At 37.2% G+C, this 72,089-nt stretch overlaps 1 protein-coding gene across 1 annotated transcript; it reads left to right on the forward strand.

The window, feature by feature from the left end:
• The first annotated feature begins 8,042 nt into the window (after nucleotides 1-8,042).
• On the forward strand, nucleotides 8,043-58,535 carry SAMSN1 (SAM domain, SH3 domain and nuclear localization signals 1). The gene is made up of 8 exons (XM_080813149.1): nucleotides 8,043-8,180; nucleotides 29,353-29,424; nucleotides 33,313-33,462; nucleotides 37,887-38,016; nucleotides 40,773-40,924; nucleotides 43,999-44,205; nucleotides 46,117-46,267; nucleotides 57,640-58,535. Exons 1-8 carry the CDS (start codon nucleotides 8,124-8,126, stop codon nucleotides 57,840-57,842), a joined length of 1,122 nt encoding a protein of 373 aa, XP_080669275.1. The 5' UTR covers nucleotides 8,043-8,123; the 3' UTR covers nucleotides 57,843-58,535.
• The last annotated feature ends 13,554 nt before the right edge of the window (nucleotides 58,536-72,089 follow it).

Genomic DNA, 72,089 nt, shown 5'->3' on the forward strand with positions numbered 1-72,089 from the left:
TTACATGTAATTCTTTTGGGAATGGTTCTTTTCACTTAATATTATATTTTTAAGATTATCCATATCATTGAATGACAGTTGACATCATTAATTTTTACTGCTTTGTCAAAAAATAAAAAGAACAGAATGTTATGAAAAGAGAACGATCAGAACATTTACAATATAAAATATTATAGTTAAAAATCTTTATTACATCATTAGTAGAAAAAGTAATGGAATTTCCTAGAATGTTAAAAAAAAAGGAACAAAAAAGAAAAAAAATGGAGAACAGAGAAGTATAAAAGAATGATAGTATCAATCCAGGATGTCTAAAACTGGATTAACTATAGATTTCCACAAAGAGAGAACAGAGAAAAAGAGGTGAAGAATTTATTAATAAAACACAGACCAGAAAGTTGTGTGTTTCCATTTTGAAAGGGCCACTGAATGAACATTAGGAAATGTAAAAATAACCCCTATCAAGACACATCAGATGAGATTTTTGGACATACCAAGGATAAAGGGGAAATGCAGAGAGAGACAGAGTCCATATACAGTAAACCAGGAATCACAATGGCATTAGACATCTCAGTAACAACTCTGGAAGTCAGAGGACAGTGGAGAGGCCGTCTCAATCCTAAGGAAAAATGAGGCTAGAATTCTATTTCTAGTCAAAATAGCATTCACATGTGAAGGATCTACAAGGACCTAGAACAATTCCGTTTGGGAAAGTATATTTCTGCAAATGAGAAAAGAGACAACATTGATGATGTGAGATTCAGGCCATCGAGTATCCAAGTCAAGAGAGGACTGAGAAGTTCCATTTCAGCCTCAGCCCTCTATACTTAGAAAATACCAGACCACGTTGGAACAGAGGAAAAAATAAACCTGAAACACTTGAGTATTTGAAATTACAAGTATGATGGCTGTATTTAAATATTCAAAATTAATCAGGTGAGGGGTGCCTGGGTGCCTCAGTCAGTTAAGCATCCAAGCTGTGATTTCAGGTCAGGTCACGATCTCATGAGTGTGAGATAGAACCCCATGTCAGGCTCTGTGCTGGGCATGGAGCATACTTAAGATTCTCTCTCCCTCTCGTTCTTCCCCTCCCCCCTGCCCCTGCACAGGTGCTCACTCTCTCTTTCTTTCTACAAAAGACAAACTAACTGATCAGCTGATAAATTTGTTGGGACATTTATATGGGATATTTTAACAGTAATACATATGGAACCAACCATAAAAAAGGAAAGTAATCATAAGCTCTAAAAATGAACGAAAAGAGGAAGCATAAAGGACTAAACACAATTTGACTTAGCCATAGACAATATTTACAAAATAATAATGACTAATGATTTAACAAAATAACTATAAGGCAGTTGGGGAGTGAAAAGAGTACAAAATCCTTAAGGATTAAAAACAGGAATCAATAGGTAACATCTCATACATAAATCAAGAAAGTATAGGCCTATCATTGAAAAAATTGAATATAAACAATGAGAAAAATGGTTTTAATAGTGCAGGGAGTCAGGAAAATAATTACTAGGAAGTCTGGGAGTAGAAAGGAAAGCTTTTGTGTTTTTTTTTTTAATTTTTTAGGGTAAGCATTTTAATTTTTACAAAACTTAAGATGATGTTAACATATGTTGAAAGGAAAAGTATTGTAAAAATATGAAAATTATGACCATAATTGGGATGTGACTTTGATGCAAGCAAAAACAGGTGAGATTAAGAGTGAAAAATTAAGAGAATAATAAAGTTTTGGAACATAAATTTGGGAGCTATAGCTCCAGATCAAGGAAGAAATAGAATGTGCTCATGATATTAACTTCACAGGTTGTATCAGTTTATAGATGAATAGTTTATCAAAAGCCATCCTCAGGGCACTTTGGAACCTAGGGAATTTCATAAAGTGTGGACAAGTTTAATTTGTGCTCCTACCCTGATTTTTATAAGCATGAAATTATTATTAGAGATAGCACTGAGGGGCTCTTAATCCTTCTTAGAGTCACAACAAGGTAGTTTGGGTTGGAGAAGGAAAATGAGGTGGTACCAGGCATCCCTGTGGTGCTGACTCTTAAAGAGGGTTCTAGATGGGTTGCACACTTACTGGTTTCAAATTCTTTCATACATACAATCATTGAAACACTGTGTCCAACCAGTAGCTCAGCAATACCCTCCTCCCAGTCTTTACTATTTGGAACCTAACCCCCAAATAAATCATTTCCATTTTATAGCAGGTCTTTAAATATGCCTAAGCACAACTATGATACAGAATGATGGTTGCGAGCTAAGGCTTTGGATTGAATCCTGACTTTATCACTTCCTAGCTATGCAAACTGGACATATTACCTAATGCACCTGGAAGTTGAGGACAGTAACATTAGACCAGCTTACAGAGATTTTGTGAGGATTACATGGGAAGTATGGATAAAGCATTAAGCATAATGCTAAGCATATAATAAGCACTCACAGTTGATTCTTGATATTATCATTAACTTTAAGAATAAGATTACTTCATGAGTATTGTAACTTTGAATCATAAATAGATGAAATTTGAAAGTATTTGAATATATACTTGGAAGTATATATTTACAATTTATGTACAAATTATTGAATAATCTGAATAAATTGCACTTATTTTGAACTTCGCTCTCCTAATTATTTTTGTTACTTTGGAACTTAGTACTTTGGAACCACATTTTTTTTTTTACTAAGTCTTCCCTTACATTGTTTTCCACATCTTGCCAGGCTATATAGACATGATCTTAGAAGTTCTTTGTCTCTTTCAAGACAGTTTCTTCTTGTATGATTCTTTAGGTTCCCCATTTATTTTAGACCGTTGGTCCTTCTTATTTATTTCAATTCTCTATTTCTTCTACAATTAATATAATGATATAAGGTTCTCAATTATCTTGTGGGAAATTTAAAATATGCAATAGTATTGCAAAGCATCAGACGCTCTCTCTCTCTCGAGGCTTCCCAAGATATCTAGCACCTTCCAACAGCCCTCCTCTCTCAGAAGGATAATATTTTGAGGATACCTAGAATGGATCCCTTTTTGGGATATACTCCAATTAACCACCATGATAGTTCATTAATTTATAGTAAGAAATAAATTGCAGTATTTCAGGTACTTGATGTCCATTTGAACAATGCATTTGTCGCCTGTAGATGACCTACCCAAGGAACTAAATCATCATTAGAAGGTTACTTACTGAGCTAAAAATCAAAATAAAATAAAGAGAAGTAGTTAGACAAATACATTGTTTACTGAAATCCAGCTAAAATTGCTTGATGCATCCATCTCCACAAGACGGGTTATCTTGTCAGAGAATTAAGATACTTGAAGTTCACTGAAATTCTCTTTCTTGAACCCATATATTTGGGTTCTACCAAGTATTTGCTTCTGTTACACTCCTTTTCCTATGTGAGGCGAAATGAATTAAGATTTCCTCCTACCTTCCTAAGTGGTTTGGTCATCATCTCATGTTAATGTGTGAGAACTCTGATAAAACTCGGGCAAGGCACCATATCACAAAGAGAAATTAATAGATAAAATATTAATTTCTCATATAGACCTGATATGGCTTCTTGGAAAAAAAATTAATCCTCGTGATCCATATGCTTAATTTCAGGCCTTGTTGGGAAAACAAACCTCTATAGCTCCCATCTTAATACTTCCTGTTAGTAGGATCAGAATTTTCTCTCAATTATCTCCTCAAAAACTTTTCTTCGTTCCGTAAAGCACGTCACTAGGCAAAGCAAAAAAGCTGCTGTAAGGCTTTTCAATTAGTAAAACATTAGAAGGAATATCAAGAGCTTAGGAAAGGGGGTGGGTCCTTTATGGAAAAGGGTTAGTGAATAGGGACTCCAGAGACAGAATGGGTAAATGATATCAGAGAGCTAGGAAATGTAAGAGATTCACAGAGAATTCACCATTTCTCCCCCACTCCATCACCTTCATCCCCACTGTAAGTCTGAGGGAATGTCCGTACCGCCATTTCTCCATAAACCCTCAAGTCTAAACAAGGAGGTGTTTTATCCATCATATTGTAAGAATAAGCTAGATATGTGGAGGGTATACCTCATATGTTGCGTATGGCCAAATGACTTTGAAACTACTGACTGAATTATTGAGTAAGAACCACAAGAACTCCAGATCAATATGTGCATCTGCTTCTAGAAATCTTGAGTAGAGTTAAGATTTGTATGATAGTGTAGGATCTCCACTTCCAACAACTATAAACAGGCAAGGACACAGCAGCCCCACTGAGCTTCTTTCTATAAATTTCCCTTCCCCATTCTGTAGAGAAAAACCTGCTCTGTAGAGCCAGAAAGAGAAACAGAACTATCAAATTTAAGTTGTTTTTATGATTGACTCCTTCTTTTCTTTATCACAAGTGACTACATTCTGTAGTTCTTTTTTTTTTTTTTAAAGATTTTATTTATTGGGGCACCTGGGTGGCTCAGTAGGTTAAAGCCTCTGCCTTCGGCTCAGGTCATGATCTCGGGGTCCTGGGATCGAGCCCCGCATCGGGCTCTCTGCTCGGCAGGGAGCCTGCTTCCCTTCCTCTCTCTCTGCCTGCCTCTCTGCCTCCTTGTGATCTCTGTCTGTCAAATAAATAAATAAAATTTGATAGACAGAGATCACAAGGAGGCAGAGAGGCAGGCAGAGAGAGAGGAGAGGAACAGGCTCCCTGCCGAGCAGAGAGCCCGATGCGGAACTCGATCCCAGGACCCCGAGATCATGACCCGAGCGAAGGCAGAGGCCCAACCCACTGAGCCACCCAGGCGCCCTACATTCTGTAGTTCTAAATGGAATATAATCCATTCTTTCTATAAGATAATCTACTTTACATTAAATGTTAATTTCAGAGTTGCACTCCACGATTACAATCTTATTTCTCTTATTTTTCAAGTTCTTGGAAGCTGTTTCTTTGTATTTTAGGTTATAGTTACTCAAACAGCTTTTGGTCATGGTCACCCCAGTAATACATGACACATTAGATTTACTGTGATCAAGTCCAAATGTTGGAGGTGTACAGATTAAGGTTGATGTGGGGATCATAGTCCCATTTTAAAAGATGTGACTTAAAAACCCTCCTTCCTTTGGACATATGTGTCTAATGTATAGAGTAGGATTAATCCAAACGGTACTAATTTCAGTCTTCAACCTAATGGTAGGAAGCAAAGAAGGTCTTTCGGCAATCGAGATATCAGAATCAAAGACATCAGACCACACTTTCTTTTACCTATACTTTTCTGATTTGAATTTGATAATTCACTTATTAGCAACCCACTAACAAATATTTGTTAAACTGCTAAAAAACTCTTCTATGGCCTCTTCATTTTCTCATAAAATACACCCCAGAGGCTGTTATTTGATTGCAATTTCTTTAAAATTTTGACTCAGCCTCTATGACGCAGAAATCGTGACCGGTACATATGCCACAAAGTCCCAGCCTTGTTTCACCATGCTGGGGTTCTAGGGCCATTAAGGTAATTTGTGAAAACAAAGCACCCGGACTGCTGTTTTGCAATTTTCCTCCTTCAGAACATGTCTTAAGCAACATGTGGGTTAGTGGTTTAATCATGATAGGGAGTTAGGTGTGTTCAATAATCTTGACCCCATTCTTGTCCTACCTTTGACTTTTGAATTTGCTGGGTTATTCTGGTCACTCATTAAGTATCCTGGTGGCCCCAGAATTCCATAACGTAGTAGATAACTGATTTAAAAAAAAAAAAAAGAGAGAGAGAGAGAGAGAGAGACAGACAGAGAAAACATTTGCTACCTTACCACCTGAGATTTTTGAGGACTAGGTCGCTTAACATAGATTGTGATAGGACTTCAAATGTCTTTGAATATCTCCAGAAAGTTTGTTTTTTTTTTCCCTGAGAAGTAGAGAAGGTTAGAAAGTTGATTCTCCCATCTGTGATTCTGAAGTAAAAGATTTCAGTTTTACTTATATTTTAAAGTATTTCTTGAGCGACTGGGGGGCTCAGTTGATTAAGGGACTGCCTTCATCTCAGATCATGATCTCGGGGTCCCGGCATCGAGTCCCGCATTAGGTCCCCTGATCAGTTGGAAGCCTGCTTCTCCCTCTTCCACTCTCCCTGCTTGTGTGCTCTCTCTCTCTCTCTCTGTCAAATAATTAAATAAAATCTTTAAAGAATAAGAAAATAAAATATTTCTTAAAGTGTTAATCATGGTAAAGTGCCTAGAGCCTAGAACTCATAAATTGTGATTTTGGACGACTTGCTCAAGTATAACCCTTTTGAAAATTGTAGATAGTCTAGTCCATGTATGTACCCATGAATGTGAGTGTTCTCTATTCCTTAGTTATCATTGTAGAAGTATAACTTATAGCAAACACCAACCCAACCTAAATATTTGAAATCTCCTACTTTTTTAAGATCCCCAAACAATTCTTGTCATTAGACATTCTATAAACGCTAAAGTCATATAATAAGTATGCTCTTTACTGATAATTCCTTTTATTCTCCCTAAAACTCTATTACTGTAGTAAGTGCAGGTACTATCATTCTCCTGTTGTTGATTAAACTCCATAATTGAATTAAATTTCTATTCACAGGTGAAGAAGGGGCGGGGCACGAGGGTGCAAATGTTTCTGTTAAGAAATTTTTTTTTTCATGACTTTCAATTCCTGAAAAGATGAAACTAAGCTATACTTAGGTCACTGCCTGAACCTAAGCCATGCTTCTAGGGAATTACCCAACCTCAGAGTCCTCAGTGTTATTTTGAAAATACCAGAGTGATAATTCCTAAAAATATAATTGCTCTTAATATCTAGTAGAAGAAGCATATTAGCCAGAATCTTAAGTGTATGTCTTTAATTCTATTATACAGCATAAACAATTTTTAAGCTAGTCAAGAGGCATGATATACTGTCAAACAGTACATAACATGCAATTTAATATTCATTAAATGATTAGTGAAATTTGAACACTTAGAACTGGGCCTCAGGGAGGAACAGCTCTGAGGTATGAGGAAAGACTGAGAAATTAAGTCAGCTGGTTTTGACCTAGAGAAGCTGCTCATTAAGAATATGGCACCACTGCTTTTCAACCCAGGGGTTTGATAAATGAAAATCTGGGTTGATTTTCTTAACAAGCCTGTTTTAATAGAGATGGAATTTTAGATGCTCCACAAGTCTCCCTTTGGTAAATCCCTTATTAACGAGAAAGCTTGAACTTTTTGCTTTTACTTTCTGGGTGTCTTGGTTTTGACATTATAATAAAAATGTTAAACCCTTCAGTTGGACGAGAAAAGTCCTTTTAAACCACATTAGCTCTATTCCAGGCCTATTAAATAGAGACTCTGGATGCTTCATTTGAAGGTATCATTGATCCATTGGCTCATCACTGGAATAACAATTATCTGTAGATGGCATTGCCTTTGCAGCAGAAAAGACACCCAGTTAAGGCAGGGGTCCACAGGGACCAATGCTTTCCACATTGGTCAGGGCTTGACAACATAGTTAATGTGTTTAAAAGGTAAAAATATGTATAATCATTGAATTCTGAAGTCATACTCCTCTTTATATTTATTTGAATTTTACCCACACTCTGTTTTTTAATTATATGCATCTGTGCTTTAAGGAGGATTAGTATTCCTCCTTACTATAAAGTCTAGTTCATTTTGTATTATGACAAAATTTATTTGGAAGTATAAAATTGACTAACCTGAGTATTCTCTGCATTTTTTTAATAGTAAAATGCCCACATCTCAAGTTTTATTTCATTTATGAGTTCAGATATTTTCCTCCCTCTATCCACAGAATGTGTGATAGATTTCTATTTTCATATAAACTAAAAAAAGGAAAAAAAAATCTTTATTCTGCATCCTTATGGCCTTAAAGGTAACTACAGGCATGTAAAAGTGTAAGATTCAGGAATCTACCTCATAGAGGATACAGAACATGAGTTACCAAAAATTACCGTTTAAAAAAAAAAAAAAACTTTACCCATGTAGATGTGAAGTCATATCCTGACCAAAGGAGGAAGTGGCAGGTCACTGAGCTCAAACTTATCTGCTATACATCATTGACGGCACAGTGCTGACAGCCTTCAGTTGTTTCTGTAACAACAGAAAGCACATTTGCTTGGAGTAGTGTGAATTCAAAATGCTGAAGAGAAAACCATCCAATGTTTCAGAGAAGGAGAAACATCAAAAACCAAAGGTAAGGTAATTTCATACACAAACAAAATAAAACCATTTAAAAGAATACACACGAGCACGCGCGCACGCACACACACACACACACCACACACACATTGTTCTTATCTTGTTAGTCATAAATCAATTCAACCCTAGGGTGAATGCCTCATGGCAAGCATGAAAAATGTTGAACTGCCAAAAAAAAAGAAAAGAAAAATGTTGAATTGCAAGTTTAGGTGTTAAATAATACCTGACAATTATTGTCTCTGTAATTTTATTTTATAGTGTATATTTGATCATTTACATTTGTAACTCAAGTTAAAGTAAGGTTGGAGCTCAGATCCCAACTTCATGGAAATCAATTTGGTGGTCTCTGGAAGGTTGATATTATGAAATAGTCTTGAACATTTTTAATAGCCATAAAGTTGTCAATGTCTATTTAACTGAATGCATTTTATCCCTCACATGTTCAGCTCTCATAATACTTTTAATTATGAGAAGATTGTGAAATAGAGATGTTTTGGCTAAAATATTTGCTTTTTTGGGTTTTTTGTATGAAAATATGATAGTTTGTTGAAAAAATTATTTTTCCTACTCTCGCTTGAACACTTTACTAGAGAGAGGATTGGTTTATATTTTTAAGAAGCATCAAAACCCCATATATTGATCGATTTATCAAATTGGTTCTATTTGGAATGTTACGCTGTTCTTGTCTTGACAATAAGTGCCGCTTTAAAATAAAATGTACAGCATGAGATTACAAAGTTTAGATTCTATTGTAGAACTCTAAATTGGTTTCATTAATAACATGAGAGAAGCTATGAAATACTGGGTTCAAAAGTTTTTGCCAATACTTATACATTTCTTGAGTTCCCCAGATAAATAATATTTTTAATCTATTTGTGAATGAACTATAGCTGAGGTCAGATTTCTTTTTAGAGGATTGACTTATTATCTATTATTGGTCTTTATTTGTTTGGCACCCATTCTGAGAGAAAGGAGTTGGGAATTGATTGTGAACTTCTAAATTGATGTGGCATTGAACAATGGTCAATATTTTATAAGTCTTTGCAATTTACTATACAACCTGTCTGAAGGAAACTAAAAAATAAAAGATTTCCAATCTTTAAAAACTAAGTCAAGCATCTTTAGTTAAAAATACAACCGGATAATGTATCATGATTTCTGGTTTTTTCCCTAATATAAGAAAAACTCACAGCAATGTTCCTCAAAGAGAAAGAAAAACTTCTAAAACCATCACTTCTATACTTAAGATTAATTTTATATAGAATTTACTAAATTAAATGTAACTAATATTGAGTTGACAATAGTAGGTTTTAGGAAGATATAAAAGTTAATATGAAACAGAGGTTTTCCTTTAAGTACTTAAAATCTGAAGTGAAAGTATCTCACAAGGACTGCATTATGTAGTGAATTACTGTCATATTTATGTCATTGAACTGTTTTCAAAATAATACTTTAGTCTATCATCATCATTTGCCTTAATTGCAGGAACCATTGAAATGTAAGTGGAGTCTTGTTCATCTTTTTGACTTCTTTATTCCTTTAAATAAAACTATATTTGATAACATCTATCTGGGAATAAAATACATCACAGAGAATAGTCACATTGAAACATATTAACTTTTGTTGTGAATAAAGTCCCATTTTCTTTAAATGAGTGGTTTCATTCTCCATGAATTTGAAGAAATACGTTGAGCGCTTATGTACAAGTGTGTTTTTTGTATATTCCAGGTCCACAAAGGCCTTTCCATATATATATATATATATATATATATATATATATATATATATTCCCTTTCCTTTTATAACCGTTATAATTATGTCTTAGAAACAAATCATCTTCTATTCACATTTACTTATTTTACTGGGTAATTTTCTTCATGAATTTTATGGAAAAACTGCAGAATCCCTAAAAGTTGAAAGATCTGCGTGTCATGACGATCTCTACAAATAAATGGCTAGTAGAATGAAGAGTGCAAATTCCTTCATCTACTGGAAGGGATCATATGGCCTGTGTCTAGAAAGATGGAACAGAACCATCAAGAAATCAGCCTGAATTATGGGGAATAACACAGCCTATGCTGATTAACTATGGGACCAAACAGTATTTCACATCTCCTGACCCAGAAAGACATGCTCCTTACACTATACTCTTTCAGAATATCTGAGAGAGATTTTCTTGTCTTTTATTGGGAACGCTACAGTAGGTAAAGAACAGCAGCATTAAAAATGAGGGAACCATTACTGAATCATGTAGTTTGTGTTAACTCCGGTGCTAATTATAGTTCAGGTGACCTAGTACCCAATTCGAAGGGTGAATGCATATTATACCTAATGTTGCCTCAGATAAAAATTATGGAACTGTTCATTTGAAAAGGAAATCAATGGAGAAGGACTTTGTTACGAGTATTTTTAAGTAGGTCCCACAATTGTGAGAAAATTCAAAACATTCATGGATATAAAATGTAGCAATAGATTTTATGAGCCTATATACAAAATGATTTCTTATTTTCTTAAATTCACAAGTCTTATCAATAGACATGTCCGCAACTCAGAAAAATAATGAAAACACATGTTAAAATATAGTTTTACTGTCTTTAATTTTATCATTAACATGTCATAAATAGGACCAATAGTATTCATATCTGTTATAAGGGATTCATAGTGTAGGTTAAGGGAGTAAGACCAGAGATATTCTATAAGGGAAATTGGGAGGGCCTTGGAGAATTATTACCAGAAAACCCCACTTTGTATATTGGAATGTTAATAAATTCCAGAAAGTTTCATTTGTGTCTCAGAACTCTCTATGGTGAATATAGCTAAATTCCAAATTAATAAAGAAATTTGATGATTAATAGCTAAGAATTCTATATTTAGATTAATCACTCAAAAATAGCCTTGCTTAACATATATGCAAGGTTCTGTACTTTGGTTTTTGAAGTTTGTTTTTGCTTTCTCATCACTACTTCCCACTGCTGGTAGTGATTTTAAAAAATTTTAAGCATATCTAGGATTCAGATTTGATAAGAAATGATCTCATTACACTCCATAAATGCTTAAATTATAGAACATGATTTTCTGTGACTGTTTTTCCAGCTGAAATGTTTTATTTTATGTTTCTATAATTATTGTGAGCTTTTTATACGTTATTTAATATTTAATTTTTTTTCAAGATTTTACTCATTTATTTGAGAGAGAGCATGAACAGGGGAGGGGCACAGGGAGAAGCAGACTCCCCTCTGAGCAGGGAGCCCAATGCGGGGCTTGATCCCAGGACCCTGAGATCATGGCCTGAGCCGAAGGCAGATGCTTAACTTACTGAGCCACCCAGGCGTCCCTAGTATTTAATATTTCCAGCAACTCTGTGAATCACTCTTACATAGCTGCATAGATGAGAAGGCATAGAGAAGATTAATTAACTTGAGCAGAGACAGTCAGATGAAAAATAAAACTGTGTGATATGGAATATATACGTCAGTTTCCAGTACTCCTGTTCTTAATTATTATGCTGCCGCTACTAGCATAGGAACTGTAGATATGACTCCTATTTCTGTCTTAATTACCAAATACACTTTATGGAAATCAGGGAAAACATATGTTTAAGAGCCTCCATAAGCTGGAAAGGATTTTAGAAGTCCTCCATTCCTGTCTCTGATTAGATACAAGAATTCCACCAACAAAATCCCTCCAGGTGTCCACTCAAGCTTCAAAACTTACAAATGTAAAACAATAACAACTTTTAAATTTTTCAAATGTTCAAATTGTCAAAAAAAATCATGACCTAATAATGAGATTAAGTTAACCACAAATCGCCCTCCTGCCCTCAGCATACCACCTTGAGTGTAGTAGGCCCCTAACAAACATGTGTAGAGTGAATGGATTTTCTTGCATCTACTCTGTTTATCCTGGTTCAAGTATGGATACCCATTAACACAGTGCACTTTCATTTCCTTTGGTACTAAGTCTGTGAGTGTGTCCATAAGTTTATATGTATATGTATAAATGCAACTGTAATTCATTTTCAAGTTTTATTTTAAGGACCCTAAGATAGCAAATGTTTTACAAGATTCTCTGGAGAGGCCGACCTTTACATAACCACAGACCTTTGTTCCAGGTCAGGGATTATGGCAGAAACTTCGAAAATAGAAAAGGAATAGATAAATGAAACTTTGCAACTGTAATTAGAACAACTTGGCCTTTATTCGGCTGGGATTAATGATCTGTGTTAATAAATTTTAACAGGATTTTTTTTTTTTTCAAATAAAGGAGTTTCAAATACCACTGTTATTTTAAAGGGAAACACTGGAATAATGGCAGTTCTGGAAATAGCTTTTTTTTTTTTTTACCATATTTTTAAATCTAAAGTACATACTAAATGAGACACCATTAGTGTCACAGATGCTAATTTTCACTAGCAATGACTGAAGTGGCATTCTTTCCCATTTGCATTTGATCCTAGCAATGATGAGAGGTGATGAGTTGATTATGAGCTGTTTTCACTGCACTGCCCGCTGTGCAAATTTATGCTCCTAGACAAGGATGACACATAGTTGTGGCATTAAAGAGCTTTCTTCATTGCTTTTCCTATCAGGACTGCTGAGATACATTTTAACTCTTCTCTAACCAGGTATAAGAAAAGGGAAGAGATGTTCACATGTACGGGTGCTTACTTTAGGCCAGGCACTTACACAAGGGGCTTATGGCATTGTCCCTCCAGTTTACAGGAAAGAAAACAGTCCTGTGTATGTGAAATATTGTCCTCAAGGTGTCATAGCTAGTAAAGTATATATATATATATATATATATATATATATATATATATATTCAAGATTATAGGAACAGTTTTCCTTCTTCTAAACTTGTGGGTTTCCCCCCATTACTTCTTTTTGCTCCTTCATCTGGTGTGTAATTTCGGACTTTAATTTAGATAAATTCAGTTGAATGTTTTGACTTTTCAAACAAAGTGATCCCAAATAAGATATATGATACACAATGGAAAAATACTTTAAATTTACTTTTTCCACTTAAAAATTATGGGTGTAAATTAATGTTTATTTTTACTTTTGGTTAATATTCCTCTCCACACCTGAAAAAAATCTCCCAAAAGGTTCTCTTCATTTATGTATTTAGTTAGTATTTACATCACCTTTGTTTTCCAAGAAATGGTTAAATTATGATCCAAAACCAAAACAAAAAAATTCAGGAGAGAACTGAATATAGATCATGTTAAAATGTATCACAGGACCACCAAGGTCAAGTTGAATGTGGATCTAAGTGCCTGCTGCTCAGTGTGGTCATACAGACCAGGAGCTCTGGCATTTTAGGAGTCAGCTACAAGTGCCGACTCTCTGGCCTTCCCCAAACTTATTAAATTGGAATATATATTGTAACAAGATACCTATGAGTTCTCCGAGAACTTTAAAGTTCGGAAATGATGTTTGCATCGATGGTTCTCAAAGTAGGTTGCACATTTGAACCACTGAAGAACTTTAAGGAATACTAATGACGGGGTTCCATCTTCAGATGGAATCTGAATGTACCTGAGCATCAAGAATTTTTAGTTACACAATCTGGAAACATTTTTTCTATTAATCTTTTCAAAAGACTTAGAAGGTAATGGATTAATCCATTTATTCCTTCCTTCCTTCCTTCTTTAATACAACAACTATCTCTTGAGTGCTGACTATAGACAATATAGACCTTATGCTGGGAATGCAGTGGTGAATAAAACAAAGATCCCTGCCCTCGTAGAACTGACGTTTACTGGGGATGACACACAACAAGCCAGATAAATATGTTAAATATACAGTATGCTAGGTAACGGTAAGTGCTAAAAAGGGGAAGGATACAAACCACCGGGAAAGATTTGATGAGAATGGGACATTTGAAAGAGGACCAGAGGAAATGAAAGAGCTGCTCACGAGTTTGACTGATGTAATTATATTCCAGGCAGAAGGGAGAGCAAGTTCAACAGCCTTGAGGCTCGAGTGTGTTTGAGAAACAGTGGAACAGAGTGCACAAGGGAAGAGTGTTCCCAAAGAGCAGAATCATAGAGGGCTTCTAGGTCATTATAAGGATTTGGGCTAATATTGAAAACTTTTGAGAAAAGAAGGATCTGGGTTACATGTTAGTGGGTTTATTCCATCTTTCGGTTTTCAAATACACTGAAAAGACTTGGAAAATAGGGAGAAGAGACCCGTTAGGAGGCTCTTACAGAAACTAGGCAAGAGATGGTGGTGGTTCACACAAGGGGAGTGGCAGGATGGTTGTTGAGAAGATGAATTTGGGACGTATTTGTACATACGGTGTCCATTTGAATATGTACCGGAAACTTAACCACACCACCTGTGCTGAAAAGATGGTGAACAGGAAGGCCACCACTGCCCTACACTGCTCTTTGCTTCTAATAATTGGTGCCCACATTCCTAGGAGAAATGCCTATATTTCTCTGTCATGGCCACCAGAAATTCACCCCAAAATTGATGTGCCACTTCCCCAAATTTTCTGCTCTTTCTCCAAACTACAATTCCTGGTTGAACTTAATTCTCATTTCTAGTACATCTCAAAATCAGAAGAGATGAACAAATAATTTATTCATTTCATCATGTTTAATTGTTTGAAAGAGTCAAATAATTTTAGCCTTGGAAACTTTTCTCCAAACAAAGCACTACTTCATTCTCACCTTCCCATTTTAGAGAATATGAATCTATAATCCAAGTTGTATTGCAAGCAAGTAGCCAAAAACTAGGGCCAAATAGGTTGGCTAAACATGAAAAACAAAACAAAACAGTATCCACACAAGCATACAGGAAGTTCAGGAGACAAATGGCTTAGAGAATGACAGAAGTGTAGCCTCCCTTTCTCTGGAAATTTGGACATTACATCCTATGGGGAGAGTATCAAGTCACTACTTTGACTACCAATGCACTGGATTTGTTAAAAATCAATTTAATGAAACACATCTCTTTAATCTTTCTTTGCCTTGCTTTGGAGACAAATGGCTTCATTATCCCTGAAGATTGTGTTTTTTTCCCTAATGGAATCAACTCCACACTCTACATATCCAAGTTCCCAATTTAGCATTACCAAACTGATCCATTTCTCTTCCTTTCTAGTGTTAAGGATTTAGGTGAACTTTTAGAAACAAGACATTCATAATTAGCTTCTTAGCAGAGAACAAAAATGTCCTACATTAAGAATTGATTAATAAGAACAGAAGAGGTTTTTAAGCTGTCTCTAGTGGTAGACGAAGTGATTCTTCTATACATAGAGGGAGCCATTTGTCAGCACAGCTGGCCCTGTCTCCTTTCTCCCCCCACGTGATGAGCCTTAGAAGTTTTCACCTCATGGGCAGGAGTTTGCTGGGGTTGCCACTGCAAAATACGATGGGCTGAGAGGCTTAAAAAACAGAAACATATCCTCTCACAAGCTGGAGGTTGGAAGTCCAAGATCGGGGTGTCGTGGGGCTGTTTTCCTCTGTGGGTCATGAGGGGACCATCTGTTCCAGGCCTCTCTCAGTGGCTTAGAGATGGCCACCCATTACTCCTCTTCACTTAGTCATTCCTCTGGCCATGTACACCCTAGCACACATCTCTCTTTATGCACCCAAGTCTCATTTTCTTATAAGGACACCAGTACGATTGGATTAGGGCCTACCCTAACAGCCCCATTTTACCATAATCACCTCTGTAAAGGCCCCATGTCTAAATATAGTCATCATCTGAGGTATGAGGGATTAGGTCTTGAACATGCACATTTTGGGAAACTCAAAATTCAGTTCATAATGCAGTCCATGAAATTCTACTAATTCAAAGTGAGGATTTGATTTTTGGCTGCTTCCTTCCTTCCAAGGACCCTAGATCCCTCTTTACTTCCAGTTGGCCAGTCCCCTCATTCAGCCAGCCCCACTGACCTCACTACAGTGGCTCCCTTTTACCCACACTGTCCAGTCTTTTTCCTTGTTCTTTCCTTCCATCCAAACCTACCTCTGCTACATCCCACAAGGCCTCTATTAAGAATCACTGAAAATTAATAAAAGTAAAACATCTGCTCTGGTCCCTTGGCCAGTGGCTTTCTGGCTACAGATTAAAATCACCTTTCTAGCTGGACTGTTAAACCCTCAACAAAGCCTCCACCAAGTAGCCCAAGGCAACGTCCTAGAGGACATCACGGCAGAGCAGTAGGGAACATAAACTGAAGTCACATAGACTTAGTTTTGAAGTCCTATTTTGATTATCTTCTCACCAGGGGACACTGAACATTTTATTAAGCCCCTTATGAGTCTCAGTGTACTTATCTGAAGAAGGGGTGTATTAAAGCATGTCATACAGGATGGATGAGAGGATTTTGCTAATTACCATATGGAAATTTTCTAGCACATAGTACATGGTCCATTAATAGTCTCACTCTCCTTTCTGTTTTCACAGTGACTGTTCCACATTTCTATTGTTTCTTGTAACACAGTTTATTCCAATATGCCCTCCCAACCAGAGTTATCATTAAGAACAGGGGATGTACCTTATGCGTATTTGCATCCCTGGAATTTTTGCTGGGGTACAAAGGGGACTAAACTCAATCCGCCTGACTTTCAGACTCCACGTGCTTCCTATTATACTTCGGCTACTGCCAAAAATATTTATCATACAGAACATAGTCAGGATTTCTCAATGTGTGTACAATGAGTGTGGAATGACTAATGGATAATATTAGTCATCTAAAAAGTACTCCACTCCAGGACATAGTTTACAAAGGGGTTGCTGACAAAGATCTGGGCAACACCCACATGAAGCAAAGGAACCATTCTTAGAATCAGAATGTAATGAAAAAAACAATAATCAAACATGGTAATTTAATATAGCTGAAGAGTTAAAAAAAAAAAATAGCAAAGGGGCTTGCTTTGCCGGAAGCCTAGAAAAGAGTGGAAGAGTAGAATTGTGTCAATATCAGCAGAACAACATAGATCAACCAAAGCAAATATTCCATTTGGCTCAGTGGACTTGCTCACTTAATAAGATAAGTAATTCAGGCTTTGTAGCTTCCTGTGTCTAGCCCTGGGTGCCACCTAGTTACTGTAGCTTTACTCCACTAAGGAAGCAAACTTCCAACAATGATCTTGTGTCTCCTATAGTGTTTCCTCCAGGGGAGAAAATTCTTTGATAAGTCAACAAGAACATGTATTCTTCTTGACGGTTGAATTTCCAATCCCTCACCAATACTTGCCATTGCCATTTTTGGTTTCTTATTAGTTTAGTTTATGAGTCAGTCCCTCAGAGATTATTTCAGAAAGCTTGAAAAACAAAGTTTCTATACCTGATGAAGTGAGGACCTGCTGTTGGACATGGAGACCTAGCCAAGAAACTGGCTTCCTAGGAAGGATGAGCCTGAGTGGCCACTTGGCCCCACCTACTCTCTATATACATACAACAGAGACAAGTAAATATAAAATAATGAAGTTCCCTTTCTACGTTTTTTATAATTTAAATCACTTAAATTCCTGACATAAAATTTAAGGCAGCTTTATCTTGTAGCAAATTCTATTTTATACCATACATAGTGATATGTCTAGGCATTAATCTGGACATTTGGTTTAAATTTTTTTCTGAATATTTCACATGGTTACAGCTATGCAACTTTGATTTTTTTTAATTAAGAAAAAGTAACAAAATGAGTAATTAAATATACAAATTATACAATGCTAGTTATTATACAGCTATCATCTTCTAAGGCCATCTACGTTTCAAGTTACTTTAAGATTAAGAATATCTCACTATAATTAGTTGCCAATTTTAAAGCAGGCCATTACCTATAGAACAAATAATTATACCAGATTTCTAATTTTGAGAGAAATTTCCTTCCAAGATAAATGGTCTTGTCAGACATTGTAAGTTAAAGAATTATCAACAGAGTTCATTCCTATCGATCGTTACATTTCAACATCACTGTTACCCCTCAGTATAATGAACTGTTTATACAGCCAAATCAGATTTGCTGAAAGGAGAATGGGACTGATCATAAGGAAGTTACAGAACCCTAACATCTCTTCCAAATATCCTAGCATGAACTTACTATTTCTTCCCACCTATTCTTTCCTTGTTTGGGATTACAGACTGTATATTTGCCCCACATAAACATGTCTGTTCTTACTAAGGAAAAAACGTTTAAATTCCTAACCAAAGTGGCAGCGGGTGCTGCCTGAGATGGGAATGTTTATAAGCTTTATGATATTAACTGCAGCACTCAACCTCAGGTGGCATAAAGCATGCAAAAAAGAACTTTCTGTCAGTTTTATTATTTCTAAAAAGGTTCCCCTTGAAGCAGAAGAGTGACCTTGCTCTGCTGAGCTGACATATGCCACTGGATTAATGGTCGAGCTCTGCTGGAGGGAAGCTCACGGAGACATTACAACTCTGGAAGCTGGGCTGGCGGTGACCATTAATCAGGGGGACCAAAATCATGCATCAAACACACTCATTTAAAAGTAGTAAAAATGACTTAAAAAAAAAACTTTTTGAGAATTAGCTTATTGTTTGTCATTACTTGTGTTCAAGGAGATCACTGCATGACTAAAATATCCCTTGAGGAGACCTTTAGAAAGGTTATTATGTACCCAGAGGCCACGTGAAGACAGAGGACATAAAAGACTAATGGAAGTGACTGAGTTTTTGTTCCAGAGAATTTGAGGGGAAAGTTTATTCAATTCTGGATTCTGTTTTCCCAGCTTAATTTTCACTCCTTTATTTAAACATGATTTCAAAACAATGATTATTTTGGTTCTTTGTGATGAGTTTATTTTTTAAACTGGAGTAACTGGGTTTAGTGGTATAAACATTTGATTGGTGAATATGTTGGGAAATTGTTCAGGAACCTAAAGTTTAGTCAACATCCAACTGTTATGTTCAAAAGTATCTGAACAGACTAAAAAGTACATTCTTCTACCATGTGTCAGCTAATGAAGCATTTTCATGACTTTTCCTCTCTCTGATTATTGAAAAGAAAAAAAGAAAACTAAGTCTAAGTTCATTAAGAGGTAGAAGAGCGCAAGAGGCATTTGTTAAGAAAACCAAAATTTTGGGTGCCTGGGTGGCTCAGTGGGTTAAGCCTCTGCCTTTGGCTCAGGTCATGATCTCAGGGTCCTGGGATCGAGCCCTGCATCGGGCTCTCTGCTTGGCAGGGAGCCTGCTTCCCCCTCTCTCTCTGCCTGCCTCTCTGTCTACTTGTGATCTGTCTCTCTCTGTCAAATAAATAGACAAAATCTTTTAAAAAAAAATTTAAAAAAAATAAAAAAAAACAACCAAAATAACAACAACAATGCAAATTATTCTCCTGGGGTGCCTGGCTGGAACATGTGACTCTTGATCCCAGGGTTGTGAGTTCAAGCCCCACACTGGGCATGGAGCCTAGTTAAAAAAAAATAAAAAAAAAAAAAGTAAGAAAATTGTTCTCCTAAGTAACTTTCCTTTACCATCGTACTCACTATTACCTTCGTTAGCCTTAGTATCCTACACAGGAGGATTATTTATACAGTTATTTATATATGTATTTATTTCTATAAAGATTATTTACACAGTTTATTTGCAAGATTATTTGTTTTTGAAGTTTAGTTATAGAATGAAAATAGTAGATAATTATGTGCCAACAATTAAAATATTTAATACTTGGTTATAAGTAGGAAAAATCTAATATGCACACAATAGAGAGCCAATTTCTAAATTTATGGAAGAATAATGCTTTTTTTTTCATTGGAAATTTGAATCATCTCTATTTGGTTATCATCTGCTCTCTCTCAAGCTATTAGATAACAAAATTAGTAATGAGAAATTTGTGCAAGCAAGTTACTTACAGTAGGGATGGTAAATACATCAAACATGTTACCTATAATTCCTTACTCTTATCCCCACCACCTTCCCTAAAACACACACTATCTTCTGTAACAATTGTTGACACAGTTGATCATGACCTCTTTCACTGTAACCCTGAAAATGGCCTCAGAACCCTTCTCAATACAGCTCTTTATTAAATTTTCAACAAACTATCTGTGCTGGTGCAAGAATTGAAAACTTACTGGTTCTGAGAGATAGTTCTTCCAGATAATGGAAAAATCCTAGAGAAATATTCCTGTACTGAATACACAACACTTATAGTGACCAAAATTATTATATTCCCTAGAAACAACCTTTCTCTCCCTTGAAGAGTTCAGGAAATAACTAGACACATTTTTGTTACCCAGTGTTTCACTTAATATAAATGAGTGGTCCATCACCTTTGTGTTATTTTGTCATCATTTTAGCAATCACCATCTTTGGGTTTGGAGATTTCTAAAGAGTCCCTCGGTTAACAACTACATAATCTCTTAGGATAAATAATTTTTGAGACAAATTCAAACTGTATTGATTTCAACTGATTTAAAAATTTCTCAACATTTTAATGCCCTTTTCTTTGGACTGACAATAAATAATAAAGGTACAGACATATGTCTACAAAATGCCCTTCATGTACTAAGTAGTCAATGCAAATAAGTATCATAAATGGATGAATATAAATTTTGAAGTTGATGTCTATTATACGTTATTAAATTCATTTATTCTGTGAATAAATATAATCTGCTATAGGAACTGCTTCTATATTTGTATACCATGCATTTAAATATGGTTTTACTTAGCTCTTAGGGATTGAAGTTATTAGGTTGATGGCAACAATAGAGTACAAATTCCTCCAGGATAGGTTCTTGTCTTATTCATACAGACAGCCTGACCCCAAGCATAAAGTTTAGCCAAAGAAGCCACTTAATATATTTATGTTGAGTAGTGTAATGCAACACCTTATAGTCTGCAATTAAACACCAGTAAATTATGTTCCTTAGCTATAACATGATCAAGTTATAATTTGCTTTTTGGTTAACCATGAAAAATATGGCTTTTGGACATTTAACTTGAAGAGGAATGTGAGATTTGTCATCTGCTGTGGTTTTCCCAAGACACAACTGCAGGATTTTTCTGCCTAGATACTCTAGCACTTAAGAATGGGAGCAGTCAGCGTGTGCTAACCTGGGGACACACTGGCATGTGATCTCCTACGGAAGGAGGGACCGGATCCCGCTCTTGAAAAATGGACTGGATCTGAGTGAGTGGAAAAAAAGAGGAAAGATATTTCTTGGAAAACAACAAACAAAATAGAAACAAAAAGATAAAAATCAAAACAAAACAAACAAAAAATCAGCAGGAGCAACAGCTTAGAAAAATAAGTGAATGTGTCCTTTCTGCCAGTTCTGCCAAATCAGACTGACTACCATTACCTGATACCATGGGGAATCAAGAAAGTGCAGCATGCTGAGTTCAAGCTTTATTTTATTGACTAAGGAAGAGCTACTTAAACTCTCTGAGCCTCGGTTTTCCTTGTCTGTTTTCCTAGCCATCAGTTTTCCTAGCTCAGAGGGTGATTACGTTTAGTTAATGAGATGATCAGAGACAGATCCCTTGACATGGAACAAATCCTCAGTAACCATCATAATAACGGGGAGCAAGCTTTTACATTTTGAGAGGAACGAAATGATGAGAATCAGTATTTTTGAAAATTAACTCAATGGGGTGGTGTTAGATGACTGCAAAGGCAAGAGTTTAGGGACTAAGAAGCTAAATGTTAGTGCCTTGGCTCGGGACTGAAGTTAGAAGGACATATTTGACTAGCAGGAATGAAAATAAATGCCTACAGTAGAGATTTCAAGAAAGAACCGAGCAGATGTGAAGGCTAAAAGAACGTGTGTGCGGTATATTGCATTTTGCATTATGTGTCCGAACTCCTCAAAGTGAGCAAACACAGATTTCCACGAGGGCAGGCTCAGAAGGTAGAATCAAAGCAGATCCTCAGAGGCCACTGGATATATAAGCAGAGAGCGCCTTTGGTTGGCACATCTGCCTTCCAGCATGAAAGCAGGCAGAGAGGCCACTGTGGGCTAGAGCAGCTATGAACATGGGTTCCCTGGAGAAATTCTTGAAGATTGCAAGAAAGCCATGGTATAATGAAACAATTCCAGGAGGATCAAGAGGGACCATTTAGTAGTCAGAGAAAGAGAAAGAAGGAATAGACCGTGAGCTGTAACAATAGTCTAGGAGTGAGTGAGCCAAGCAGAAGTTTTGTAATAGGGAGGATAAGAAGCTGAGCAGTCCAGGGTAGCCTGATCACGGTCACATTTTTTTTTAACTTTTTTTACTTCATCTTCCTTTTATTCTTTAGGGTTTTGTAGGAATCGGTGATATCAAGTGACTGAACTTTTGCCACATTAAGCCTTTTACCTGAAAACAAGGTATTTAAGACGTATCACTACTACGTCTTTTAAAACCTCTTTTCAGCTCAAATAGACTATCCTAATTCCTATCCAGTTCTTAAAACTGCAACCTGACTTACAGTCTATGGATGTAAGTAAATTGTGGCATACAGCAATAAATCCTGCAGAGAAGCAATTGAGAATTTTAAACATCTGAGTCTTTTTTACTCACAAAACTTGTTTTGTTACATTAAACAGGCAGATGTGAATAACCACTCTTTTAGGTTATGGATCATTTTGCATTGATTTTTTTTGTTGTTGTTCTAGTTTCTTTCTTTTGAGGCAGTTTCAATTTGCACAAAAACATCTCTAGGGGCACATCAACTTTTGAAAGTAGAGCTTTCACTTGGAAATTTTGACACAACTTTCAACTACTTGGGTGGAATCAGAACCTGCACTTCCTTTAGGTATTTTGCAGTTGACAGAAAAGAGACTGAACCAGAGAGATCAAGTGAACTCATTTTGTCCTGAGTCCAGATCTACATTAACAATATTTAGAGCACCGCCATATGTTTGAGATTGGGTGGCCTTGACTCCAGGTTAAGATGCCGCTGTTGAAGGTTATGTCTCACAGTTCCAGTTGTCTCTTACTGTTCAACCCCCTGACACACAACCATCTCCCATCGAGACCACATGAGTGTCATTATTTAACACTGAGGCAATCCTAACAGGTTATTTTAAGTGAGTTAAATTTGTTTCACACTCTTGAAAAGATCTCAGCACCTGAGTGAAGTTAGAACAATTAAATCCTCGAATGTCTTTGGATAAAAGCTGACAATCTATTGACATTTAACATACTATTATTATAGAATATTCATACAAGCGCATGTTGAAACAATTCTGATTTTCAAGAGCATATTACTAACCATCGCTCTATGTGCAATATTTAGAAGATGTGAGAACTCATTGGCAGAGAGAGTGTAATCCTTAATTTGCCAGTGTATTTCAAAATACTGCGGATGTCTGACTCAGATATGTAAATTTTTTCTTTGAAATAGACTGTGAAACTTTTCCACCAGTGCCTTACCAGTCATGCTGGAGATAAGATTTTACTTGAAGACCCCAAAAGTTGACAGCTGGTTAAGAAATGAAAATAAGGGTCAAGTTGTCTTGGTTTTGGTCAAAAGGTTGATTTGTGTTTCCAAAAAGAGACCCCCAAGTGTTCTTCATGTTGATAAATTTAGGCTGGCCGTTGTTCTAAGAATCTGATTCAGTTCCCGTTCGTTCGATTAAGATAACTTTCCAAATTTCCATCCTGCTCAGATAGCAAGTTTCTTTGAAAATAGAAGACAAGATCGAAACTTTGGAATGGGATGGCATCGTTGAGAGTACATCCGGGTGGAGAAGTGAAAAAAAAAAAAAAAAGAATTTATTTTTGCAAGTTCTGGTTCCTGTAAATTTCCTCACTGAGAAGGACTAGATCATTTCTAAGAACACTGTCAGCTTTATATCATGACATGACATTCTGTAATAATTAGAGTTGTTATACAAAAATAGGGGGAAAAATGTGACTAACAAAAAAATGAATCGTCTTAAGTTCTTTTATATTATTCATTGCATTGTTTAGGAACACACACAGATGTGTTCAAACACTTCCAATGACACTACTCAGCCCTTTTTTGGTGGAAGCCAAGTAGAGTAAGTAGAAGAAAGTAATATGTATCCCATAATTGCAGAGAATCATGCAATCTAATAATGTGCATCTATATCAGGAAGTTGATTGTTCTAAAATCAACTTGGGAAGTAAAACTTTATTTTCTCCTTCAGTATGTCTGTATTTTCAAACAACTATGATGAAAGCAATATGAATGATACTTTTACACATTGGTTCCTTAGAAAGTTGTGTAACCATTACCTTTTGTTTAAATGGCAGCAATTTTTTTTAAAGATTTTATCCATTTATTTGACAGAGAGATCACAAGTAGGCAGAGAGAGAGGAAGAAGCAGGCTCCCCGCTGAGCAGAGAGCCCGATGTGGGGCCTCAATCCCAGGACCCCAGGATCATGACCTGAGCTGAAGGCAGAGGCTTTAAGCCACTGAGCCACCCAGGCGCCCCCATTACCTTTTGTTTAAAGACTGTTTTTAGATAGTTTTAGAGTGACAGCAAAATTAAGAGAAAAGTAGTTTTTCTGTGTACCTCCCAGCCCCTGCACATGATTAACTCTTATTTATTACATACTACGTAGGTATGTTTCTCTTTCCTTTTTTTTTTTTTTTTTTCTTTTAGCCCAACATTTTACTACGGGAAACTTCAAGCATATGCAAAAACAGAGTAGTACAGGGGTGCCTGGGTGGCTCAGTGGTTAAGTGTCTGCCTTCCACACAGGTCATGATCCCAGGGTCCTGGGATCGAGCCCCATATCCTGCTCTCTGCTCAGTGGGGAGCCAGCTTCTCCCCTCCATCTGCTGTTCCCCCCATTTGTGTGGGTGCTCTCTCTCTCTCTCTCTCTTTTTCTCTCTCTCCATCAAATAAATAAATCTAAAAAAAAAAAAAAAGAGTAGTACAATCTACCTCATATTTCCATCACCCAGTTAACCATTAAATAATGGCCAGTCATGTTTCTTCTTCATGCCCACACACTGGCATTAGGTTATCTTGAATTACAAGTAAAAAATAACAGTACTTCCTCAATATCATCAAATAGTTAGTTATTTTAAAAATTTCCTCAGTTGTGTCCTGGCTGCTTTTGCTACAGTGGTTTCTTTGGTCTATATCCAAACAAGATCCATGAGTTGTATCTGGTTAGACGACTCTTAGAGGTTCTTAGTCTTTCTATCGATCAAAGAAACCTAGTTATTTGTCCTGTAGATTTTCTTACTGTCTAGATTTTTCTGATGACTGCATCCTTTTGGTGCCATTTAAAATATTCCTTTGTCCCTATATTTCCTATAATCTGGTAGTTACATACAGAAGTTTGGTGTGATTGAGCTTTTTTTCCCCCCTAAGACTGCCTCACTGGTGATATTAGGTCCTACTACTAGGAAGCACATATTCTAGTTGTCTCTTTTTGTCATTCTTGTAGCCATTGAGGATCATCACTGAGATCCTTTATTGCCATCAGGGGCTTATGAAACAGTGACTTTGTCATTTCATCATTCCTAACTGATAAGCTTGAATACACACACACAGAGAAAAAGATAATTTTTCCTCATTAACTATTTACTCTGAAATATGTTTCATAAAAGAAGAGCACCTTGAATGCTTATGTCCTTTCCTTTATTTGCCAGTTTTCATGATATAACTGTAATGTTTCCAAAAGTGATCACTGATTTTTTTTTTCCTTTTGGTATCATGAACTCACCAACTTTGATATATTAGATGCACTTCAATATTCATTTATTATTCTTTTTGATATGAAAATTATCCCACCTTTGGATACACTCTACTCCAGTGAGAATAGTTTCATTATGGCCCCTGTGTTGTTTTGATATGGTTTTAGTAGTCTTTAGTAGTACTAGTACTACTACTAGTACTTAGTAGTACTAAGTTCAAAGACTTAGTAGTCTTTGAAAGACCCCTTGCTCTATGCCATGAACAATATGAGAATTTTGGCTGAGAACCTTAACTCCAATGTCATTAACATCATTACTTATTTTTATGGTCCCTCAACATATGTATTTATATATATCAGTATTATTAATAACAATATGATTACTGAAAACAGGTTAAAATTTAATTTGTCATTGTTTGTGCTTGGGATAGTCAAATCATGGTTCTTAAAAATCATTTAAAATAATTCCTCTCTCTAAGCCACAAATTCAATATAGGATTAGGTTCATTTGTTTGATTTTTATTTAGAATTTTTAGGGATCACTTTTTTATTTTTGTTTAATTCTGTTAAAAATAAGTAAAAGTTACATGTTTTAAAGCCAAATCTAGAAAAGGAGGTCTATTCAAAGAAGTCTGTTTCCTCTCCTTTTTCACTTTGCTCCTTTTGCCCCATATGTATTCACCTATATTAAAACACAAACCTCTATTTCTACACTTAGATAAATGGCATCCTACTATGTACATTTTTCTCTACATACATTGGGCTTATTTCACTTCCACCATATCCTGGAGATCATTTGTAGAAGTATAGAGATGCATTTCAACTTTTTGTAGTTACACACCGTTTCACTGTTTGGATTTACCACGCATTATTCAGTCAGTCCCCTCGATGAACATTAGGGTTTATAGCTTTTCTATAATATAGAAGTTTTATAGTGAATGTGGATCCGTAAGTCAGTTTACAGCCAAGTGTGTGTCTCTGCTACAGATGTGTAGGAATGGAATTACTGGGTCAAAGGGCAAATACATATATAATTTTACTAGTTTCTCCAAATCACCCTCCACAAATGTGCTATTTCACACATGCATATTTAATTGCACAAGGAAAGGCTGTATAAATATGGAGAGAGTAGAATTAAAGACTAAATATGATCTAATGTCAACAGATACAAAGAATTATCTAAAATACTAATTGCATTCTTATTTAAGTTACCCTTCCCTTTGATAGCTATTCATTCATATAACAGCTCTGTCTTGATGAGAGCTTCTGTCACAAGACAGTATTTGTCAAATCTAATCCATTATGATTATACAATGCAAAATTATTGATATTCAAACACATTCTCTTTTATAAAGGGCTAATATCTAGGAAGCCAGCTTGCTTCCACATGATTCACCTTTTCATTGAAAACTTAAAAGGAGTAAAATTATAAATTTGTTCGTTGTGCATACCTCACAGTAGACATTAGCCCTTTTCATCAGAAGCCATAACCTATACATTATGAAACCATCTCAGAAAGTCACTAACTTTTAGACTAGAGAATAATGAAATTTTAAAAACATCATTTTAAATACTTAGATTTGCTTTTTAACGGTGTCTTATCGTGGATTGATATTACATTCCTCTCGTTTAAAGCTGTTGAGTGATTCGCAACGAGATGACTGAGAAAACCCAAAGTAATAGTCTAAAGACTTCTTAAACCACTGCTTCTCTTTATTGATATAATGAGGGGAGAATTAATTTTAAGAGGTGGTGACTATTGATTACTTAATGGCAGAAGATAGTGTTGAGAAATGCTGAAGTGAGCCTATTCTGTGCCCTCCTGGGCAATAGGACCCATTATCCAGTGGTGGAAATCATGCTGTAACCCTCATTAATATTTAATAGGCAGGACGCAGGCTGGATGCAAGCGGCCAAATTGCCCTAGGCATAGGCTCCAATAGGCCATCAGAATGTTTCGAGTATATAAAAGAGTAACAGATTTCCCTGGGTTCAGATTGTTTATAAGCAGGACAACAGTACACTCAATCCCCTTTTGTGATCTCCGGGCCGTGATGGCCTCATGGAAATGCCTACTAGGCGAGCTAAAGTGATTAATGCTCTGGGAAGTCATTCTAGGTTAGTAAGCCCTGCCTGGGAAGACTTAGTATTTTCCAGTGTGGTTCTCAGTTTCAGCCCTACTCTTTCTGTCTTCTTGCCACAAGCTGAAGGGCTTGTTCAGCAGGGGTGGCGAGTCAGCAAAAGGCGTTAATTGTGTCTAACACAGCCATCATCCTTGGGGCGATATTACGTATCACACCGTCTATCAAGCTAACCCCTTGTCACACGTCAGGATCTTTTTATTTCGGCTCATTTAAAAGGGAAACAAGGAGTTTTAAAGATAGCTGGTGGAGAAACAAGACTGTAGGAGTGCTTGTAAGAAGGACGAGCCTTTCAAGCTGACTTGCACTAAACGGGGCTGTGGCTTCTGAAAGGGCAAGACACGGCTTTATAAATTACTAGCTCCCTTTGTTAACTTTTCAAATTACCAGGTTATTTTTCAGTACCAGCAGCTTATTCTGAAAATATTGCAAGCTTGGAATGAAATTAAGTTCTTGAGCTAGAACATATTCTTGGGATTTATGGCTACCTAAAGGACACAACATCAAGATATCCACCATTCCAAACAATGTATAAAATTAAGCAGATAGTGAAGAAATAGCCATTTTTTTTTAACTCAATGACTCTAAAGATTGTTGAGAATGTACTTAGGAGAATCATTTACTGTAACGTATGAGGAATTATTTATAATTACCTGCCTAGAATGAGTTACATAAGAATAAAAATTTAGCTTTGTAGGCAGAAAGTATCCTAGGGAACAAGTCTTCTATTAACATATTGAGCTTTTTCTCAAAACCAGTGAATGAAATTGACCCAGAGGTCTCATTGTAATTCCATGCTAAGTGTGGACAAATTCAGTTTTACTTCCAACCTTAGACCGGGCATGCCTAAATGCTGCTTTCAATTTATTAATAGCTCTGTGTGTATGCCTTCTCTGACACCAAGTAGAGAGTCTCAAATTATTATGTTATCAATGATAAATGCATTTGTGTTCATTTTTGGTTTTTTGGCAAATATGATCTTTATGCGGCATACTGTGGTGGCTCTACTCAGATTTTTCATTTGTTTCGTTGTTATTTATTACTTGGTTGGTTAGTAATACATGTCATCGCATCGTGGAAATTAGTTTGGGGCTAGCTCCCTTCAAGAAGGCTTAGCTTAGAATTCATAGATTCTTCAGCTGCCATTCCCAAGAGCAGACATAACACTATAAATTGAAAATAATTTAATAGATTTTCTTCAAGGTTCTAAACACTATAACGTAAAACTTATGAAGGCATTTTGTCAACTGTAAATATTATAATGTTAATAATAGTTATACCTTCAATGCCTTTAGATATTCCAGAGAGAAGAGCTTTTTTAATCCTATATTTGTAATATACTGATGCTTATGGAACCATAATCTAATATATTTAGCAATTTTTTCAGTGAAAGTCACAAATCCTAAATGTCCTTTCCTTTCCTTTCCTATTTTACAGCGTAGCAGCAGTTTTGGGAATTTTGATCGTTTTCGGAATAATTCCATTTCAAAACCAGATGATTCAACTGAGGTTAGTATTTTATTACAATTTTATGAATGTCATGCAAACACATTAGGAAAAATTATGAAGCCAATATCACTTTTGCAAAATACCGTAAGAAAAATTAGTATATTTAAAAATCACAGTCTTGTCTATATTTGTGTAATAAAGGAACAAAGAACTACTTAGTACCTAGTTACCATGCTGGGTATTAAAAGTAAAAAGCTCTCTAAGAAGCCTAACATTAGGAAAAGCAGAACATGAACTTAAGAAGAGAGTTAAGATTTAAAGGAACACAAATAACCCCAAATTTTCTGAGCAGTTCCACCATAAAAGAATATATATGTTAAATTTTATGTAAATGGTAATTGCATTAATTTAATTTAATGATTAAATGGCTTAGTTGTAAATTTGTCAAGGACAGCATATGGTCGCTCAGTTGCACTCGCACTTCTGCCATATGCATTGAAATGCCTCGTAGGTGACTATTACACCCACGTTTGCAAACCAGGAACACTTCAAATGTAGCTTAAGGAAAGCTTCCCATAAAATGAAGTCTATATAAAAATAATGGTAATAATAATAGTATCTACATTTAATTGAACACTTACCATGATACAGGAACAACACTAAACACTTTATCTACCTCTAATGTAGGAACTATTAGTATTATTATTTTACCAATGAAGAAATACAATTATTTCTAAATCACACAGTTAATAAATGACAAAGGCAGAACTCAACATCTTGTCTAACTCCCAAGTTTGCATTTCTGTTACACTATCTCACAAACCACAGGCCAACTGTGATGTGATTAATGAAAGGTTTGACACCTGATCAAATAGTAGAGAGGAGGGATATGTATATATGTATATATATATACACATATATATTTGATCAGGTGTATATATATATACACACACACACATACATACATATGTATATATAGACAAAATTAAAAATACGTGTTTATCATTGAACCTGATTCAGCAACTCCACATGTGATACATTTTAGACCAATAGGTTTTAGATCTTATGTATTTCTTAATTATTCATTCTCATTATTATATGTTTTATTTTTGTTTGTTTGTTTGTTTTTTACAAAGAATTTTTCCTGGTATAATTTCTCAATATACTTTTCAAATTCCTATGTGTATATACCTATAATAGTTTTAAATATTGGTATTTCAGTAATGGATATTCTAAACAAAAGAAATGAAAATAAAATGACATCTAGTATTACTTTATAAATACATCCATTAGTACACTTACATGCGTGTATGTATAATACATCCCCTTTTATACATATGCATATTATTTATATCCCCTTTTATCCATCTACATATTTACATATGCATGCTTAAACCTGTAAATAGCTATATAGTTTATCCACATTTATTTAGTTTTAAATAAGATAATATATGTATATAAATAGTGAGAAACCCTATATAATTTCATTTTCAATTAACATCTTGTATAAATCTTTAACTTTCCATAATCACATATAGATTGTAGATTCTACATAGTAGAATCTGTTATTTAGTTTATAATTTAGGGTTAACCTGTAAAAATAGCTCAGGTTCACTCGGGTTCATTTATTAGTAATGGTGGCTTAGTAATTTGTGAAAAAATTTAGCAAACCTGAAAAGGTAGTTCACACAGTTTTCAGCAATGCCTCATTCATTCATTCAAAAAGTATTTCTTGAGGACCTACTCTACCGACAGAGTTTCCATTAGGTACTCAGAAATTACTGTTGTAATAATTGATGAAAATCCCTACTTCATGAAGACAAGAGTATAGAGGGAGAGACAGATTATGAAAGAGAACAGCATAGAAAAATGTGAAAGTTGAAAATATGCTGAGGTAGTTTCTTTGAAATGTCTGTAAAAAATGATAGAGAAACCTAAAATTAAAAATATTTGTGATACTGGGGGGCCTGGGTGGCTCAGTTGGTTAAGCCTCTGCCTTTGGCTCAAGTCATGATCCCGGAGACCTGGGATCCATTCCCGCATTGGGCACCTTGCTCAGTGGGGAGCCTGTTTCTCCCTCTCCCTCTGCCTGCCCACCCACCACCCCCGCCTTGTTCTCTCTGTCTGTCAAAAAAATAAATAAAAATCTTTTTTTTAATAAAAATCTTTTAAAAAATATTTGTGATACTTTTTTGAAGCTTAGGCAATGGTGATTTAACACAGATAATAATAAAATAATACACTTTCTTTTGGGGGGTTTAGTTTATAATTTTACAGGGAAGATAGAGCTTAAATAGAGAGAAGAGAGAAGAAAAAGGTTAACCTTAAAAATTTAAAGGGTTTCCAAGTTATATTTTATTCAGGGCTTTTGAATTAAGCAAAGAATCTTTGCCTTTTATAACCTTAAATGTAGAAATTAATAAAGTTCAATGAGGACTTAAATCGGCTGTCCATTCATATTTATCATGGGCAATTTGGGGTAAGATATGAAGTAAAAAATAATATTGACTAATAATTTTGTTAACTATGTGGTTAAACCTTCATATTAAAATATTCAAGGAGAGCCTGGGTGGTTTGGTCAGTTAAGCATCTGACTTGACTTCGGCTCATGTCACGATCTCAGGTTTGTGAGGTTGAGCCCATGCTGGGCCTGTGGGGAGTCTGCTTGAGACTCTTCCCCCCTCCCCCATGCAGGCTCTCTTTCTCTAAAATAAATAAGTAAATCTTAAATATAACAACAATAAAAATAAACTATTCAAGTTAACTAAATAGAAGTTTCCCCTAATTTTTTTCTTTTTTATATTCAGGAAATGTCTGTCTGTCCACCCATCTAGAATGGTGGGCAATGCTAGACTAGATGACCCTTAAGAGTCCTTTCTTAAAATCTAAGATATTAAGGATATAGAACCCAAGTAAGTCCTTTAAGAAAAAGAAATGACTCCAAAGTTCTATATGAGAAGTTTTGCTTATTCAAAAAATATCAAGTGTCAGTGATATTCCTGGAAGTGTTCTAGACATACAGAATAAATAAAAAATATAAAATCTCTAAGCTCATGGAGCATACCTTATCATGGGAGATGCAGGCAATAAACAACCAAACAAACAAACTTTGTATCAGGTAATGTTAAATACTTAGAATACATTACATGTGAATTACATGCCCATTTCTATACTAATGGCTGGACCATGTTCATAATTACTGTTGCTTGAGAATGTGGGAAATATGCATGGGATACTCACCTGCAAGAAGAAAACATTGCACTTCCTCAGTGGATTTACTTAACTCCAAAACTTTTTTTTAAATGACCATTTCAATTTATATAAGAATCAAGACGATATTTTAATGCCCCTTCAGCATGAATACATGCTATAGCCTTTCTAAAGCCCCCAACAAAATATCTCCCATCTACATAGACTTAATCACTCATTATGCTTATGATTTAATTCTATTTTGCCCATCTCAAAAATGGGGAAAACTGGGGTGCCTGAGTGGCTCAGATGGTTAAGTGTCTGCCTTCGGCTCAGGTCATGATCCTAGGGTCGTGGGGTTGACTCACACTTTTTGCCCCCTGCTCAGCGGGGAGTCTGCTTCTTCTCTCTCTCTGACTCTGTCTCTCTCTCTAATTAATAAATAAAATCTTTTTTTTTTAATGGGAAAAGTGGCTCTACTATACAGCTATTTAAAGAATAACTAAAATTATTTTAAAAATTTTTAGATGTGAAGCTCAGGTCCTTCAACATCACAAATTTTACTTTCTGAGTTTGTAACACATGGAACCAGGCTTGGACAACTTTAAAAAAATGTATCCTATCCAGATTGAAGTTTGGAGGCTGCTATACACAATACATAGGCAGCCTACAAATTCGGAATCTTCACTTTAATAATGTTTTCAGAACAATGATTTTTGTTGCTTTATTATTCTGTCTTTTGTAAACAATTCTAACTAGGTATATGAAGGGGAACCCATAAATGAAAGTGGAGAACAAAATAAAACTTCAAATAATGGAGGAGGATTGGGGAAAAAAATGAGAGTTATTTCCTGGACAATGAAGAAAAAAGTGGGTAAAAAGTACGTCAAAGCCCTTTCTGAGGAAAAGGTAAGTGTACTCTGCCAATCATTTGTATTTTTCTGTTAATTTTTTCTTAAAATAGCGAACAGATTCTTCTAGACATAGAATTACTTGGTCCTTTAGAAAGGACTTCAATGTCTATTTTCTCCCTCAATAATTGTGCCCAGGAACTAGATAGGAAAAAAAGCATTATTACTCCTATGTTAATAGAGGAAATGGAGGCTCAGAAAGATCACACATGTAGTATGTGAAGAATGGTATGTCATATGTTGTAACAAACATCAGTACTTCGTTTCTTTTTATTGCCAAATAATATCCCATTTTACACATAAACTATATTTTATTTTTCCTTTCATCAGTTGATAGACATTTGAGTTGTTTTCACTTTCTGGCTATTGTAAATAATGCTGCTAAAAATATTTAGGAGTTTTTGTGTGGAAATACTCTTGTTTCTCTCTGGTATATGGTAACTATCTGATGTTTTGAGAACTTGGCAACCTGCTTCCCAAAGCAGTTGCATCATTTCACATTCCCACTAGCAATGTGTGAGGGTTCCAACTTCTCCACATGCTTGCCAACACTTGTTACTGTCTTTTTGATGTGAGCCTTCCTATTCCTAGTGGGTGTGAAGTAGAATTTCGATGCGGCTTTCATTTGCACTTCCCTAATGACTAATGATGTTGAGAATTTTGTTGTGTTCTTATGAACCATTTGTATATCTTCTTTAAAGAAATGTTTACTCAGAGGGACCTGGGTGGCTCAGGTCATGATCCCAGGGTCCTGGGATCGAGCCCTGTATCAGGCTCCCTGTTCAGCAGGGGAGCCTGCTTCTCTCTCTCCCTCTGCCTCCAGCTCTCCGTGCTTGTGCTTGCACTCTCTCTGTCTGTCATATAAATAAATAAAATTTTAAAAAGATATTTACTCAAACCTTTTGCCCACTTTTTAATTGGGTTATTTGGGTTTTTTTTATTATTATTGGCTTTTAAGCTTTTTGAAAATATATCCTGGATGCAAGTACCTTATCAGATATATGATTTGCAATATGATATATTTTCTCCCATTCTGTGGATTGTATTTTCACTTTTTTGATGGTATCATTTGCAGCACAAATGTTTATAATTTGATGCAGCTTGATTTATCTAGTTTTTGTCATTTGAGCTTTTAATATTGCAGTTTAAAAACTATTGTTTAATCTCAGGTCACAAAGATTTACTCCTGTGTTTTCTTCTAACAGTTCACAGTTGTAGCTCTTAAATTTTGGTGTATGATCTACTAATTTTTCTATGGAGTGTAGTAGCAGTCCATCTTCATTCTTTCGAATATGGATATCAAGTTGTCATAAAAGTTGTTAAAAGGTCAATTATTTTACTATTGTCTTTTCTTGGCACCCTTGCTGAAAATCAATTAATAATAAATACATGGTCATAATTATATGGGTCATAAATACATGGGTTTATTTCTGACTCTCAATTCTGTTACATTGATCTGTAAGTCTTAGTCCATTCACTTTTTAACCCACTAGGACTTCTGTCCCCAATAACTCATTAAAACGGTAGTCATAATTGGTATTAACCTCTGTGTTGCTGAATTTACTGGTCACTTTTCTTACTTTTTACATTACTTTTCAACGTATTTGACACAAGTGATGATTTCAATACATTTGAAACATTCTTTCTTGGTTTCTTTAACTGGGCATTCTTCTGGCTTTCTTCCTCAGAGTCTCCTTTCTTGGCTTTGCCTTCTTTCTTGTCTCTAAATATTGAGTCCTTCCAAGGCTTATTCCTAGATGCTCTACTCAGTCTACTCTTCCCCTCAGTGATCTCATCCAGTCTCATCACTGTTTTTTGCAATTACATCTCTAGCTATGATATCTTATCTGTTGTACTTAAACAACCAGTTGTACATTCATTATCCTCACTTATACATACAATAGTTATCTGGAACCCAGTATATCCCAAACTGAATTATTAATTCTCTATGCTCTACCAAAAACACATGTTTCTTGTCTAGTATTCTCAGTAGTGATAGACAACAATTGCCATAACTCTAGATGCAAGGAAGGAAATAAGAGAAGAGAAAAAGAAAGAATAGAACAGAGAAGAAAAGGAAAGAAAAGAAGGATGGTAGGAAGGAAGGAAATAAAGAAAGAGGAAAGCCTAAGAATCATTCCAAATTACTTATTTCTCTCACTTTTCACACCAATTCATCGGCATATTCTATTGGCTCAAACTTCAAAATCTTTCTAAAACCCATAATTTCTCTGTGTAAACTATTCCTGCTTTTAGATCAATCAACCAAACAACCAAAAACAACTTCTCTTGCCTAGACTGCCATAATAACCACCTAAGTGGTCATCTTTCTTCCACCCTTTCCTCCATAAAAGCCATTCGCCACATAGAAGCTGGAAAGATCCTAAGTGGAATTTCAGAACACATCATGCCCCTTGCTTAAAATTTTACAATGCCTTCACAATGCCTTCACTTACTATAGTATGTTCATTCCAGTCCTCTGAGAAACAGATCCTAAGAAAGCAATGGACACACCAAAGATTATTGGGGAAAATTAATGTAAAGGATGAATAAAGAACTGGATAGGGAAAGCCTTCTGACAACAGTGCAAGTTTGACACCTGGGAAAGGAGAAGAAGAAAGCTTTAGCCAGATTAGCAGATAGTCCTTGAACCAAAGTTTTCCATTAGAGGAACCCTATATCCCACCAGAATGGACTCAAATGGTGCCCTCACTGTTTCCGTCATTGACAGAGAGCATGGCTTCCATGCACGGTGGTGGATTTAGCAGCTGGGGCTGTCCGTAAAGAAGGGTTTCACAGCAAAATATCTGAGTGACACATTCCAGGACCACCACACATGGTCTATAAAGCTCTTACTGATCTGGCTCCAGTCTACTCTGAGCTCATTTTCTTTCTTTTTATTTTTTTTTAAGATTTTATTTATTTATTTGACAGAGAGAGAGAGAGAGAGAGAGAACAAGCAGGGGGAGCAGCAAAGGGAGAAGCAGGCTCCCCACTGAGCAGGGAGCCCGATATGGGGCTCGATGCCAGGACCCCAGGATCACGACCCAAGCTGAAGGCAGATGCTTAACTGACTGAGCCATCCAAGCACCCCTCTGAGCTCATTTCATAACACTCTCCTTGATCTCATTCAGCCCCAGCTACCTTGACTTGGTCTTCCCACTCACAAGCGAAGCTAATTCTGAGTTATTTTGTTCTTGCTACTTCTTTTGCTTGGAAAACTGCCTCCAGTTCGTCATATAAGTTACATCATAAGGTCAGAATTCAGAGTCAAGAATTCAGAGCATATATTACCCATAGAGAAGGTCTTTGGAGGCTACTCCATCGAAATCAGCCAACCTTCCCCCCACCCTAATCCTAGCAGCTAATCCTCTCACATCGCTCAGTTTTATCTCCTTCATAGCACATGTTCCCTGAAATTTCCTTTTGCGTTTGTTTACACACACATCTCCAAACACTAACACACACACACACACACACACACACACCCTAACACACGGAAATGTTTATCTTATTAGAGCAGGGACCCTGTGATCTTTTTTACCAAGGTATCCCCAGTTCCCAAAACAGTGTCAGGTACTTACAAGGTATTCTCTGAACTTGTGTCGAATGACTGAACAAATGAATAAAGGAATGGATAAAAGGAGAGAATCAAACTGAGTATATATCATGTATGTATTCTGAAGTTTTATTGATGTTTAGAAATGCTCATAAATGAGGAATATTAAATCGTATTTTGATGAATATTAAGGAATTTATAGGTTTTGTCTAAACTATCTAAATATGAAAGACATTTGAGATGTTTTCAAGCAGATGTGATTTGTTTTGAAATTGTCTGTCTTTCCTAATTTTATGCAGGATTTGCTTTTCACTTGACTAGGTGTGCAAGCTTGGTATAAGATTTGTAAAGCTTCTTAGATAAGCTTTGCTTTAGCATTGCAAAATGTGCATGTTTTATTCATATCTAGTGATCTGGTAAGGTGCAAATAACTGACATGAAACAACGATGCAGAATTTAAACTTGTAATATCATATCTCAAAGGATTAGTAATGGTGGTAAATAGATGATAAGGAGAACATGAAGAAATGAAAGTGCTTTAACAGATAAAGCATAGATATTAATAAATCTAACATTTCTGATTAAGTAGTATCAATATGATATTCATCCTAACTTATAAAATGAATTATGATGATTTCATTTGAATTCCATAATGTGGAGTGTTTCATCTAAAAAATTTTTCCAAGTATAACATGTTTTGCTAGAAATTGAACTAAAGATTAATGACTCTCATATTTTATGCTGATGTATTCCTAAGTATTTTATTGCTAAAATATGTCTTGTTTGTTAAATCAATGCACACAGTGAATATCTCCATGGAAATCAGTTCTCTGCACTTAACCTCTGATATGTTTTTTCTGAAGGATGAGGAGGATGGAGAGACTACCCTCCCATATCGGAACAGTGACCCAGTGATTGGATCTCACACAGAGAAGGTCTCTCTCGAAGCCAGTGACTCCATGGATAGTCTCTACAGTGGGCAGAGTTCATCAAGTAAGCCTACAGAATAAGGGACGAAATCGTAACTAGAAGGGCTGAGTTAAGTTGATTAAAAACAGCAGATTTTAACTATAGAGAACAAACTGATGGTTACCGGAGGGAAGGTGGGTGGGGAGATGGGGTGACATCGGTGATGGGGATTAAAGAGTACACCTACCATGATCAGCACCGTGTAATGCACCGAAGGGTTGAATCACTGTACTGAACACTTGAACCTGACATAACACTATATGTTACTAATACTGGAATTAACATTTTAAAAACAATTAAAAAAGAAAAAAGAAACAAATTCAAATGAAAACCAACAAGAGATTTGCTTCTCTGAGGCTTTCAAATTAGCAAAAAGTTTCCAGCTACTTGATAAGAAAAATAGTGAAATTGTAGGATTGCTGAATCCGTAGAGTTGCTGTTGTTTAAAATGATACACAATATATTTGATAGAATTATGTATTATTTTGAAACTACTAACACTGTAGTTGGCAGGGCTCTTGGGGATATGCCTCAAAAAAATCATCTTGGGTGACTAAATCTACATCCCTAAAATAAAATTGTTTGCTTAGGAGAACTAGCATTATCTTGAGTCAAAATCTTAAATGACTTGACATAGTCAGATGAATGAAATCCTGTTCTCTGTCTCTTCTTCCGTCCATCCCTTCCTCCTTTTTTTTTTTTTAATTTTTTTTAATTTTTTTTTAAATATTTTATTTATTTGACAGACAGAGATCACAAGTAGGCAGAGAGGCAGGCAGAGAGAGAGAGGGAAGCAGGCTCCCTGCTGAGCAGAGAGCCCGATGCGGGGCTCGATCCCAGGACCCTGGGACCATGACCTGAGCCGAAAGCAGAGGCTTTAACCCACTGAGCCACCCAGGCGCCCCCATCCCTTCCTCCTTCCTTCCCTTTTCTCTTTATTCCTCCTTTTTTTTCTCCTTCTTCTGTCTTCCTTCCTTCTCCTCTTTTTCCTTCTTTCTTCCCTCCCTCCTTTCCTTTCTTTCTTCTCTTTCTTTCTTCTCTCTCCTGTCCCCTCTCACTTTTTTCCTTCCTTTCTGTTCCCTTTTGCCTGAAGTATTCTGAAAAGAGAGGGACATATGCATCACTTCTCACATTCACTTTTCAGGTGTCCATCCAGTATGAGCGAGTAAAGAATGAAATACTGTGTAAACACTAAATAGAAGGAATAGGGCCAGTTAGGTGACAGGAAGGAAGCGGCATGTCTTCAACAAGGATTTTCTAAAACCATTGTTTCTAAGAAGGAAGTCATTCAGGTTTTAGTCACATATCCTGCTATCTGGAAGAAACTACTGATACCGCAGGGGGCCTTTTAACTTTTTTATGTGTACACTGTTATATATCCCTCTGATCTTTTCAGGGCTTTTAAATGTTTTCTTTTTTTGCAAGGTTTATTTGCCATTTCCTTTTTAATCAACTGCTTCTGTTACTTGAAGATAGATCGCAAATACCAGATGTTTCAGATATCCTGAATTTTATTCCTACTTTTCCTATTGGCTGAAGAAGAGTTATTTTGTGAGGAAAGGAGAAAAAAAAACTAATGTAGAAGCATTTGAAGGATATATTTTTGCATGTGTGAAATTCAGATTTCATTAGTATTCACTTCTGCTGGAAGTTTTAAAATTCTAAATTGTAATGCTGAATGTGGGTAGAATTTTATTAACTGGGATGTACCATGAAAAGCCAGGGCCAGGGGTGGCCATGGAAGGAAGGTGTAAGGAGACGGTGGCCTACTTATCTGTTGCCATATACAACTTAATTTTTGCCATTACATGCAACTCACCCTTTCTTACAATGGTTCATATTCAACATGTTAAGGTTCTTTACCTTATTTCCATAATTATTTGATTAAATAGTAGAGAGACCAGGACTGTTTCATCATTGAACAGAGCACTGAGAGGCCTCACTGAAGGAGAAAGTGGAAGTAGAGGAGAGTGGTGAGAGTGGTGGAGAAACTGAGAGCTACTTCCACTGGAAACCATTCTTGTCCCCACCCCTTGCAGGCAGCAAGAAATGGAATCTCTTTTCTTTCTCTCTCTTGAGGTTCAAACTCAGAAGGAAAAGGACCAGAGAACAAGGATTTGGAGTAATTTAAAAAGCCCGGTTTAGAAAGTTTAGAACCACAAGGAAGGACAGACACTGGGACACAATTTCTCTTTGCTTCAAATTCACACAAGCAAAAGTGCTACCTTTTATGCATAGAGATGTTGCTTCAAAATGGCTTTTGGTACATAATAGGATGTTTGGGAGAGCATCCTAGCTACGTTGTGATAAGAATAGGGAACCCTGTAGTCTTATGCTTTGACCACTTGTGATCCGTAGTGCATAAGGATCAAACTGTTGCTATAGGTTTTTGTCTTTGTTTACAGGTACAAAATTAATTATCTGGCCTGCACAGGGAGTTAAGTCTGTATCGTCTGCCTCTTTAGCAAGTGTTCAATGCTCAAAACACTTTGCTACTGGGTCGGATCCCAGAGACTGAAGTGAGAGGGTGTTTGGGTTAGTGGTTGAGGAAAGAATGGTCAGATTGGCTCGAGAAAGTACAGAAATGGCTCAGAGGACAAAGGCCACTGAGGGAGAGTGACCGGGAGTCAGAAAAAAATAGGAATCCGTCATTTAGAGCTCCCTCAAAAGGTTGGCGTCCAGTGCTTCAGCATTATTCCCGCTTAGCTCTATCCAGATGATGATTCAGAATGTTACGAACCTTCAGTGAGAACTGTTAACCTCTGCTTTGCTTTCATCAGGTGGAATAACAAGCTGTTCAGACGGTACGAGTAACCGGGATAGCTTTCGACTTGATGATGACAGCCCCTACTCTGGACCATTCTGTGGCCGAGCCAGAGTACATACTGATTTTACACCAAGCCCCTATGACACTGACTCCCTCAAAATCAAGGTGTGTGCACGTCATAGTTGCATTCTGTCTGGTCTATCTAGCACTGGTTGTATGGTCTGTGTCAGGAAGTCCAAGCGTGGGAACTGGGGGGGTGGGGGCAGTGAGCGTGTTCTCCCCAGCACTAGAACGGAGGAATGGGTTACTGTGGCAAGAATATGAACAAAACACTCAAGGTGGGCTAGAGGAATTGGTCTGTTGAGGCTATAGCATAAGTTGCTGTTATGTAGATAACGCAGATTCTGAGCCTGCCTGGAGAGAAGAAATTGTCTACATTTTTCTGAAAACCAGAAGCCTCACAGGTTACTGGAGGTGCCCAGCTCTGCCTGCTACTTCCTGGAGTAGAAGGAGAGAGAGAAAAGATGGCGCTATCAGGCAAGAGCCCCTCACAGCAACTCCCTTGGGAACCAGCCTTGGCTGGGCAACTTCAGTACTTAAGTTGGCTGCTATGAATAACCAGGCGTCTTTCTCCCAGTGATAGTCCCTCCTGAATTCCCTCTTCTTACCTCTGATTCTCTATATCCGTTTTCTACTGCCGTGTAACAAATTTCCACAAACTCAGGGACTTTAAACGACACAAATGCATTACCTCACAGTTCTATAGGTCAAACATTTAGTCATGGCCCAACTGCATTCCCTGCTTAAGGTCTCACGGGGCTAAAATCAAGGTGACAGCTGGGGCTGTAATCTTACCTGGGGCTCAGGGTCCTCTTCCAAACTCACAACTATTGGCAGAATTCAGTTGCTTGTAGTTGTAGGACTGAGTCTCCTGTTTTCTTGCTGGCTGTTGCCTGGGAGCCACTCTCGAACCCTGGAGGTTGCCAGCCATGGTCCTCTCTACAACATGGCAGTTTGCTCCTTCAAAGCCTGCAGGAGAAAAGTTCACTCATGTTTCAAATCTCTTTATTTTTAAGAGATCCTACCTAATAAAGTCAGAAACACCCAGATAATCTCCCTCTTAATTACAAAATTAACTAATTTGGGACATTAATTATATCTGCACAGTCCCTTGTGCCAAATAATACAAAATAATCGTGGGTGTGAAATCCATTGTTTTCATAGTCCTACTCACACAAGAGGGGAGGTGCTGTTGCAATCATATATCTAGAAGGTTTGGTGCTGAAGTATTTTATACATGTTAAATTATTCCTTTTAGTAACACAAGCTGGTATAGCTAAAAGGACAGAATTATGACTTTTCTCTACTATCATCACCAAGCCAATGTTAACCAGTAATTATGACAAGTTATGAAGTATTGATGTTATGATTTAACATTCAAGACACTCTGCTCTTCTCTTTATCCCTTCTTTTGTAACAAATCAGACTAAGCTCAGCGGGAGAATGAGGAAAACATTATTTTCCATAGTTAGCTCCTTAGTCATTTCTATGAATGCTTTGAAATCTAAGTTTAAGTCTTGGGGAAGGAATATTTGCAGCCTAGTAACCATTGTTGGGGGAGGGTGTAGAAGGGAATAAATTGAACACGTTTAGGCTCGGGAGAGCTTTTCGCCTTTCCTATAATACCATGCCAGTGCCCCACCGCTTGTGGTACCTAAGGTGATATTTGTAGAGCTCTTGTCAGACACAATAAGAATCCCACAGTTACCACTGGGGATTGAATGCCATTGTTTATATCAAGGGTCTTATCCACAATGAAATTGGGTCTTCGCTGGTGACCTGTGGGCTTTCCTGGAATGTATACTTTTTTATAAGTTTAGAGGATAATAGGAAGGATGCAGCAGAGAGCTCCCATGCTTAGAAACTTCCCCTAGAGCTTCTGGGGATTTTCTAGGTCTGCTTAGCTGATCCCACCTAGCCCAGATTCAATTCTCCACAGTTAAAGCAAGGAAGAACTAGACGAATAGCTTATAGGGTCAGACAGGCAGATGATCACAAATCAGAAAGATCAAAGCTTTTAATCACATTGAATTCTACTATTAAAAATACATTGTGTGTTTTAGATAGAAGAATACATACTCGTAGAACGTGAGGAAAAAACATTTTTAGTAGCCGACTTAATGTTTTGTTTATTTGAGGGTAGTCCCCTAAAAAAGCAACAGTATCAGAATCTATAATGTTCTCTCTGGGGTAGAAACTTACAAGTCTCAAAGGAGGAAATATGACTTTTAAATGTAGGCACTGTTACTTGGGTAGAAATCAATTTTCTTTACAAAGAAGTACCGCGAGGGTTTTCTACTCCTGCCAGTAACTGGCAGCCTGTAGCCAATTAGAGTCTTAGATGTGAATAAAGAAAAAGACCAACTGGTTTGTCCATCCTAAGGTGCTTCATTCAAACTGCGATCCAAACATTGTTGCGAAGCTCAGTCTAAGTATCTTCTTCTCTAAAATAATTCAGTAGCATAATTTGTCCTTGGTGCACACACATACTTTTGTTTACGTATTTAGATGTACAAAGGTCTTAATAGTTTCATTATTTTAGAGGAATGCAATACTTTAGATGGTTTATTTTTTACTGTAGATAAATTTTTCAGATGAACTAGAACCATGGACAGAGATATAGACTTCTTTTTCTTTCCCTTCCCCATGTGGGAACCCCTCCAGGAATGATGACTTGAGCTTTGCTGTATGTCTATTGCTTTGACAAGATGAATGGAGAGGGCATCATTTTTGAGTTCAGACAACTGATTGCCAGTTGCTCTGGGAAGTTATTGTTGCATTCCTTTTCTATAATATTTAGAATTATAAAGATACCTTGTATATGTACCTGAGTAGTGTGTCATGGGCATTAAACGACTCATTATATGCAAAAGTACTTTGTAAATTCCATTGTGCCCTACAATTATAAGTACCTAAATTGATATACTAAAACCATAAAGATGTCATCAAATGCATGTAGGACCTTTTCTTCAAGCTTGTTGAAGTGTTCTTCGTTATTACTAGCAAATAATTCCCTTGAACTTTTAAAGTAAATTTTCTCTTAGATCTATTTCTGCTATCAGTAACTTCCCTTATCATATTCCCTCATCATTCTAATTTTCTGTGATTTCATTCTTTCTACTAATTGTCATAGCACCAAAGTTCTCTGAAAACTGATTGGTATATTTCTTTGTCTTTAGAAAGGAGACATCATAGACATTATCTGCAAAACGCCAATGGGGATGTGGACAGGGATGTTGAACAATAAGGTGGGAAACTTCAAATTTATTTATGTGGATGTCATCTCCGAAGAGGAAGCAGCCCCCAAGAAAATAAAGGCATCCCGAAAGAGTGGAAGGGAAAAACCCAAGACTCTGCAGGAGTTCCTAGAGAAGATTCACCTTCAGGTTAGCAAACCTGTGACCTATTTGATTCTGGTGGTGTCTGGATGGGATAAATAAGGAGAAAGGATCGGTGTTAAAAAAAAAATACAGGGCTTACAGCAAAGGAAAATCTGCTTTCCAAGAAGACTTCTTATTTCTCCTTTATTACTTTTATTACACAAGGACAGGTCTTGATATAACCTCCTTTGGACTAAACTCTAATGGTACTTAGCAGTGACAGTAGAGATTAATGTTGAGAAAGTGCTGTGAAAAATGAGAAATACCTCGGAGAATAAAAGGTCCAGAGAAAACATGTAAATGAGAATGATACAGAGAGTCTGAGAGTAAAGGTAAAAATCCAGAGAATTGAAAGGAAAATATGGAAAGAAAATGACATTTTCTATAGGGCAGAGATCAAAAGCAAGTCAAGAGAAGATAACTAAATATAATTGTTTCAAAAGCAATTTGTTAGGAAATAGTGGTCATTAAGTCCCCATGATGATTATGTTAAGGAAATTGTGTTGTCTGTATTTATAATCCAATTATTTTCTTGTTATAGTAGCAAAATTTTTATGAAATATCTACCTTGTTCAATGGTGTGTGCATGCAATTTACCTAGCCTCACTCAATTTACTGTTTCACAATCCATTTCTAATATTAATGCAGCAGTACTTTGAGAGTTTTCAAAACTCATCAAGGCAATAACCAATTAAACTTTCCTTAATTGTTTCTCCTGAATTATCTAGTTGTACTCCCGTCTGTAGACACACGACCTAGGCCTTCCTATATTACTTTTGGTGCCCCCGCCCCCAGGTAGGGTACTGCTTGGATGAAGTACAAGTTTCAAACCTGCTTCTTCTTTTTGTGTGTTCTGTGACCTATGAGAAAACCTAGGTCTAAGGAAGTGAAATAACTTACTCAAGAACCCATAATCGAATGGTTATGTCAGAATGGGGACTTTGGTTTCTCGGTTCTAATTCAGTGCTCCGAAGAGACATCATTTTTAAAAGAAGTGGTACTTTTTCTTTCTCTCTCTCTCTCACTTGCTTTTTTTTTTGTAAAAGGGGCTGGCTGTTATTACTGATTACTTAAAACTAAGGATATTGAAATGATGATCAAGTAAAATGGAAGGAAGTTTTGAGGAAGTTGTAGAGCATTCAACTTCCCTTTGCATTTTTGTTCTGTTAGAGAGAACAGAGGTTACATAAATAACATACAGACTCAGAAATCAGAAGCCTGTCAATTTTAAATTAATATATATTGATGCTAGTGATGGACAAACTATACATGCTGAGAAGAGAAAACTTTAGGGAAAATATTTTTCCCAACCACAGTGCCTTTATAACCACAGTGGTTAATAAAAACTTCTAATTAAATAGAAAGTCTGGAATTCCTTAGGTTTATATAATGACTTTCACCAAATGCTAAGTCTATTGTTCTCTGCCTGTTTCAAATTCATTTTTTAAACTATCCTAAGACGTTAGTGGGGGTAAATTATTTTTGCAAGCCAGCAAACAAGAAAAGATGTAGATTCAGAAATAGTACTACAATTACTCTTTTAGAGGCATTTTATTGATAGACGTAAGGACACGCTAGCTTTGTCGATTGAGCTATTTGAGAAGTGAAGAAGTGCCAAGTGGGATGAATGATTCCGCTCTTTAATTGATCCATGATTTAGCACTGCACGGCTTAAGGTAATTATTTCTTCTTTACATTTGTCCTTCCAGAAGGTGAGAATTCTCCAACATACTCTTATAAATGCCCTAGAGTTCATATGTAGAGAACTAGTACAGAGTAAAATAAAGTTAAGCAAAAGTTCTGTTGGTGCCTTTGGTGTCCATATGCACTTCTACACTTTCTTTAAACCTAAAGAGAACTCAAAATAAAATATTTGAATCTGACTGTCTGTATTATACATATTTTTCTCCCCCACAGGAATATACCTCAACACTTTTACTCAACGGTTATGAGACCCTAGAAGATTTAAAAGATATAAACGAGAGTCATCTCATTGAATTAAATATTAAAAACCCGGAAGACAGGATGAGATTACTATCAGCTGCTGAAAATCTCCTTGACGAAGAAAGTAAGTGTGCACCCCTACTTTTCTCCTTAGCTGAAAATCGCAGTTCAATGTCAATAGTAAAATTATTAAAAACAAAACCCCAGTTTTGTTTACGGAGAATCCTATCAAGCATTCTTTTCCATAAAATAAGTATTTTCTTATTTATTTGGAAACAACAACTCTGGTCAAGTCTATAATTAGGAAGAGGACTTTTTCCCTTCCTGGACTCAGAAAATGGAAAGACTTTTCTGGGCATCTCATTTAGAGTCTGCAGAGCTATTAATTTATCCACAAGAGGATGTCTGCATTCCCAAAGACTGAGGGAGTTAGAGACAAATATTTAGTGACAGCATGAGCCATTAGTGAGAAATGTCATATGCAACTTTTGTAGAACAGCGCCGAGCATGGCTCTAAGCTAATGAGCCTTCGACCCACACAGGAAAATTCATTTCATTACCATATAGTCACATCTTGTATGTGTTTACAGTATGCTTTCAAAACGTTATAATAGCTTGCAAAAATATTCAGCATTCACTTTTATTATCTGAGATGGTTCTCTGTATTTGTAAGTATAAACTAAAGATAGAGTAATGCGTGCACATTCACTTACCAACTGGGTTTGTAAAGACAGGGTAGCTTTTGGCGCTACCATCGCCCAATCTGAACACTCTTCTCCCTGAATCTGGTCCGGCTTCTGATACCCTGAGCTCAGGATGTACCAAACTCCACAAGGAATATTTTGTAAGGAAGAAAGAGGGATGTAGTGACTTTTTTTTTTTTTAAAGAATTTATTTATTTATTTGACAGACAGAGATCACAAGTAGGCAGAGAGGCAGGCAGAGAGAGGAGGAAGCAGGCTCCCTGCTGAGCAGAGAGCCCGATGTGGGTCTTGATCCCAGGACCCTGAGATCATGACCTGAGCCGAAGGCAGAGGCTTAACCCACTGAGCCACCCAGGCACCCCGGGATGTAATGACTTTTAAAGAACAAAAAGAACTCATATCATCTAATCAGCTTTCTCATTCAAAAATAATATTACTCATGATCATTAACTACATTTTTGAACCTGTTCTCCGAGTCAAACTTTGAGCCAAGATCTTTACATGTATTATCTTCTTTAATGTGCTCCACGGTTTTGCGAGTTAAGAGAGTACTGTCCCGTGTTATAATGAGAAATGGAGATATAAGTGACTCGTCCAAGCTCACACACGTAGTGAGTTGTGGAAAGCCGGGACTGGTGTTTGTGATGCTACTCTACTTTCCACAAATAACAGCCCAGATGGAGAGCAAGGAGGAGAGTTGTATTTAGGACCCAGGCCTCCTGACTGTCTCTCAGTAGGTTTTCCCACATCCAGTCTCATATGCTCCAAAATGGGCATAGTTACACAGCACGTGTTTCTACACTGGCCTTTTATCTAGCAGGAATAAATTTACTTTTTTGGAAACCGCATCTCACTTTTTTCTTACCCGCTGTCTTGAGCTTGCATAGAGCTTTGTCCTTTTCAAAGAGCTTCCGCACGTAAGGCTAATTTGACACCTGCAGAAGTTACCCCATCTTGGGCCCAGGCGTTCACGGGCATTCTTTGACGTTGTGGGGAGCGGGGAGGGGGATGAGGTCACAGAGGCAGACAAAGGTCAAGCGTAAGAAGGCAGCCAGTTTCCTCAATAGTACAAGCCAAACAGTCCTGATCCGTGTAAACTGACGTAGCAGAATCTCTGGGGTAGACGAGGCAGTTCCTTTCACATCTTGTCATTTCAAAACGTGGTGCCGCACTAAGTCATGTCAGGCTAAGAAACAGATCTTGTAGATTTCTTGGAGTTGATAATGTGCAGTATCATTGTCAATACCCTTCAGAATAATTTGATGTTGAAGCGGAGGGAGGGAAAGGGGTATTTTTCCAGCACTTGTAAACACATTGCTTTTCTTTGATCATACCGTCTAGGTAGGGATTTTGTCCATTTCACAGATGAGAAAACATTTCAGAGATGAATTTCAAAGAGGCCAAAAACAGCTAGCTAAGTAGCAGAGCTGAAGTTTTAATCAGAGGCAGTCTGCTATAAAAATCCAAGTTCTTTCTTCCACACATGCAAACTGGCAAATATAGAAAGAACAATGAATATCTGAAAATTGAAGTTTTCTACTGTGCCAGCTTTCTCAGGAGCTTCAGTTAAGTTTTCTGTCTCAGAAAGTGGAAGTTCATATGTAAGTGAGAACAGAAACCTTGCAACATTACTGCCTGAAAGGTTCAAGACAACTATGGCTGCATTGCAACAGGGCTGTTGGATAGGAAGGGCCAGAGAGCCTGGGTGAGAAAGGTTTCTAGCCATGAAAACAATGCTCAGTCTGGACCCACAGCGGGAAGATCGGTCCAGGGCTGGAGGCTTGGTCCCGTGTGTGGTGTCCACTTAATTTCTTCATTCCCCCACCGTCATCCCCCCTCTCCTTTCTATGTTAATGAAAAAATAATGACATATAGATAACAACATATATGAGAGCTAGGTGCAGTTTGAAAAACCATCTGACCCAAGTGCTTCCTTTGCAAGATGGGGAAACCAAAACCAGAGTAGCTAAGTTGTGTTCTCAAGGTCACAAGTCTAAACCCAGGTTCCCACACCTATTAGAAACACATTCTACTGCACCCTGGAAACAAAACGCAGTATCTCCAAAGCATGATATAAAAAAGTACCAGTCCCCCAAATTATTTCCCTTATAAGACATTGGAAAATGGTTTTTGAAGGTCACTAAAAGTTGATCATTTAACAATAGCCCGTAATGTACACATGGACACACACTGAGCCAAATGCTAGGGGATGAAAAATAGAAGAAAATGCCGATGCAACCAGTGTTTCTTGTCAACACCCAACCCTGAGATTTTTCTTATTTTCATCTTACGGTCTAAAGTAGTACTAGAATATACATGTCAAAAAGATGCATATTGCATGTTAGGCTATCCTGACTGAAAGTTATTTATCTTATATGAAACTGCTTTGCTCAAGAAATAAAGAAGAATGACTTCTATTTGTTGATAAGATGGTGAGTTCTGATGATTCGGCCCTGTGCTGCTGCCGTGCATGCTTATTTTTATCTATTCTCTACTCTGTGAATCATATCTCCTACAACCATGCTCAAGATTAAATGCACAACCTTCATGTACCTTGAATGATAAAGACCTTGAATATATGGTTATATAAAACTAAGATATTATTAAAAACAAATGCATGTCATAGTCATAGGTTAAATGTGGGGGGGGGGGTGTGGGTGGGTGTGTGTGTGTTAAGAATGGAGCATGCAAATTGGCCAGGATTTTAGGTATGCATTTGATCTTGATCATTGAAGATAGTTTGGGGAATGTCCATAAATTCCTAGTTTAAATCTTCAGTGCCTCTTCGATTGGGAACTGGAAAGTTTTGCTTTACCAACCCTTCAGTATAAAAATTGAGGAGAGTGGACACCTGTTTGCAGGGCAAGAGTTAAAACTTTGACATGATGGAGGAAAAACTGCAAGCCCCATGTGAGTCTTTAATACATCTGGAGGGACCAAGAGGGTGGGGGAGTGGGACAGGGACCAAAACAGAAACCTAATACTTAGGGCAAGCAACTTTCCTTTTCTCTTAGGCCACAACAGATAGCATTGTACCCACTCTGACCTTGAACACGAAAACTGGATTAAACTTTTTAGGCCACTGCTTGACAGGAGGTAAAGTCGTTTCTCCTACAAGCTGATAGAAGGGCTGGTGGAGTGGTGTTAGCGCTGATTACAGGATTACCTCCGGAGGAGGATAACGACTTTGGGGTTCTGCAATCCCGCCAAGGCCAGTACCAAGATATTCTGAACTTGATCCCGTGTTGCCTTAGAAGAGAGCAGAATTAGGTCACGGGCTCCCCCAGCTGGGAATCTAGATGAGGCTAGACGGAGAAGAAAAATTGGGGTGACGCTCGGCTTTTGAAGGAGCAAAAGAACAGAATCTATTTATTTGGTGCACATTAGGCTTCCTCTATTTATCACCTGAATTTTAAAATGGTTTGTCAATTTTAAACAATTTTAAAATTGTTTGAATAAAGATTCCCAGTAAGAAAAGAGAATGTGTGTGTGTGTCTGTGTGTGTTCGTGTGTTGTTCATAAACACAACCTTCAGGACCCCTTTGCCTTGCTAATAAATGCTTCTTGCAAATAATCAGAGAGTTAACTGCTATTAATAGTAAATATTTTCTCTTTATTCTGAACTTGTTCCTCTTTTCCCACATTTAGAGGCACTTTGATGTGTCTTAAAAGTGTGTCTATGAGAATGCGTACTATTGTCCTTAGGGAAAACGTGTGATGGAAATATCTTGTTCTCCATAGAAGCACAGGAATAATTTAATTTTAAATCGGAGAGGGAAAAAAAAAAGACTTAGTAACTGAAGGAGCAAACTGTCCTAGAAGCCACAGATCATGTATTTGAGGGAGCTGCAAACCTTTGTTTGCAGCGCTCAGTGAAGAGGAGAGGGGGAAGGGCGGACTGTGTGCCAGGCTGTTGGCACCAGCTGTGGTCACAGCAGCTCCACGTTGCTCAACTATCCCCAGTTGTGCCTTCCTGCCTGCCTACCTGCCTAAAACGATGCAGGGCAAGAGGCAGGTCCCAGCCAGGATCCTGGAGCATGAGCTGCCAGCAGGGGAGATCTGCAGCTATGCCAAGCAGCAGTCCAGCAGTTGGCCTGACAGTGTGCCAGGGTAGCCTGGTGCCCCAGCCCCTGACATGCAGGCCTGGTGTTTCCAACCCACCTGCCATATGATTGGAATCTAGATTCCAGAAGCGTGCAGCTTTGAAGAAATGCAGGCTAATCATCCGCACGCAGTAGAGAAGGCACACGGGCATCTGACGTTTATGTATTTATAAATATGTATTTTATATATATCTCTAGTTGTAGCCATTTAGCTTTATGCAATTCAGTTTCTTCAGATTTCTTTTTGGTTTTACCCAAATTAAATCTTGCGGGGGGGGGGCACCACAAAATTTAATTTACAATTGATGCCGTATTCCGTATAATACAAAAAATAAAATGAAATGTAGACATTTTTAATCTTCTATCAGAGAACAGTGCCAAGAGTGGAGAGGCCATAGAATTGTCACCTCAGTCACCTAAGGCACTTGTAATGCACTTGTTTTTATATTGCACTATGATGGTGCACTAGGGGTACTTTGTAATGATTACCCTGGTCAAACAAGACTGAATCTTCTGTTACCCCGTGCCTTCCCCAAAGCCCCTCCCACTGTGCTTTGCATTGAGTAGGTGGTTTACAGATGCTTGTAGAAGGAAAAACAGCAACGACAATAACAACAAACAAAAACACCCAGCAACAACAAAACAACAAAATCTTGCAGAATGAATTAACACGGAGGGAATAAAGAGATTTGTAAATCATAAGGAAGCTTTTTCCTGATTATAAACCTTAAGTCCCTAGCAATCCTGCCTCACAGATAAAAGTTTTTGTAGTAGGCAGATGGGTGTTGGTACGGGTTGTCAAGATCTATGTTGTGTGTATGTTCACTGTGCATGCCTGTGTATATGCAAGAGTGTAAATGAATACATCTCTAGAGGACAATAATGTAAAACCTATCAAAGTTTGAGATGTGCATACTTTTGTATCCAGAAATTCCAGTTTTAGGAATTTGATGAACTTCCAACACACAAATGCTAAAACTGCGAGTTAAACTATTACTACTTTTAAAGTGTGAACTTCCATCAGTAATTGATTTGTTAAATTAATTAGTATATGCAAACAAGGTCCTACAAAGATACTAAGAGAATATAATGCGTACTGACATAAAAATATGTTTAAAACGGGGCACCTGCATGATTTAGTCAGTTGAGTGTCTACCTTTGGCTCAGGTCATGATCCCAGGGTCCTGAGATCCAGCCCCGCATCAGACTCTCTGCTCAGCAGGGAGTCTGCTTCTCCCTCTCCTGCTCCTCCTGCTTATGCTCTCTCTCTCTAATATATAAACTTAAAAAAAATACGTGTTCAGACACATTAAATGGTAAAAGCAAATTGTAGGTCAGTAACATGCAGGATAACCCTGTTTTTGTCAAATAATAATTTTTTAAAATCATAAAATTAGGTTGTTTCCCACCATCTCAATAATTTAATCTATAAGAAAAATGAAACTGATTTCCCACAGCTCCTAAAGAGGCAATATATAATGATAGTTTTTAATCTTACTTCAAATAGTTTTATCAATATGGGTCCAATGTGACAACTCAACCAAAGGTAAATATTTCCTGGGACCAAAGCCTTCCATAGGGGTGTCTAGTTGGGCAGAGTGGCACCCGTGCTGGTGTTGAGCAGTTAGATCTCAGATGAGTGTGCCTCTGCCCTTACCGAAGCAGTCAGCATGGTACAATGGGAGGTTGCTGTGAATGGGAGTGCAAACATTCACTCCCTGGCCTGTATCTCATCAGAAGGTAGACTGTGCTGTTACGACACCAAGAGAGGGGCACCTGGGTGGTTAAGCCTCTGCCTTCGGCTCAGGTCATGATCTCAGCATCCTGGGATAGAGCCCCGCATCAGGCTCTCTGCTCAGCAGGGAGCCTGCTTCCCCCTCTCTCTGGCTGCCTCTCTGCCTACTTGTGATCTCCCTCTCTGTGTCATATAAGTAAATAAAATCTTAAAAAAAAAAAAAAAAAGGATGCAAAGAGAGATGTTCAAAAACATTTCAACTCCTATTCTTTCATGACCTCAGGAAAACAAGAGCAACTTGTTGTTAGTCCATGAAGGGATTCCTGTTTTCCATTTGTTGTTTTTCCAAATGACATGAATACCAAAAAGTCATTATTATAACACTAACACGTTCGGGTGATTTAAGGATGTGCTTAAGATGAAATCAGAAATAACCTAGAGTTGCGCCGTATTGTCTACTGAATGGTCCTCCTTGAACAACACTGCCTCTGGACAAATAAATACAGCCGTAGATACCTAGAGAGTGTCGAGTTTTGTTCTGAGTGACCCAAGTGGGACTCCAATATGAAGCTGGGGTTTCGAGCAATCCTCAGAGAGGATGATATAGGCTTGGTTTTTCCTCTTTGAAGATGGCACCAGGAGAGAAGGGGACAATAATTCAAAGAGCCAAGAGATATCTTCATTTGAATTTCAACAAAATTTCTTATTTGATCTTTAATACCTATTTCCTTTAATTAACCTAAACATCACCATCTTTTTATTTAAAAAATTGCTTACTGAGCACTTGCATTGGCCAGGCCTTTTCTTATGCCCTGTAGATTGCATTATTTTATAGTTTCCCCAAAGAAACAGGAGCCTAAAGAAACAAAAGCTTCATACATAAGGCACACAAGACAGTAAAGTCAAAATCTGGAATATTTGCGTGAAGAAAGTTGAGAAAGAAACCTAGGTGAATATAGGACAGATTTCTCTCTTTAGGATATGAGACCTTTTCCCCAGAATTAGGATTTAGTTTGAATTCTTTAAAGCTTTCTTCACATTTAGTATAATTGAGATTGCCTATACTTAATGAATTAAATGTCACAATTCCAATATAATTATTTTATGAATAATTATATTAGCTGTCTTCTGTTTTAATCACCATGCCACTTTTTATCTTTATCGATGACTATCTTAAAATGTTGAGCCACGGGCTTTACATGATTCCATAAAAATCTGGGTAAGAAGTAAAATATTTTAATATTCAAATGAGTTCTTTATGACAAAATATTTCCCAAATAATTTCCTCTTAACCTAATTATTCTTAACCTTAACTTAACCTAATTTTATTCTCATTATATAGAGTACAGAAATGTTTGGGGTTGCTTTCTGGCCTTCTGATGATGTCTGATGTTAGCTGCCAGCAACAAGAGACACCCTTTTTCAAATTATTTAATAATTCTCCAATATACCTAGATTTGAAAATGTATCGCCTTTGGAAGATTTGCAAACAAATGCAAATGCATTTGTTTGCAAATGCAGGGGCTTTACTGAAAAACTATACCATTTTAATTTTTTGTTTTTTAATTGAAATATAAGACATTATAGGTGATGTGAGAAAATCTATCTAAAATGTTTTAACACTTTCATTTGTGAATTATATGCATAAGTCTGTTGGTCTTCACATAATTTTAGTAATAGAATACTTAATCATATATATTGTTCTTTTTAACTTAACATATTATCAGAAACATTTTGATGTAAAAAAAAGATGCACTCATATCTCATATGGTAAGTTTGTAATTTTGGAGGCAAACTGTTTCTTATTCCAATGTATTATTTGCCTGGTTAGCTCAGATGATTGGACCATGGGCCAAAACTGATGAAGGTTATAGTTTCAATTTCTAGGTAGGTCAGTTAGCTTTTCTCTGTTTCATGGCCACATGAAGGGACTAAATGACTTAGAAAGAAAATGTGGACATAATAGCCTGAATTTATCCCCTGTGCTGGAAGAAGTACCCATAGTACAAGACCTAGGTTTGTGCCAATCTGGAAGTCATTAGCGTCAGGACGGAAAAAAACAACAACAAAAAATAAAGCAAAAGAAGGAAAACCCTGACCCTCCCCCCCAACACAAAAACTGAATGCTATATAGCTTTCATTTCCATAATATAACATAATGACCTGCCTTTTCTTTTTATAGTTAAAGTCAAGGGGTTCCAGCTGATCACCTGCCTAAAATTATTGCAAGCCCGGTGGGAAGCATTCAAGGAGGCATAGTCATGTTTTCATTTCACTAGGAAATCATTTAGCAAATTACTGCTGTCCTGTAAATGGCTGTACTGCATAACTTTCACACTGAGAAACTCTTTCCCTTTTTCCATAAAAATTGCAGATAAAAGGCTCCTATAATAAATAACCTGTATTTAAAACAAACCAATTCCCAGAATTTAGGGACAGTGATAGAGCACTTCTCAGGCGAAAATAAAAACAAAGACATTTTATTACCAATATTTAAAAACTATATATTCTCTGTTAAAGTCAGATTTTCATTTATTGTTTGTTTACTTTGTTACCCTTTGAGGGGAATGGAGAGAGGCTTCTGAAGACAAAATAACAAGCTAAGTACTTATTTTTGGAAAGAAAAAGAACTAAGTTTGGAAATCAGAGCTCTTTAAGCCCCAGTCTTTTATCTTGAAGAGAGTCCCACAATCAGTAATCAGCCTAAATAGAACACAGTATTGGGAGCAATTTTTACTATGCCAAGTTCTGTCTAAAATGTCGGTCTGAAGGGAAAGAACTTAGTTCTTTTAATTTTGTGTTGAGGTGATAGGCCCAAATATAATCTGGGGAAAGATGGCCTAGGATCACATTCCAAGTATGGTGAACCCTGCTGATGTAGCAGTAAGCATTACAAAAGGCCTAATTTCTCTGGCCTTTTCCAGAAACACTTGGATAACGAAACCCGGAGCTGGTTCTTCCACGTCAGTGGCAAGAAGACAGAAAAGCAGAGGCAGGGGAGAAATCTTTCCTTCAGAGAAAGAGGTCCCATTTCAGTGCTGTCTTTTTGTAACAGAAGGCTTTGGAAACAAAACTGAATGACTGATATTCACAAACACTAATGGATATTAAGAAGTTTCACTCTAAACTTAAAGGTTGCTAAGACTAATAAAGAGAAAATAATGCTTCATGGTGGCTATAAACAGTCACATTCGATGCATAGTAAAATTAAAGGTCCTAATATCTAGAACTTGTTATAACATCACTGGACTTAAATATCTGATACTTGAGTCCACAGTTTAAAAAAAATGTTGTGCAAACAGGGAGAAGATTCGGAAGAATGGCATAAGCGTGGTTTTATTGTTGCCAATTAAAGCTTTGAGGAAAAGAGGAAAAGAACTGTTATGATTCAGTTTGAAGATGAGTAGACGAAAATGATCTTTATCATTTTTTCCCGACCTTCCTCAACCTGTGTTCCTCATCTAAACCACAGAGTACAAAAACTCATGTGATTCTTTCCTCAGTTCTTCTGTGGGTGGTACATAAAAGAGTACCATTCTAGATCCATTGAGGAGAAGTGAATTCATTACATACAAGGATGCCTTCGGGCACCACGGCTCAATCCTCTCTCATAAAGGAGGTTGATAACAATTGGATACACAGTAGAACATAATGTTGGCAAGATATCTGAAACCTACAAAATGCACTTAAAGAAGCAGGGTATCTGTACCCAAGATAAAGGGTGGATTTCCTAAAGCTAAATGACTTAGCATTTTACTTTTATAGTCTGTTGAGGAAAAGTATAGTTTCCTTCTTCCAGGATTTTGGAGCTGGGATTTACTTTCTTCTCACCAGAACAGGATGAAGTGCATAGTCTCTGACGGCAGAGGTCTTGTCCCGCCCTGCAATGGGTGCGTTTGGTTCTTCCCAAGTGGCATTATTCAAATGTGTAACGTGGAGAAGCTCTGAGGATAGAAGGGGAAAGAACTAGGTGTGCTGATAGGGCTGATAGGTGGTGGCCTGAGATACATCTCCTCCCCGGGGAGATGTGGAGAAGCACATGTTTACCCATGTCAGGGAAGTCAAGGGAAGAAACTTGACGTTGACCAAGAGAACTCTGATGGTAAAGGCTTCTTGAGAAGATTACAACTTCATAGTGCTGCTTAGGTTCCTCAAAATATCTTTTGTTACATCTCTAGTATTAATTTTTTTCAAAGAAAATGTCTGATTATTGTTGAATCTAGATTACTGACTTGATAACACAGTTACCAATCTGAATATAAATAATTGTTCTTCAGGATTATAAAGATGTAGAAGACAAACTAAATAAGGCAGAGTCAACGAAAATGGTGGTGTTTTACTATCTAAAAGCAACCTGGTTTCTATGTTGATTTTTCTGGTGAACGCAGACATAGGAACATTCCGAATACTTTTTAAGTTTTTTTAGTTAAATTCCAAGTAATTGAAGTCCTACTATCTGTTGTTGCCCAGAGAGATATTTTATTCATGACTCCACGTTATCATGATTCTAGAACTGTCCACAAAGATCACTATTGAGTTGGATTATACATTTAAACTACAAATGACTTTTTCTAATGTTACTTTAAGGAGTATTTGGACAAGGCATCAGTCAAACTGTGGATACAATCTGCTTTCTCTGGCAACTTATCATTAATGTAAAATGAGAGTCCATATTGATCTTCGCTTATGCAAGCAGTTCACATGAATTCCATGAAACTGCAAGTGAGCAAAAAAAAAAAAAAAAAAAAGGCAAACTTTGTCTTCTAGGAAAGCAGGGCTTGAATATTTGAGTGCAAATATCTCTTTTATAATAAACAAATACATTGTTTACTCATGGAAGTTTCAAATGTAATGAAGTCAAGGTTGGTACCGTTAAAATAGCTCAAAGACGAATGAGCACATGAATAAAACTTGTTTGTCTTCTCCTAACTGCTGCCCTCGTTTCCATTTACAGCTATTCAAGAGCAAGAAAATGAATCTGTGCCCCTATCCTTAAGCCCAGACAACTCCTTAAAGAAGTCACAGTTAGACGACTGCCCAAGGGACTCTGGTTGTTATATCTCATCAGAAAATTCAGATAATGGCAAAGAAGATCTGGAGTCTGAAAATCTCTCTGACATGGTACGGAAGATTACTATCACAGAGCCAAGTGACTGAACACACATTCTCAGCTATATATCTACAAACGCATTCCATTTTAACTCTACTTGAGCTGACAGATCAAATAAATAGGAGAGAAAGAAAATACTTGGCGATACAACCTAAAGAGAAAGTGTTTTAATCTGAATGATCTTATATAAAAGTTCATGTCTCTAACATTCCCAATTATTGTAAATAGTATGTATATTTATTATTTTAAATGCTAAATGTTAATATTTCACTTGCCTGTATTAGAAAAGGCATAGTGTAAGTCTTTGACATGTGTGACATAAGCTATATTGAGCTTTGTTTAAGTGTGAAATGATAAATTCTGCAGAAAAAAACTCCTTTTTCATACCTGTTGGTTTTGCATTTGTGTCTGTTATTCAATAAATAGTAATGAAGCATGTGTCTGTTTAACCAACTGTCCAAGCAGCATTCACACTCATTTTTATACATAATGGGAAAGCGTGAGTTAATACTGGAGACATTTTATCCTGAACGACAGTGGAGTTTTAGAAATTATTTTTTGTTAATTTCTTCACTGTTATCTAGTATAAAAGTATAGATAACAAGATATTGTTGACTCTCATTGAGTAAAATGAATTTTAATAATTGTACAGATGTTTCATCTTCAATTGTAAATATTTTTAATTGTGAAATATCCTAATTTTAAATAATAAAAAGAATTATGTGCATTTGCTATTTTCCAGACTACTAGTACTTGAAAGTATTTTTATATTAGACCTCTAGACAAAATATCTATTATCAGTTTTGTAGTCTGTCTGATATACAGCATATGTATGTGTATATGTATATACACATATATATATGATTCCCAAATGAATTACCTCACTCCCATCTGTCTCCTGAACCCCAGGTCTGTGTTATCCAACTTCCTGAACACTTCTATGTATGAGTCAGCTCAGGCTGCCATAATAAAATATCATAGACTGGGTGGCTTAAACAACAGAAACTTATTTTCTTAGAATTCTGAAGGCCAAAAGTTCGGATCATGTTGCAGCACGGTTGGATTCTAATCCTGGCTCACAGATAGCTGCCTTCGCACCGTGTCCTCACATGTCAGAGATAGCAAGCTTTCCGGTGATTTTTCTTAGAAGGGCACTGATCCAATCACGAAGGCCCCACCTTCACATCCTCATTTAAACCTAATTATCTCCCCGAAACACCATCCTCAAATACCATATCTTGGGGGCTAATGCTTCAACATTCACATTTGTGGGGAAAGGAGTCCAACATAGGACTCTAGAAGCTTCAGATCAACATACCCAAATCTCTGATTTTTCTCTACAAATTTGTCTCTGCTTTTTTATTCCAAACAAAGCTCTTTCTTTAACGGCGCCAATACCCAACCACTTACCCCAAACAGAAAATCATTTCTCATATCATCTCATGTATACCCTTCTCATAGATTCAATTCTCACAGATTCAGTATGTAACCAAGTCCTACCTCTAGAAGTGCTTTGCCATTCATGACTTTCTATCCATTCCCATGGCTGCTGTCTTGCTTTGGAACCTCATGAGCTCATTTATAAAATAGTGCAATAGCTTTCCAACTGACCCCTATTCTACCAGTGCCCTACCTCTTAATCCATCCTCCACACAGCCTCCAGAAAGGTCCAACACGTAAATCAAATCATGGACTTCCAGCTTGAAGTTGTTTTTTGTGGTTGTTGTTGTTTTGTTTGTTTTGTTTTGTTTTTAATAGATCCTCACTATCTTCAGTATAATTTTTAAACTTTCTTCCAGGATATATAGGGTTCTTTTCAACCACTTTTTACCTACCCTGTGAATCATATATTTCCTCCCCCACCTCTCACTCTACACTCTCTGTAATCTACTTGCAATTCCACAAATTCACAATTGCTTTTGTGACTTTTCTTATGCTATTTATTTTCCTGGAGTGGCTCCTGCTATTTTTTTTACATCCAAGAGTCTCCCTTTGTTCTCTGTTTTAAGATTCATCACAAAAGTCACTTACTCTGTGAAGCCTTCCATGATTTCCTTTGGTTTTCTCCTCTGGATTTCCCTAGCAACTTGTATTTCTGTTGGTTACAGCACTTTGTTCTACTTTATCTATTTCAGAGGCACTTATCTTTCCACAAGACCACAATCTCCTTGTGACAGAGGTTATTTTGTTTAGCTTTGTAATCTCTGGTGCCTGGTATTAAACATGTACAGAGCGGGCATTTAGGAAGCATTTGCTAGAGGGCAACGAATATAATAATTATTCCATATAACGTACTCTGTATTTACATCTAAATCAATGTACTTAGTCTATAGGTAAATACCTTCCAAAGTGATCTAAACATTTCTTTAATAAATAAAACACAACACCTTAGGAAAAATCAGGAAACACAAAGTGTTATTTCGAATGCTGGGAGACATCATTACACTGTTAATTTCTAGTACATTTTTCCAGATCCATGAGATTTACTCCCATATGCAGTGCCCAGGTCAGGAGTAAATCACATGCCTACTCCTATCCTTCCCCCTCCGCCACAGGAAATAGTGTTTCAGTTTCAAATTTCCAACATGCTGCCTCCATCATGGTCCTGCTCCTGACTTTGGCTACAACTCTAAATAGATTATTCTAGGACCTCCTTGGACACAGCACAGGCTCTGACCATAATTTTTAAACTTTAATCAACCTGCTGCCTCAGGGAATTCTAGAGAGGACAGCTTCTTTATGAGGACAGCAAGAAATCTGTAGGTTAGGAAGCATGTAAGGAACTGTTTGATTGTGAAATGGTAGAGATCACTGGTGACGCTTACCCAGCCGCAACTTCTTTTCCTTCAAAATAAAGATCTGGTACCCAGTTCGGGGATTTAGGGAAATGCTTTTGAGCAGAAGTGCTGCAAAGGCCTTGAGGAGGCTGAGGAAGAGGAAGAGAGACTGGATTCCTACAAAGAGAGAAGGAGGGAGGAGTGGAAACACCATGAAGTTCACGTTGCCAGAAGGACGGCCCCATCACATAGCACAGTGTGAAAAGGACACCAGTAGCAAAAGCATAACTCACACTAAAGGAGTCCTGCGGCCCTCGATTTTACCTGTTGGATCCCTGCTGCTTGCTTTCCTTGGGTTTTTCTCTCGACCATGCAAGCTGGATAAAGAGAAGTAAAAAGGCTAGACGTAGTTCAGCCAAGGTTGTAGGGTAGTTGAAAGACTTAGACTTTTGGCTGCTTTTGACTAGGAGACAGACAGGAGTCTTAGCCTTTCAAGAGTGGATGGGAAGGTGGTTAGAAAGTGGCATTTTAATGGTTCCCAGATGGCTTTGTGTTTCCAGGTCTGAAATGTGGTGAGAGTCCCAGTCTCAATCATTTCTTTATTCACACAACAATTCTGAGACATGGAACCCATATGCTGCCCAAGACTATGCCAATTAAGGCCCTCTGGATCATATAATCTGCACGAGAATCTTGCCATAGCCTGTCATTGGAATAAGCTGTCTCTCGGTACAGAAAGATTGTAAAACTGTTCTGGGATGCCATGATTGCTCTGATCCCAAGAACATCTTATGTTTACAAATTCAAGTGTGTGGTGAAAGTATGCCTAGTTAGAGAAATTTTAATCCAGATAAATGGATAAAATCTCCATAATACTTTTTTTTTGTTAAGAACAAAAATGAACTCTGGGGCGCCTGGGTGGCTCAGTGGGTTAAAGCCTCTGCCTTCGGCTCAGATCATGATCCCAGGGTCCTGGGATTGAGCTCCGCATCGGGCTCTCTGCTCCGCAGAGAGCCTGCTTCCTCCTCTCTCTCTCTGCCTGCCTCTCTGCCTACGTGTGATCTCTGTCTGTCAAATAAATAAATAAAATATTAAAAAAAAAAAAGAACAAAAATGAACTCATTTAAATTCTGCCCCCTCGATTCTACTCCTGATAGAAGTACCAATATATTTTCACTCTGAAATTTGTTATCAGAAGCTTTTCTTTTTTTAACAATTAGATTTCCAAGATAGTTAATAAAATAACTCTTAAAACTTCTAAAATGATAGCTCAAGATTATCGGGTTTTAGACAACATCTAATTCACTGAGGTTAGTCAAGCGCCTTGCAACTTCCTGAGTGAGGCCAAATTGATGACATGCTGACATTTCATGTTGAGAAACTTCCGTTACAAGCCTAAGTTCTGAGAAAAATAATATGAAGAAATTGTAGATACTCTGTCACACCACACACGCACACTCTCCCATCCCCTCCACACCAACAAAGAAAACTGTTCAACTAATCAGGACGCACAGGATGTCATGCTAGAATTATGTAAAGGTTGAGAGAAAAATGAATAGGGACTAAATATAGGTAAAAGAACAGCAGTTTCTAAATATGACCAGGTTTCCTGGTTACCGAAATAAGATAAAAGAAAACCCTTACTTTAGGCTACCCCCTGTCCTACCACTGAATTCATCTGATCACATCCAATGTTGACCTAGAGGTCCTGGTTTGAGCACTGTGTGACTTTGTGTAAGTCACTTAGCCTCTGAGCTTGGGTTTTTTGGGTTTTCTTATCCTCTATGAAATATAAATATAATACTAACATTTCATATTCTTGTGCTGGTTAAATGAGATAATGTACACAAAACATTCGGCACAGTGCATGTCATGTGCATAAAAACTGGTATCTGAACACAAAATGAAAGCAGTGCACATGTTACCATAATACAGGCCTGGGCTTGTAGTGATTTGAAATTCTTCAGACACCGATTGTCTGAGGCCTAGGACAACCGTGCTGTGCCACAGCAGTGAGAATCAGTGGATTTAATAGAACCTCACAGACAATGACCATTTTGTCATGACAGAATATTTCTCTGTCGGGTTCTAGATTAGAAAGAGGCCATGTTGCATTTAACTTTGATTCCTCATACTTGGCACATAATAGGAATAATCTTTTTTTTAAGATTTTATTTATTTATTTGACAGAGAGATCACAAGTAGGCAAAGAGGCAGGCAGAGGGAGAGAAAGGAGGAAGCAGGCCCCTCGCTGAGCAGAGAGCCCAATATGGGGCTTGATCCCAGGACCCTGGGATCATGACCTGAGCCGAAGGCAGAGGCTTTAACCCACTGAGCCACCCAGGCACCCCAGGAATAATCATTTTTAAAGACCAAACAATTTGAGCATATAAATAACTGCTTATATTCATAAATAAAATTAAATCAATAAAAGATGGGGGGTTATTACTCCCAATACTGCACCTTGGGCCCTCCCTGGTCTTTACAATATGGAGTCGCAGCTCATTGTGCTGTAGCCCACACAGAAGCCCTTAGAAGGACACCCTAAATGCAGATTTTTACATATTTACAAAGTTAATGGCACTTAGGCAAATGATCTGCCGTGGGAAAATCACAGTGCAGAGGAAAATACAAGCTTTTCATCACTCTCCCTTTCTTTCTTCATCATGCAAACTTCTCACATTTGAATCACCAACAGTCTGAGTATTAGTGCATCTGCGTGATGTCTATTATAAATTAAGAAGCCATGATGGAAGAATCTTTAAAATGGCATTAGCGTGTTCAGAGATCTCCTTTGACCTCCTGGGATCCCTGGTGGGCCTGAAATGCAGGGTCCCCTCATAGGGACGGAGTGGAATCCTGATGCAGAAGGCTAACGGGATCGTTTTCCTCTCCGACTTTTTGGGCACCATGCCAACTGAATGGGCAGGAATCATTCCATTTGCAGAGTAAAATGGGGTGAAAAGCACTTCTGGCACACTTTGTCCATATAAATTATACTTGTTTGCAATTCATCAACTCCTTCTCTACTTTATATCCATATGTAATGTAAATGATCGTCTTTCTCTGAAGCTCCATAATGATGCGCAGCTCCAAAATGTGATATAATCAGCTAAAAGAGAGCAGATGGAAGTTTTTTCCCCAATATGCATATTCATAAAAAAATAGAGAACTCAACAAAAGGAGATACATAAGTACTTGTACCCGGAGGGCTGCTGCATGGACTTATGTACAAAAGTAAGTGGGTTTTCTGCAACTATTTCATTCTTGAAGCCTTTACTCATTCATTCCTGCAACAATCATTGAAAATGCTCTGGGAAAAAAAAAAAACAAAAAAACCTGCCCTTCCATAGAGCAAAAGATATATTTTCCTTAAGTTTTTGTTTTTTGTTTTTTTTTTTTTTTACTGCACCTTAGAACTCATGGTTCAGGAAATAATGGTTAGAATATTTTACTAGAGAAATATGATTAGAAGGTAAACCATGAAAAAAAGTGAAGATTTCACTGTCCCTTTAGCAACACAGACTACAGACATTAAAATTCACACTGTTATACTAGAAAAAGCTGTATAGAGAGAATAATGAACTGTCTGGATAGCATTAACTATATATGTATATATTTTAAATATCTGATTCCTCAGAGGGTAAGGTGGTTTGGCTACTAGAAATTTTGTTAATGAAAACAGCAGTAGGAGATATTGTGAAAGAAGGCAACCACAAAAGAAAATTTAAGAACTGAGTGAAACAACAAAGAGACACAAGAAAATCATTCAAAGTGTGGCTATGAGTTTTGCCCTTGTAACCAAAGAAGTGGTATTTAGACCAAAATTAGATGTTTCTGACCATGTATGTCTTCTTCCAGAACCCCTCTCCACATGTGAAGCCCTGATGTCCACCTATGGACTACATCCTTGATCTGTGCCCTCAGGTTCCTGTTGGGAGCAATGAGTGGGAAGCCCCATTAGGACACTTGGGGGGTTGGGAGGGAAGGAGACTTGGGGGAGAGAGGAGTGAGGTCAGTGTCTTTATTTGCTCCATGACTTCACCTTGTGTTACCTGTCTCAATCAAAGATCACTAGTCACCTAAAATTGTCATTCTGTATCTGATTCTCTTTCCTTCCGGTTTTGGTAACTGCTCCTTTCTCTCATCTCCAAAAGCTTAGATTTAACAACAGCTCTGTGGCTTGTTAGCTCACTCTCTGCACAGACTTTAATGGTTCCCTTACCCTCCACCCTGCCCATATCTTTGCAACTAAGCCGTCCTTGAATTATCCTAATTTGATCATGCCATCGACTTCCTGTTGGTAGCCAGACTAGTGCCCTGATCCGCCACCGCTCATGACTTTCAGTTACTTAGGTCATGTTCTTGAGTCTAATGAGCACTGCTCTGTGAGTCCAGCATAACTTTATTTACATGGTCTCAGGTCATTACTATCTGTCTCACTATTAGCCTCCACCCTTCCTGACCAACAGCTTCAGGGTAAAGCATTTCCACTAACACTAGCGAAACTCATGCCTTTTTTCCCCTTTCAATTCCTTATCCACCTGTCTCATGAGTCCACACACATATTTCTCCTTTTTAACACACAGCTAAGAATCCCTGGGATAGGGATGAATGGCAGCACATAAATGGAGGTTTTTGTGGTGCAATTGAGCCAACCTAACTGCACAGAACACGTGTTCTATCTTTTACCAATAACCAAGCTCACAGTATTTTGCTATGAAACATGGGGTCATTTCTATTGGGACAATATACCATCTACCAACATTAATATCCATCCATCACCTATGTAATAAAACAGAATGAACTTCGCTGCTTTTAGCTGCTTGCTACCTAATCAGAAATACCTGACATTAATAACATTTTGGGTTTTTTTGTGATTGTGATGGCACATAGATACTGGAACTTTACTAGCAACTTTTTGTTGCTGAAATTCTTAATTCTAAGTTATATTTCACCTACTGTACCTCTCACTAACATGGGTCTCTCAGATACAAAGCCTTGGGCCTCTTAATCTCAAAAGAGGTTACTGTAAAATATGGATGCCCAGATAATTTGCATGATTAATGAAAATATGTTTTAGAATATTAAACATTTAAGATGTTAGCATTTAGTAGGCTTTCTGACAGAAGTTAAAAGACTATTAGAATGACTGATGAATTGCTACAGTACATTAGCCCTCAGAACAGGGAATGTGCTAGAGGACATTTATGTAACTTCTTAGCGTTCTTGGTTTTGTTTTGTTTTGATTTCCTCTCTCTCTCCCTCTTTATTTTTTCTTTCCCTTTCCAACTAAGCTGTCCTTTTTTGACCTTGGATCAGTTGTAAATGACCAGGCAGCGGACTTTGCAAAGTTTGGAGAATCTTGAAAACTACACAGAAACCCAATGACAGAGGGACAAAGAAAGCAATTGTATTAGGCAGGGCTTTATACCTAATAGCTGGTGCATAGTAGGAGATGAATAAAAATGTGTCAAAGAAATGAAACGTCTTCTTTCACGGTTCCAATGTCATACCTCAACACAGTGGAAAAAATGAAATGGAAAATTCTTCCCTGTTCAGTGACAAGGTCACTGACAGTTTAGTGTTTCATAACCAGGGAATGTAGACACACTTGCTCTTTGCACCTGTTAGGAACTGTGTTTCAGAATGAAGCTCCACCAACTGATCTCTTTCTGGAGCCTTTTGTTTTTGACTGCTGCAGAGCTCATCAGGACCTATTTAGTCATTTATGTCCTCCTCTTGTTATCCTTAGAGATGAAATATGCCAGAAAGGACTCTCATGGAGGTGTTCATCTCCCCTCTGGGTAAAAAGTGAAATACCATTGAAAAGGTAGGACCACAAAAAATACCAAAATAAATCTTTAAGGTAGGAGCAATAAACTGCTTAATGGCCTTGCTTTGGGAGAGACAATTAACATTACTTTAATTTATGTGAAGTATTATCATGAAGTTATGAGCTCCCTCTCTAAGCCCTACTTGCCAAAGCCTGCTTCTTTAGGCAGCATTTCCCTTATAGCATTATTTACATTATAGTTTCTCCAGCACTCACTAATTATAGGGTACCTCGTTCCTGTGTCAGTGGGCATAGAGAGAAATACACTATTATATATCATCTAGAATCCCACTACTTAGTCGGTAATACAAAAATGGGCAGCACAAAAATGCGTAGGCTGAATAATTGCCCCCCCACTCAACAAAAGACAGAAGATCCTAGTCTAACAGAACCTCATAAGTGTTACCTTATTTGGGAAAAGGGTCTTTGCAGATGTGATTAAGGGTGGGATATTGAGATAGGGAGATTCTCCTGAATTATCTTGGTGGGCCCTAAATATAATTACAGGTGTCCTTATAACAGAGAGAAAGAGATTTCTTTCACAATGAAGAGAAGGCAGTGTGAAGACTGAGCAAAGAAGGCTGAAGGTGCTGCCTTTGAAGATTCAACTGATGGGGCCATAAACCGAGGAATGCTGACAGCTTTCAGAAACTGCAAGAAGCAAGGAGTGGATTCTCTTCTACAGACTCTACACATGTGGCCCTGCAGACATACTCGGAATTTTGGTCTAGTGATAACTGATTCAGAACTTCTGACTTCCAGAATAAGGAGAAAATAAAATTCTATTGTTTGAAGCCATCCAGTTTGTGATCAGTTTTTTTGAAGTCTTCATTTATTTATTTGACAGACAGAGACACAGCAAGAGAGGGAACACAAGCAGGGGGACTGGAGGAGGGAGAAGCAGGCTTCCCCCTGAGCAGGGAGCTGGATGTGGGGGGCTCTATCCCAGGACCCTGGGATCGTGACCTGAGTCGAAGGCAGAAGCTTAATGACTGAACCAACCAGGCATCCCAAGTTTGTGATAATTTGTTATGGCAGCCACAGAAAACTCATATAGTAAGTTAAACAATCCCAGCCTTAAACAAAAGGTTAGTGACCCCTAGTCATGATCCTTACTAGCAGACCATGGGAAAAAATTATATTATTAACAACCAGTTTAATGCAAAAGAATATTAACATATATATCTGTTGAAACCTACATTTATTGTTCTTTACTTATATGTGTGTTATGTGAATATATGCAAGCAACTCATTTTTTTAAACAGGAAAAAAGGTTCTTTCAACAAAATAATGAATTTATAAATATGAAAGTCAAATACATACTATTTTTATCCTTCAGATGTTTCAAAATTTCATTTACTAAGAGTATGCTTTTTTCCATCCCCTCCTAGAACATAGCTATTATGGGCTAAAGGATAATGCAAATTTAAAACATTCTTTTTTTTTTTTTTAGACTTTATTTATTAATTTGACAGAGAGAAAGAGATCACAAGTAGGCAGAGAGAAAGAGGGAAGCAGACTCCCCTCCAAGCAGAGAGCCCGATGCAGGGCTCAATCCCAGGACCCTAAGATCATTACCTGGGCTGAAGGTAGAGGCTTAACCCACTGAGCCACCCAGGCTCCCCTAAAACATTCTTGTAAAGCAAAAACACCCTGATTTTGGCCTTACTAAGAGTAGAAGCTTCCTTTGAGACTTGGAAATATTTGTTTTGCTGAAAGAAAAATGATTTTTTTTTACCATGACTTATTTATTCCTTCATCAAATATTTATTGAACATGTTCTAGGCACCTGGAAACTATACTAGGCTCTGGAAATAGCAAGATGAACAGCCATAGCACCTATTCTCAAGGAGTTGGGAGTTCAGTGTGCTCCTTTGGCAAATGTGTAAATAAATAAATTCACATTATGAAATGTGAAAAGCTAAAGTAGTAATTTAAGCAAGTGGTATGGAAGCAAGATTTAAAAACAAATCATTCATTTTAGAACCAGATGATTCTTTTTATCCCCCCTTTTCAGTCACATACTTTATTTCCCTTTCTTTTCTTTCTCTCCTTCTTTCTTTCTCTCTTTCTTTCTTTCTTTCTTTTTTTGTTAACATATAATGTATTATTTGCCCCAGGGGTACAGGTCTGTGAGTCATCAGGCTTACACATTTCACAGCACTCACCATAACACATACCCTCCCCAGTGTCCATAACCCAGTTACCCTCTCTCTCCCTCCCTCCCCCCAGCAACCCTCAGTTTGTTTTGTGAGATTAAGGGTCTCTTATGGTTTGTCTCCCTCCCTATCCCATCTTATTTCATTTTTTCCTTCCCTACCCCCCATGACCCCCCATGCTGCCTCTCAAATTCCTCATATCAGAGAGATTGTATGATAATTGTCTTTCTCAGAACCAGATGATTCTATGAGTTGGAGAAGAGGTCAGTTGTGTCCTGGTATTTGCAAGAGAGGAAAAAAAAAATCAAACAATACATTGGAAAAGTTTCTTATTCCTTATTTGGGACATTTATAGCCAAAATTGTACTCAAGGTTATAGTAGCCAAGATTCAACATCTTCAGATTCTGGATAACAGAATTAGCAAATTACAGTAGCTTTCTCCTGGTTTCAAAAATGACTACTTGTACAATAAAGGTTGCTTAATTAAAACTTATCCAACTGAAACGCCCATTTATCTGAAACAAATGTTTGTTCTACAGACATCAACCAACTCTTCACATGAGTAGCTAACAATAAGCAACAGGATGATGCTCGATGAATATCAATTAAAACAAATTGCTCCCAATAAACACTTTCCTGAAAAAAATACATTCCTGCATGGGCGTATATTCATATGCACGCACCCATGCGCACACACACGCGCGCGCACACACACACACACACGCGCGCACACACACACAAACTTGTCTTCTTTAAAAAGTTAATTGGCATTAACTGTATTTTGAAGACTGGCTCTTCATTTTATCATTGAGCCCCAGGTTGGTCTCTGATAAGGCATGAGTTTCAGGTGGGACATCTACATAATGGGGGATGTCCAGAGAGCTTAGAATAATGACCCAGTGCAAAATGAAATGCAGAGCCCCACGTCCAAATTTATTGAGACTCTTAAGACAGCAATAGCAGAGCATTAACACAAATATGGAGCCTTTGTGAGAGCAGAGCCCTGTGCAACAAGACAGGCTGTATGTCCCTAAAACAGGCCCTGGTTTCATGTATCCCTTATCAGTTGCCCCCATTTGGGTTTTCCCAAGCACCATTCTATAGATTATGAAAACGAAAATACCTTGCCTAAAAGTCACATTATGGTCATATATTCTTTGCACAGGGCTGTATTAAGAGGCATTGTTGGGCACCCATTAAAATTCTATTATGATCAAAATTTTTCATGCTTACTTGATTTTGCTTTTCTCTGCTTTATATAGACTTAACATAAGCAGTGAAGCAGAAAAAAATGCTATGTGTTCACTGAACTGTGTCTATTAGCCACCTGAGTATGTTATCAGCCCTCCTGCATTCGGTTGTGTCTATGTCACCAGGTCTAGCCAAAGTTAGGACTTGGCCCATAAAATCTCCTTTGAGGCTCATGTTCTCACCTCACTAGGTTTTTCTTACTCTGCCCTGTGCTTCCCCACCCCTTTATCTGAATAGTTAGAAACAATGGACACTGAACTATGGAGTCCACGATAGGAAAAGCCTGAATCCCTGAGTCATTTGTGGAGGAGAGTCATTCAGGAACGCTGCTTGACCCACATTAGAGTGCCACACAGAATTAAACTTTATTGTCTTAAGGTGCTTATATTACCCTAATACTCTATGCTTGGTAGAGAGATAGTCCGAGGCAGGGAGCATAGACCCAGAGCAGTACCTAACTCATTGAGCAATTCTGATATATCTTTTGAGAAACATGACTGAAGTCATCTTTTCAGCAGACTATAAATCAATGTACTAGTCAATAGCTACGGTGTTCTCTCACGGAGTTGTTCACATTGTCATAAAAATACGAACCTATAATTTTCTTTTTTTTTAATTTATAATTTTCAAAGCACTTTTTCCTATGTATTTTTAGAGGATTCCATTGTAAAGACTTCAAAATCTATAGAAGTGAATTATCAGGGATAGAATAATGAATAGCAACAATGACACTTTGCCAAACATCGTCTCAAATCTCACAAATCGTCCCCTGTCAACTTATAGGGCTTACAGACCTCAGAAATTCGGATTACCCAAGAAAGCATTTGATAGAAACCCTGGAATCTGGGCTGAGTCTAAGTAAGCATCTGGGAACACTGTTCTTAGGAAACTCAGCTGGGTGTTGCTGGGAGGGACAAGGGGAGATGGCCAGAGTGCTTAGAATAATGGCAAGTGTTCTTTTCCCTTTGGCTGCAGAATGTCAGCATTTATGGGAAAAAGTCGATCAAGTACTTACTGGATCTGCTTAATCAAGCATAATTGTCACCATGTGACTGGCAGTTATTGGAAGCTCCTATGAGAGACAGTGCCAGAAACATTATGCAAAGAACTACCTATATTTTAGATAGTAAAAGGAGAAATAACTTTTCCTCAACACAGGAAATCAACATGATGCGATTTAAGAGCATGAATTTTTGGAATGGGAATCAGACTTCGTTTTAGCACTTATTTGCTTCAAGTTCTTAAGCATTTAAGCTCTAGTTTATTCCAGTGTAAAAGAAATGTTAATGCCTACATTGCAGAGTTGTGGCTTAAACAAACTTAAACAAGTAAGGCACGTAGCATGATTTCTGCAGCATTTTACCTCTGTCGGGTCCATTTTTGTATTAGTGATATTATTTTTAATAATAATATTTTAAGGAGCACCTGGGTGTCTCTCTTGGTTAAGCTTCTGACTCTTGATCAAACCGGGGTCCAGCTCCACACTCAGTAGGAAATCTGTTGAGATTATCTCTCCCCATCTCCCTCTGTGCCTCCCCCCCACCCCCATCACATGCCCTGGTGCTCTCTTTCTCTCTAAACAAATAAATCTTTAATAATAATAATACTTTAAGAATTAAGGACAAAGAAGCACTCACAGGCATTTTCAAATTTATACTATAAAGAATCTTACCAAACATCCTTCCTGCCCTGTCTAAAACTTAGAAACTATTTTTCCCCAATTTTTTCAAGACACACAGTGTCAAGCATTTATAATCACACATTTCCCCACACAGCCAGACATATACTCATATTTCAAACAATTCTTTCAATTGCCCAAACACTCATAGGTTGTAGGAAATAATAAGTCATTAAATATTTATGAAATATTGAACTATCATATTCACACCAAGGGAGTTTAATGAGAGAAATTACTTTCTTATCCTGAATCTTAAAAAGGACTCTAGGGACTCTGATTAATATAGATTTTCCTAGAGTGTCCCTTTTATACTGCCTTTATAAATGTTTTATTTACTGTTCCTTAAGAGGTCTAGCATAGTTTTCTTCTAAACAAAACCCTCAAATTCTTCAAAATCTAGGCAAAATATGTAAATTTAAGGATTCTTTACAGTGCATTTCTGAGATAGGAATCAGACAGCACATAAATTTCTATTAACAAATATTTACTATCTTTTTTGGTAATTAGAAAGCTGCCTCAAATTTTATCATGTACTACATGATACTACTTGTTGATCAGTTATCCAATAAATTGTTATTTTAGATTAATTAAA

This window comes from Martes martes (genome assembly GCF_963455335.1).
Source record: "Martes martes genome assembly, chromosome: 1".
NCBI classification, from domain to species: Eukaryota; Metazoa; Chordata; class Mammalia; order Carnivora; family Mustelidae; genus Martes; species Martes martes.

Coding starts and splice junctions, on each gene's coding strand:
- SAMSN1 (XM_080813149.1), top strand. CDS start 8,124: ATGCTGAAGAGAAAACCATCCAATGTTTCAGAGAAGGAGAAACATCAA. Junction 8,181..29,352: donor AGAAACATCAAAAACCAAAG/GTAAGGTAATTT, acceptor CCTATTTTACAG/CGTAGCAGCAGTTTTGGGAA. Junction 40,925..43,998: donor CTGACTCCCTCAAAATCAAG/GTGTGTGCACGT, acceptor CTTTGTCTTTAG/AAAGGAGACATCATAGACAT.